The 71,537-nt window shown below is 45.2% G+C and overlaps 1 protein-coding gene and 3 long non-coding RNA genes across 5 annotated transcripts; 3 read left to right on the top strand and 1 right to left on the bottom strand.

Moving 5' to 3' along the window:
- Positions 1-6,681: 6,681 nt before the first annotated feature.
- Positions 6,682-9,197, bottom strand: LOC119363565. Its single transcript, XM_037628937.1, has 6 exons — positions 9,150-9,197; positions 8,504-8,563; positions 8,335-8,388; positions 8,067-8,158; positions 7,663-7,681; positions 6,682-7,434 (listed from the first exon to the last, which is right to left on the bottom strand). Exons 4-6 carry the CDS (start codon positions 8,148-8,150, stop codon positions 7,070-7,072), a joined length of 468 nt encoding a protein of 155 aa, XP_037484834.1. The 5' UTR covers positions 8,151-8,158; positions 8,335-8,388; positions 8,504-8,563; positions 9,150-9,197; the 3' UTR covers positions 6,682-7,069.
- Positions 9,198-10,834: 1,637 nt separating this feature from the next.
- LOC119363563 lies at positions 10,835-12,630 on the top strand. The gene is made up of 3 exons (XR_005174057.1): positions 10,835-11,210; positions 11,309-11,457; positions 12,548-12,630. It is a non-coding gene; the product is annotated as an uncharacterized LOC119363563 (long non-coding RNA).
- An 18,617-nt stretch (positions 12,631-31,247) lies between these two features.
- LOC119363562 lies at positions 31,248-36,376 on the top strand. The gene is made up of 5 exons (XR_005174056.1): positions 31,248-31,579; positions 32,509-32,620; positions 33,092-33,275; positions 34,077-35,605; positions 36,181-36,376. It is a non-coding gene; the product is annotated as an uncharacterized LOC119363562 (long non-coding RNA).
- Positions 36,377-36,437: 61 nt separating this feature from the next.
- On the top strand, positions 36,438-39,631 carry LOC119363564. 2 transcript variants are annotated; one of them, XR_005174058.1, is made up of 2 exons: positions 36,438-37,355; positions 37,788-39,631. It is a non-coding gene; the product is annotated as an uncharacterized LOC119363564 (long non-coding RNA). The 2 variants fall into 2 exon arrangements; XR_005174059.1 differs by having other exon boundaries at positions 37,521-39,631.
- Positions 39,632-71,537: the final 31,906 nt, after the last annotated feature.

The following is a 71,537-nucleotide window of genomic DNA, read 5'->3' as shown; positions in this document are numbered from 1 at the left end:
TTCTCTGCGATGAAGGATGGCGCTGCCTCTCTGGCAAATGGGATCGGAGGAAGGGGCTCTACGTCGTGAATGTCGGCGAGGCAGCGGCTGAAGGCGAGCCCGACGGTGAGCACGGGTGTTCGTCCCATGAAATAGGCGGCCACGGAGGGCGGATCTGAGGCCACCCCAATCGCCGGTGGCCCTTCCTCCCATCGCTCATCGCCTCCATTCTCTCTCTCCTCTAAATCTTTGTCGCCCCTGCCTGATTCTGGCCGACGCCATCCGGCTCTCGCATCGACCACCACCAGCACGGCTGCGGACGAGGCGCAACCGCAGACGCCGCCGCCGCCATCCTCATCCACCTCCTGCACCATCCTTCCCAGCCATCGTCGGGGGCACCCGCCATCTGCGCTCTAGCCCACCCGCTCCCTCCTATCCCCTCCCCCTGCCTGCCAGCCCCGTGATCCATCGCACAGATGGCAGGTACTACAGCGACCCCCTCTACTCCTAATGGACGAATTGGTTGAATAGTCCCCCCCCCACTTTCAACCGGTTTATTTTCAACCGGTTTATTTTCAACCGGTTTTTCTTCCTCCCACCTCCCACCAGCCCCTCCCACCGGTTTTTCTCTTTTCTCGTCTGACGGGCAATACCCAACGTATTTATGGTAATCAATCATAATTAATCCACGTATAGTAATAAATCAATCCAGGTATGGTAAGGTCATAACTCAGGAAATTTTGAATATGGTGATTATATGGTAATAAATTTAAATTACCCCAAAGGCTATCAATCCAGGTATGGTAAGGCCATAACTCGGGAAATATCAAATATGGTAATAAATTTAAATTACCACCAGGTATGGTAAGGCTATCCACGTATAGTAATAAATCATATAGTAATAAATCATAAATAATCCACGTATAGTAATAAATCAATCCAGGTATGGTAAGGTCATAACTCAGGAAATTTTGAATATGGTAATTATATGGTAATAAATTTAAATTACCCCAAAGGCTATCAATCCAGGTATGGTAAGGCCATAACTCGGGAAATATCGAATATGGTAATAAATTTAAATTACCACCAGGTATGGTAAGGCTATCCACGTATAGTAATAAATCATATAGTAATAAATCATAATTAATCCACGTATAGTAATAAATCAATCCAGGTATGGTAAGGTCATAACTCAGGATATTTTGAATATGGTAATTATATGGTAATAAATTTAAATTACCCCAAAGGCTATCAATCCAAGTATGGTAAGGCCATAACTCAGGAAATATCGAATATGGTAATAAATTTAAATTACCACCAGGTATGGTAAGGCTATCGATCCAGGTATGGCACGCCCTCACCTGATCACCTATCACAATCTCCAGCCCCACGCACGCACCAAAGAACCCACCCAGCACCAAATGCAGCTCCTCTCGATCCCCTCGAGTAAACGTCGCCGCCGTCGTGCGATCTTCCTAACACAGACGCCGTCGCCGCCTCCTTCCCACCTACGGTGTCCCACGTCCATGGTGACGGCGCTCGCGTCCTACACTGACCCTCCGCCTCATATAGGTTGGTCGTTGATGGAGTGGGATGTGCCGCTGCGGTTTGGGGAGGCGAATCACGATCTGGTTGGGATCTCAGTGTGGACTCGTTCTCTGCGATGAAGGATGGCGCTGCCTCTCTGGCAAATGGGATCGGAGGAAGGGGCTCTACGTCGTGAATGTCGGCGAGGCGGCGGCCGAAGGCGAGCCCGACGGTGAGCACGGGTGTTCGTCCCATGAAATAGGCGGCCACGGAGGGCGGATCTGAGGCCACCCCAATCGCCGGTGGCCCTTCCTCCCATCGCTCATCGCCTCCATTCTCTCTCTGCTCTAAATCTTTGTCGCCCCTGCCTGATTCTGGCCGACGCCACCCGGCTCTCGCATCGACCACCACCAGCACGGCTGTGGACGAGGCGCAACCGCAGACGCCGCCGCCGCCATCCTTATTCACCTCCTGCACCATCCTTCCCAGCCGTCGTCGGGGGCACCCGCCATCTGCGCTCTAGCCCACCCGCTCCCTCCTATCCCCTCCCCCTGCCTGCCAGCCCCGTGATCCATCGCACAGATGGCAGGTACTACAGCGACCTCCTCCCCAGCGGATCCGGCCTCCTCCGATGGAGATCCATCCTGGGCACCACCTTATTCTCATGCGTGCACGTCTATATCAATGTCTCATTCCACCTCACCTGAGCCTTTACCTTCCCACCTCTGCTTCAGATCCACATCACTTTGCAAGGTATGTGCTTGATTGTTCCGAACTGGATCGATGGATTATGCAAGGTACTTTGGGTGTTGTCATTGACGGCAATTGTCACGCCATGCTACCATCGGAGGGGTCCCTCATCGATGATTAGGGTCTTCCGAACTGCATGAGCTCCATTGAGAAGGATGTTTTTAATTCTGGTTTTGCCTACATGCTTTCTTTGCCTGTATCTACTTAGCTAATGTCTTCTTATAGATAGTAGCTGCTGAAGTGGTGATCAAAGTTGTTCACTATAAGGAAACAACCATGATAACAAAAGTGTATATTCCTTGACCTTTGACCTGAAGTACTTTTTCATTAGAAACTTGCAACAGCCAGGCATTGAAATTAGCAACAGCTTCGTACGTACTGAACTAATTTGCAGCAACACGTACTGAACTAAGTTAGGTTATGCTCATCGTTCCAACATGCTTAGTGATAACCACCTAGCAAGCTAATCAAACATGAAAAAATTGAAGTGCTACTGCTAATCGTACTATTCTGAATGTGAAAATCTATTTAATTGGCTCTTCTCTAATTGTACACTTGCATAAATCTCAGATCTTGCAAATTACAGTATAACCATAAAAGTCATACTTTGACTCCTATAGGGCCTTTTGCACTTTAATATGACTAATAATTTGCCTTAATATCACAGATTGGATTACTACCTTTCTAAGTGAATGACATTCAAGAAGGTCATTAAATAAAACCAAGAAATCCTTCTAGTATTGGAGTGTAGGAAAGTTGAGACTATAAAACCAAAAGGTTATATTTACGTTTATTAGAGATGGTTCTTTACTTTTTATAGGAAAATACAAAATGTTGTGATGTAGAGTCTAGGTGGTGGGCCTCCTTGATCCACTTGGTGGATGAGGGCGACTCCGGTCCTGGCACCCATAGTGCCAGTGATCCAAAAATCATAGGGCCTGGATATAGCTCTAGCAGACATATGCGGCTTGCGCATCGAGCTTGGTCGTCTCGAGCATGGAGATAGGCGAGTTGTAGACCAAGAGCTGGTACAGAGATAGGCGAGTTGTAGACAAGAGCTGGTGGGCAGCAAGAAACGCATGCACACCAAAGAACAAATCTGAGTCACATGCCTACTTCTATTGGTTTCTACAAAGAGCGGCTAGCTTAGATCTTAGACCAGTCGGTCACTGTCGAGGTCGCCAAGGTGATCTTACAGCACCGCCGTGGGGATTTCTCATGATTTTATGTAGGCAAGCCGCAAGCGGTGGTGGTGATTGGCTGGGTGGTGTCGCTGCCTTGGGAAGAGACGAAGTGATGGTAAAAGTAAGCAGGATCCGATGATTCTTCCGTGGGGATAGCCAAAGTCAAGATGTCGACTACACACTCGTCGCAGACTTGCAGTGAACCTGGATGCGGCGAGCCTGATTTGTGGATCGATGGCGGGTCTTGACTTTGTTAGGCTGGGATTGGATGGTTGCGGAGGGTGGTGTGCTTGGTTGGGTTCCCATGGAAGAATGTGGCCTCCTCGTGGATCTGGTCATGCCCATCCTAGAGAACATTGTGTCCCTAGCTCCCTCGAGGAGCAAGGACAGTGCAAGCGGCAGCAAGGGGTAGGGGTAGATGTGGGGAGGGATGTCGGCGGCTGCTCGAGGTCATCATGATGAAACCCTTGACGTCTCATCTTTATCAATGGAAGTGGAAGAGCACGAAGTCGAGATTGGATAGGAGTTTGAGTTCTTTTTGGCACCGATCGGTTCCCCACTTTAGAGATGTATTTTTTTTTTTTGCGTGCGAGCAAACAGTGGGTTGATTCTAAAAGGGATAGGCACTTTTCAACAGAAGTGCATGACGGACCAAAAATATGACCTCATTTTATTCGTTTGATAGATATCGTATTATTCGTTGTTGTTCGTTCGGTGAAATTTCCTAATATTTGATTGTTGTGTTTCTAATTAGAGCACCCCATAATCACCCAATATGAGGGGATGATAAATGAAAGATACTGATTATAAATTTTGAAGAGCCCGTGGCAACGCACGGGCGTTATACTAGTTCGGCCCCTTCGATGAAGGTAAAAGCCTACATCTAGTTGCGATGGAATTGATGTGGTCTCGATGGCTAGGGAGCAAACAAGCTTCGCCTAGACTCGAGTTGTCTCTCTCCCCCTGAACCGCCGCCGGGTCGTCCCCTTATATACACGGGTGACGCCCGTCGGTCCATAGAGTCCCAACCGGTCCATACTCGTATCCCGGTTGGTATCTCTCTGTTCCTAACTTACAATACAAGTTGCACATCAGGCCGGTTTACGGCTACAGGTTCTAAACCGGCTACAGGACTTGGGCCTTCATCTGTTCATACCACTAATGAAGTTATCCCGGCCCAAGCAGGCCGGTTCACGCCTAGTGGTAATATCCCCAACAGGAGGGATGCCTTTTCTCAATAGTGATTGAAACAGTCCCTGAAGTTAAAGGAAATTGCTCACCATACAATCGATAAGTAGGAAAAAAACATCGATCCTCCCATACTCCATTTGGCATGCCGCTGCCCGAGGTAGCTTACTGTTTTTATACTTACAAAAAGTTTTTCGAGTCATAAATAATTTTATATCTGTTGCAATGCACGGGCCCTTTTGCTAGTCTTTCCCTAATAATAAAGCACGTATTGACTCCGTGGGTTCACCGTCACAATACGCCTCCCTACCTCGACGACGTCCGATCCGGCACCGGCGAAGGGCCTGTGAGAGTTTGTGTCCCCAGATCGGTTGGTTCCCTTCAGATCTTGGCAGTTGGTGTGTCTTTCAAGGAGTACTTTTGGCTGTCGTTTGGTGTGGCGACCACGACATCTTCTTCTGTGTTGTTCTGTGGCTTATCCCGGTTTCTCCAACCCTCTGATCTGGTGGTGGTGGATTGCAAGCTTGTTCTGCTTGGGGTGATGCTCCAGCCGATGCTGCTTCAACGACTTTTAGATCTCGTCTCAAGGAGCGAGTGGCTATTGCGGTCTTCAAAGCCTTGTGTGGCGAGGGCATTTGCAGGTTTTGCTTTTCTTTGCTGTTGGTTCAGTGCAATTTTCAATCACCGGCGGGCAGCGTACAATCAGAGGAAGAAGAAGATTAGTATGCTTTTTATTGTAATTTTATTTTTTACTGGTCGTTCTACGTCCAGTTGTCTATCCTTTGTACCGGTATTTGTTTTCCTCGATGATAATCAGATTTAAGATGCCCTTTGGTGTCTTTATTAAAAAAAAAGGACACCACGTTGCTGATATTTTTTTACGTCCGCGTCACCAGTATATACACAGGACACCAGAAAAAACAACAACCCGTGTAATTAACCACGCTGTCCGTCCCTGACTTCCAATCTACAAATACCCGTCTAAACCGTCTAAACCTCCCCGGAAATCCAAAGTAAAGTCTCAGTACGACGCGATTATTTCCAATCTACAAATCCTCGCTTCTACCTGACCACGGTCTCAGCGTACGGGCTCGTGCGAGCTTCCATCGTTCGTCCAGATGGGCCGGCCGGCGAGGGGAATACGATCCGGTTAGCTTCAATTGGGACGGCAAAGCACGGGTGGCGGCGTCGCTGCTCTCCTGGATCCCAGTCCACATACACAGCCACCTCAGGATTCTTCGTCTCCGGCCACAAATTTCTTTCCGCCGGGATCTGCTCGTAAGAGTGGCCGTCGTCGAGACTGGACTTGAGGAATACAGAGAGCAGAGGGGATGAAGGTCGGCTGCAATGTCGAGCTCTAGATTGGCAATTATGGATAGATTAATTAGCAATTATGGATGTTAATCAGCTGGTGTTGATTCCTATCGTGGTTCCGGGATTCCTTCAGGATTTCCGTTTTGCAGACAAGGATGGCCATAGCGCTATACAGATGCGGGATCAAATTGTGTGTCCTGAATCCTGATGCACCTTACAGCACATGCGTTGCGGTGTTTGTATGTACTTTGCCCAGCGCCATGCATGCTTTAGGTGGTGGCGTGTGACGCGTGCATCGGCGTGCCGGCGCTCGGTGCCGACGGCAAGGATAGACGTGGCTGTTGGCGTGCGTCCAGGTGATGACTCCGTGATTAGTGCTACAACCCTAACGACTTGTGTATATTTGTGTGTGTGCACTGATTCTCTATATCTCAAGTTCACAACCCAGGCATGTAGCAGAGTATTTAAACGAACCTCCTGATGTATTCTCCAGACTATTGGATGAATGATCCCTAGCTTCTGAACAAGAAAAATTTAGTGCCCACCCTCTAATTTAGGCCTTCCATATCAAGCAGCTGTCCTTTCTATCACAGACACATTCTCTTTGACACCCTCTAATTTAGTATCCACCCCTTCTCTCAGGCGTATGGTGCTAGAGTTGCTTGCTTGCAATACACACAAAGCCACCACCATTCTCAGGCGTATGTACCCTGCATCTCCATCTCCATCTCCACTACTATTAAACAATCAAACAAAAATTTTCTTAAGTGCACCCCGCAATTAAACACACAACACCACACAGATCAATCAGCACCGGACGATTAGGCCCATATATCTCAATCTAACAGTCATCATTAATCTAATAGCCCAATGGTGTGGACCTAGCAATTTTCAATGGCTGACCATACTCCACCAACGAGGAATATTCCAACTACCAGTTTCGCATCCCCTAGGATTACGCAATTCTGATCGCTAATGAAGGAAACTCAGATTACGCAATTCTGATCGCTAATGAAGGAAACTCAACGAAATCGGCTCCCCTCGCCCTTAACCTCGAAGTTGTCTGCCTTGAGTCGCCACAGCGCTAGACGCCGCCCACCAACACCGTCTCCTGCCTGGCTTGTAGCTTATAACATAGCTCCGCCACTGCCTGCCTGCACGGCGACCTCGCGGCACTGCACCACTCTGTCGCCTCCGGCCTCCCTGCACGATCGCCATCGCCGATTGTTGCCGCTCGCAGCGTGGAATCCGTCAGCGACATAGCGGGCGTCCAGGAGCCTGCCCTTGCAGCGTGGCATCCGTCTGCGAGATCGCCAGTGCCCAGGAGCCTGCCCCGGCACCCGCGGGGCCGTGCCCGCGAGATCGCCAGTGCCCAGGAGCCTACCCCGGCACCCGTGCGGCCGCGCCCGCCCTGCACGTCCCCTGAACCAGCCGACCACACGTAGCTGAAATTCTTCCCTGCACTTCTTCAGGTTCGACTTCTTCCTTTGACCTGTTGCAGCATTACTCAGATTATAATTTTGAGAATAGAGTTCTAAAAAATAAAAGGTTCCACAGCATAATGCTATAAGCCGTTCGTTTTACATCTCTAATTAATGGTTTTCTATGTGGAAAATGGTTAGTGTTTTGGCTACTGCAATTTTGTAACTAACTGAATCATTCACCCTATCTCCTTGGCCTGGTGTCAACAAAGTTGGCTTTCAGAATTTAGAAAGGTTACCTGAGTGGTCGCAGAACACCTGAAATATTGGATTTAGCTTAGAGAATTTACAAAATTGCCAATGGTATTACTGTAAGCGCACATCACAGAACAGGCAAATTAATCATAATTAGTTTCAGCTCTGGCCTATGGCGAGTACACATGCACATACATAGACACTCATATGCATGCACCCTGTGAAGAGCCTATGGAAGCCATATGCCAAATTATAGAGTGCTGCTTTGAAACACCATGTAGCTATACAAGCACACACAAGGCTGTGGTGGTGCTTTCTATTAAATCACGTATGACCCACCAAACCATGTAATATGCTACTTGAGATGTCTAAAATTCTTTGATTTAGGGACATGCATGGAATGAACTACAAACTGCACTAATATACCAACAGATACATACATACATACCTGATGCGTGCTCAAGGACATACCAAGGCCCCAGGCAGATACATAAAATCTGAACATACATGAGGAGAAAGAAGAGAAGTTCATTTTCCCATCTGAAGATACATGAGTAAGAAGCAAGATAACGGTCGGTCATTACATATCCAGAATTAAATATTACTTTTATATTACCAGATCTATGAAATACCATAAGAACACTAAATCACAAAGTCCTATTGAGAAATTAATTCTCTAGCTACAAAGCAACAGTTCTATGAAATCAAAGCATTACCCTTGCCAAGATCATCATCAGCGCCACCATGGACGTCAACAGCAGGGCCAACAACTGAATGTGGTAAACAAATATGCCTATCACATCAAGGAAATGTTCCATAGACAACTTCATGAATTTCTTAGAACAATAAAAATACTGGGCAATGCAACTCAGAATCAAAACATACTCTTCGAGTCAGACTTTTTGCTCCCATCCCCTTTAGGCACCTCCTTATCCCTCTCGAAATCTGAACCATTAAGGATCTTATCATCAACACAACCACCAACTAAGCGGACGATTTCTCATATTAAATTCTTGAAAGCGGACACTCATTCATGGTAACCACCATGACGAGCTTAATAGTATTACAAAAAGAATTGCCAGTTTTTATATTCAAATGTCATATCTGAATGTAGTTTTTGCATATGCTACCTGATTAGTTTTTTCTTTATATTCAAATGTCATATCTGAATGTAGTATGCTTAAACATTTGCATATGCTACCTGATTAGTTAGTGTAGGAATGAGAGGCTTGCACTTGTTGTTCCATTTTATCTCTTGAGAACTACATGACACTGAATTTCTCTTCAATAGTAACTTCTCCAACTTCCTTTCTTTCATGTTAACTCTTGGATCCACTCACAACCAGAAGGTGCAGCAATCTAGAGCAGGATAATACTCAGTTAAATCAGCTTTTCTAACAAAACCCTATAACAGAACAAATTATACACAGTCTTGGGAACATTCATGGTGATTTCTCAAGAGGCGATGCACCTGGGGACGAACCGAATTGACGGGGTGGAGCCGGCGGCGGGGTTGGAGAGAGAGACTTACCTGGACCCAGACAACCGCGCGAGAGAGGGTGGAGAGGCTCATGGCGGCGACGGCGATGGCGACGGCATCAGGAGGAGCGAGAAGCCCGGCGTCGCACGCGAGCATGCCGAGCTCGAGCGGCTCCTCGAGCACTTCGGCAACCGGATTCGGAGAAGGAGCGGGGTAGAGAAGGCGCGTGCGAGTGCCACGCCTCCGCGTATGCCTCCGCTGGCGCCTAGCGCTGGCGCGAGCATGCCGAGCTCGAGGGCCTCCTCGGCCACTTCCGCGACCGATTCGACATGAAGGGGAGGAAGAGCAGCGGCTGGGAAGGGGAGCCTCGGCCTGACAGGGAGCACCCGCGGTGGTGACGGAGGGGAGCGGCGGCTGGACCAGGGAGCGCCGGCGTTCGTGACGAAGGGCGCCGGCTGTGGGGTGAGGGATTTGGCCACCATGGGAGAATGGGGAACGGGAAGAGATATGTGAGGGACCGAGGGGGCGGTGGGGAGGATAACTAACTTTTTTTAATAATCATTTAGTACTCCTACTAACTAACGTATTAGGCAGTGACCGGAGAGATATTGTGAGTTTATTTCAAAAAAAAAAGATTGTGAGTGACTGCGACTTTGTTTAAATCATTTTTTTTTATCTTCTAAAAAGATCCATTCTTTTTTATCCGATTTGCCTGCATGCGTGCGATATTGTTTTATCATCCGGCCTTGTTACAATAATTTTTATTTGATGATTTTAAAAGTTCATTATATGAATCTCTATAAAAATTTGTTTCTATTAAATAATCTATATAAAAGTTGATACAACAATTTGTTGAATATATTTAAGTTCCATAATCATAAAGGTCATCTTGTGGTCTATGGATGTTAAATTTTATGGAGCACTTCAGTGGAGATATTTTTTCTAACACTCCTGCATCCGTATATTTTTGTATCATTATACTTATTCTATGTTGTATCATTGTTTTGAAACTAACCATGGTTACTACTTTCTAGGTTCATATGATAGATTTTAGAACAAAACTAGCTGTCACTTTTGTGGACTCGGGATTGAGTGATGATAATAAGAAAATGAGATTTGGAAAATGATGGAAACAATACAAATCTCACGGATTGTATGTTACACGCACGATCACAACGCGCGATCATATCGTTGAGTATAAGACACATTTAAATACCTCGGTGAAAATAACTCGTTAAAAGAGAAATTACATTTAAAATAGATGTTTTCTATAAATTATGATACGTGCGTTGCACGTGCACACTTACTAGTTTTAGAAATAAAATCTTTCTTTTTTCTCCCACCAACTCAAAAGAGTACTTTATTTTCTTGATTTTATAGCACACTATGCTGCCGTTGACAAACAGATGAAAGAGGATGGCTTTACAGTATCTCATTACCCTGCAGGTGAAATATCGATGGTATCCCCTTGTTAGAGTCCGAAGCAAAATTGAGCTCTCCCGTGCGTTTGGATTCTGGACCGTCGGATAGAAATCTCCTCGCGACACAGGTCGTCGGATCTCGATCCAAATCGTTATGGGTCGTTGGATATTTACCCGATCTACCTCGGTCGTCGGATAAAATTCCAATTGCAACAGATTGTAATATCCATGCCCCCACCAGGGCATTTTTGTCATTTCACCACATAAGCATATAAAAGCAGCAGCTCCCGTGCTAGAACCCTAGCCGCCGCCTCCCTCCCGCACTCGCCCCTCCCCCGCGGCTAGCTCCTCCCGCCTCGCCTCTCTCTCTCCCTCCAAACCCTAGAACCTCATCTGCGCCTCCCAGCCCCGCCGCCGTCCAGGTCCAGCCCCATGCCGCCGTCGTCTTCTCGCCCAGCCGGCCGCCGCCGCACCGCACGATCGTGCGCAAGGGTGAGAAGGGAACTACTGCCCGCTCCTGGAGCACGAGGAGGACGCGGTGATGCGGCGCCCAGATCCACGGTGACATCGACGCGCCGTCATCGACCTGAGCCGCCACCGTCCTCGAGGTCGGCCATGGAGGGGGGTCCGACCCAGCTGCAGCCGTTGACGGAGACACCCCAAACCCTAGCACGGGGACCGAGCCGCCATGGTGAGGCACTGCACCAGATCCCTCTCCTCTTCCCCCTTCTTTCACGGGTTTCTCCTCTCTCTTTATGTCCCTCTCTCACCATGGTCTCGTCTCTGTAGGAAGGAGGCCAGCGGCGAGGACGACGCCATGGTCCCTGCTGTGCTCCCGGATCCGTCGCCCATCTGCCCCGACCTGGCCCTTCTCCTTCCCGCCGGCCAAGCGGAGCCGCTCGTGTCGCTGCTCTACCTGACGAGGGCATCGTGCTGAGGTGAGCCTCCTTCTGCTAGTGCCATAAGATACTGGAATGTTGGTATGCATGCTAACTTCTGTATGTTTTGTATCAGCCATGTTGCATTGTATCAGCTATGTAAACAATTCATGAGGAATGCCAATGGGGCTGTCATATGTATTTTATATTATTTTAATCTTCACCAATTTACTTCGTTAGTTGCAAAAGGTATCATGAGATTTAATTGATGATACTCATCATAAGACTAAAGAGTAGATGTGATACATAGTTGTAGTACATGTGTAGTCAGACTGCATATTTACACAAGTTTTTTCTCTATAAGCAATTTGTTTAATGTGGCCCTGTTTGGCAATTGTAGCATGTTATGTGTAGGCATATGGGTAATACTGATAATATTACATATAAACTCATTTACTATAAACTAACCATCAGGGGTGCTTTACATGTCACGACACATAGGCATCTTACAAGCATAATTTGTCCAAACAATTGTAGTAGCTCGGCATTCGGGTTTTGCACAGTAGCTTTGCAAGCATATTACTACTCACGAAAGAATCTACGGAAGCTGCTGAAGTACGTACGAGTAGATCGGTGCAACTTTGCCCGTATCCTTTTTTCTTGATAAGGCATGGTCGAGGTGGTGGTGAGATCTGGAGCTCCTGCCACGTGCTCGCTTGCTTCAGAATAATCCTGCCAGGGGCACCATTTTTCTTCCTCCCAAGAAACATATCTGATCCTGGAGAATTCTTCCAGAAGCAGCAATGTTCCACAGGGATATGATATCTCTGTCCACCACCTGTGCTCTGCAGCAGCAGCTGCTATGTTTATCCTCATTGTTTACTTCAAGTCTGCAATGCCTGTTGTTAACTCTTATAATTAGATTCATTTGCTGCTCTTGGAACGAAAGGAGAAGAGAAGGACAGCCTGAGATTCCAATCCGAATTAATTTGACTTTAGAACGAGAGTAAGCACTAGAGGATTGGAAATGGGTGATTGTTTATATGTGTTTGCTTTTTTGCTTTGAACTGTATGCCTGACGGCTTATTAGATTGGCTTATACTACATGTTTGACTCTCTACTTTGAACTGTACAACTGCTTGTTTATTAGCCCTGGAAAATGAATGGCTTCAATGGTGGGTGCATGTATGGTCAGGGGATTGTTTGGTCCATGCATGGAAGTGGACTGATTAGTTTAACTTTTTTTTACTTGGTTATGTTTGCTAATCTTGAGAATCTTCTCATAATCTTGAAAAGCCACTCTTGCTAATCTTGATTTCTTCCTTGTGTGCAGCCCCATTATGAGACGGCTGTGAGACTTTTCAATGATCCAGATGCTGCACATCCTGGGAGAATATTGATGGCTAGGGTTGATTGTGCATCAGAGGTATTGTACTTCTCATGAAGGGTCATAATCTTCATCAGTTTGTTGAAGCTAAACAACTAAGCACTTTAAAAGGAGATATTCTTGCAATTCTATTGCTTTATGGTGAGATAACCTAGAGAAGTATTGATGTGTATCTTCGGTTCATAGTTGTCCTATTTGTTACTTCATACCTGAAAGCTATAAATACAGGGGGTTTTTCTCACGTGAAAGATTAGTCTCTCTTTTGATTTATTTTAATTCCTGTTTCTGTCAGAAACCACAAAATATACTGAATTGTAGTATTGTACTGCTAATATGTTAGTTTATCAAGCAGTGGTGTTCATTGGCATGCAGTGATGTTTTGTTTCTTTTAAATGTTTGACACAGGTGAACATAAGTCCACTCCAGTTTTATGATGCCACAAATATTGTTTTTATTTTCCATAATTGCAACACTAGCTTTTCCAGGCATGAGTTTACATCTTGAATAATGTCTTTGCTTACTTGTGTCTTTCTATTGTTTTATGTTGGTCAAATACCAAGGATATGATTAGCCACATATGTCACTTTTTTTCTTAACCATGTATGAACGAAAAAAAACCTGTATGAACAAAACCAGTCAGTATTTTTAGCCGAACAGTATATAGCAAAACCTTTGTATGAATACATATGGATTATTCAAGCCGAGCGAGCCAATTGGATGGTACGGAAGTACTGCCTAACCTAAGATCCCGGCTGCGACAAATAAAAAGAACTTGAGATCCTGACTGCTGGAGAAATGACTTCTCCAGTTTTCCTCTTTTTAGTATATATAACGGATAAAGCACGAAAAATAATTAAAATGAATCATCCAGAATTGGATGTGTGTGTGGGGGAAAGCCTGAAAAAGAAGAACATTATTTTCAGGTTAACTATCTGATAGGAGTCTTGACTAAACTCTAGCGGCAATACCGATGGTAGTCAGTGTTATTCACTATGCATCATATATGAATCTAATTATAGCGATATACAGTATGCACATGAATTAACTGGATTCCTGAATCTAATATTTAATGGTGACTAAGCCTTTGAGTTTTTATTTCAACTGCTTATGCAGGACAGGTTGTGTGCTTAGGGAGGCGGCAAGGTTAGACACCATACTTTGGTCCTTATGTATACCTGTAATGCCTGAATCAATTTTCTGATTTAAGTTTTGCATTTTTAGGCCCAAGGAATCTTGCGCATAAAACAAGATAATGACCGAGAAGAGCATGTGAGGGACCAATAGGTGTTTATCCTGAGTGATTTCAGTGTTTGTCAAGTCTGATTAAGGTACTAAATTATTCTCTTGCACATAACTCCTAAGGCTGGTCATAGTGCGAGTAACATAGGTAGTAACATAGATGCCACATAAGCAAAAATATTGATGTGGCAAGTAGTTAATGAGGAGAGAGGCAAATAGAGTAACCTAATATGTTACCATCACATGGTGCTTTCCAATGCAAATGAGTCTACAAGACAATAAATGAACATGTTATGTTACTACACATATGACACTTCCCACTATAAGGATAGTAACATAGAGTAGTAACGTATGCATGTTACTACTCTAAGTTACTCCCCACTATGACCAGCCTAAGGCACATGAATCTGCCATTTATTCTTTCAATATTACACGATGACCGGGTTTATTGTTAACCTGAATGCTTTAATGAAGCTTGCCACCTTGCTTTTTCTCGAGCACATAGCAACTGAAGAAGAGATGAAGGCAACTGAACAACGTGCTCGCAAAGTGAAGGGTTCTTGCAAGAAGAAAGAATGTATGGTATCCTACATTCTTTGTATTCTACTGACTCATTTATAGCTTTCCTGTATTCTTACTGGTGTACTGTAACGCTTCAAGACCGGCGCTCCAGATGCCTTCCATGTTTTGCGTGACCGTCGTGTGTTTATTGATGTTGTTGTTGCATTTCATCCTGGCATCATGCGCTTTGCATCTGCTTTCTTTTCTTAAAACTTGCATCCGCTCGTAGTTGCCGCTTCTCGCTTCTCTCCGTTGCGTCCGTTGACCTTTCTTAAACCAACCATTCTTTTGTTGCCCGACCGTTTGACCCCTCTTTGCACAGTGCAGACCCCCTCTCGCGCGTCCGAAAACTACCCCGAACCCGACCTGCTCAGTCACCACCGTTGGATCCGGTTCATCCCCAAACGTCCCTAAAATATCTTTGTTTATTTGTTTGGACTCCCGAAGCATTTTATTCTCGACCGTCTGATTTTAATCGGATGTCCCAAAATTCCCCTCATTTCACTATATATAGTCCACCCCTAGTCCAACCCTAAAATCTAGCTCCCTTGTCCCATCACCCGCCGCCACCTTCCAAATCCCCCTTGGGATCCATCCCTCCCCAACCATCGCTCGCCACCTACAGCCTCTAGATCCCATCGCCCACCTTCTCCTCTCGATCCATGGTCGCCTCCTCCCTGCCTTCTTCGCCAGCCAGCAGGACCAGCCCCGTCGCCCGCTCCTCCCGTCTGCCCGAGCGACGTCGCCTCGTGACCCCGCATCCCTCGCTGCCGGCCTCTGCTTCCCCTGCATCCTCTGCTTTGATGCAGGAGGATGACGGCCTCGCTCATGCGCACCTTCAGCGCCAGTGGGCCGCGCCGATCCGCCGTCCCAAGGCCAAGCAGCCGGCTTGCCTTGCTCCTGCCTCCCCTAGATCAACGTTGCGCCGGCGCCCTTCGGTTCCCGCACCGCCGGCGAGCATCATCAGGCCCCAGGTCGCGTGGCCATCGCCCTCGCCTTCCCTCTTCTTTCTTATTTTCCGTTCTGCTCCATCCTCTCTGAAAAATCCCTCTCCCTCTCTTTCTTCAAGTGCACAGGAGGTGCTCCGCCCGTCGCTGCTGTTCGTAGGAGCACCGATGCCCCGGATCCGCCGTGGCGCTGCAGTCCTGCCACCTCCATCGCCCCGCCAAGTCCGCCGCCGTCGCCCAAGGCCCTCGGCTCCGCCGCCTCGCCAAGCCCGCGCCGCCATGCCCAACCTCGCCTCTGCTTCGTCCGGTTCGAGCGACCGCTGCCGCACCTTGCTTCGTCTGAAGCCGCTGCGCCAAGCCCCTGCCTGCTTCGCTCCGGTCTTCGAGCGCGTTGACCAGTCCTCGTGGCTCACAGATTACTACAACAACAGTTGCAGGTACAGGTTATGCGATGATCATGACGCGAGAGCGATGTTTGCTTGTTTTGGAGTTCTTATGCTCCTTCTTTGATCAGGGGATAGGTTCCAGGTCGGCAGCCTGGGCTAGCAGGGTGGATGTCGTTTGAGTTTCTGTTTGTGTTTCATCCGTAGTCGGATGATGCTCTTATGTATTGTGATGTTGTATTCGTGTGGCGTTATATGCCTTTTGTATGTATCCCTATCTATTATGTAATGTTGATGTAATGATATCCATCTTGCAAAAGCGTTTTAATATGCGGGTCTATCCTTGGTGGGACCTTTGAGTTCCTTTTGGATAGGGTCACATATTGGGCGTGACAAGTTGGTATCAGAGCCTCGACCGACAATAGTTGCCCCCTTGATTGTTGGCCGTTGTTGAGTCTAGAAGAAAACTATTTTTGAGTCTTAGGATTATATATATCGGTGAGTAGGATTCTTTTTACTCCTCAGTCCCTTCGTCGCTCTGGTGAGGTCTCCTGACGTAGATGTTTTGACTTTCCTCTCCTCAAATTTCACTAAAAAAAATTTAGGGATCACGCGGGTATCTTGGAATCGTTTTGATGGTTTTGTGACGAGAACATTGTTCTTGGTGCCTCCTGTCTTTTATGTGGCAGTGACCCGGGGAGTTGAGCTCCGAGGTGTTGTCGTCATAATTTTATCGTTGCAGTTCTGGAATACCTGAGTTTTGCCGACATCGAAAATCTCTTTTATGCAGTTGTTGGTGAGATAACCTCGACGCCACCTAGTACTGGGGCGGGAGTTCGGGAGTATTGCCATAGCTCGTATAAGGGATGCTTTTTGAAGGTTGAGGTACACGATTTCCGAAGGTTTATTGGTTATGTGTTGACGGATGGATACAACTTGGATGTAGGGATTGTTAGTTTTGGGTGAGATATATATTGCTTCCCCTGTATCCCCAACACCAGATTGCATAACCAGAAAGTTTCAGGAGTTTATAGGTGGGAATTCAAGTAGCCCCTAGAATATCTTTTCGATAGATGCATGATATGGGATTGGGTAAATCTCTATCATATGTATTTGTTCCGGCTTATTTCTGCAAGCCAATCCTTTATTTTGTTTTGAGTTGCGGTATTTGAGTTGCTTCAATGTCAAGTGTTGATTCCATACCTTTCAAGCGGTGTTCTCATATTTCTATGGGAGTGCTAATCCTTTTGATCATCGAGATTGTCATGTCAATTCTTTCCAACCGGTGTGCTTCTCTTCAAGTGGATCCGTTCATTTTCAACATCCGCAAGATCAATTCTAAGTTTTTTTTCAACGGTGTTTGTTCCATCTTCCCCAAGTTGCCTTTGTTTTCCCGCCCTCCCACCCTTTTTCTTCAAGGACTCAAATATTTTAATCAAGTATCCATCTTATGGATGGGAAGATTCTCCATTCTTTTCCCGTCAATGTTCTTATCCGGTGATTCTCAGGAAGATACTAACGGAGCTTCAAGTTTATTATTCTTCGTTCTCTTTTCTTCTCCGATGGATTAATTTCAAGCTTCGGTGTTGATCATATCTCTTCCTTTTGTTTCACATATCTTCCCATGTGAATTTCTTATCCAAGGCTCCCTTATTTATTCACCTCTCCCAGTTCATATCCGGAGTGTTGAAGATATCTCGGAAGACTTGTGTTTCCATTCTTAATCTGTTCAAGCTATTTGGAGATTGTTATCTCATTCAAGTTATTTAATTCAACCGGTGCAATCACCCGTGTCAATCAATCGTTCAATGGTGTATCTTTTGAGTGCGCCCTAACCCACAGGTCTTTTCCCAGGATCTTACCTGACTCTTCTAATTCTTCCGGAGTTATTCTTAAATTATTTTCAAGTGTGACGTAAGAATGAATTTCATCAGTCACATGCCTTCTCCAAGATCGCTTTCAAATCATTTCATTGTTGGCTCAACCTCTTTCCTTTCCATTCTACCGGAGTATCTCAGTAATTTTTGTGGTGTTTTCCTTCGTCATTTGAAGACCGAAGAAGAGTTTTTCCTCTAAATCTTGGTCCATTCTCTTGAATATTCGTAGTTCAAGCTTGATGCTATCCTCATAATTGTTTTGGTTGTGACAATTCTTTTCACCCATCCGAAGCATTACGTGAGTTCTTTCCATTTTATTCCTACGAAGGCCATCATGTCATAATTCTTCATTCTCAGCGTGTAGCTACCGTTCTCCAAATCTTACCAGTGAATCGTTCAAATATCCTCTAATCAGTTCATGTTCTCTTTGTTCCCATGTATCTAAATTCCTCAAGTATCTTAATTCGTTTTCCAATTCTTCCCGTTGAATTATGCCTTTGCTACTTTCATTTTTAATTCTTACGGTGGTTCGTTCGAGATTCCTCTTCCTTGCTATCAATTCATTCATTGTTTTCAAATCCCACCGGTGGTTCCACCAATACCTTCTCAAGTTTGCGCTATCTCTATCCTTAATCCCTCAAGAAGAATAAGTAGTATGACAAATCTGTTGCTTGTCATCAATTTAAATTGGTGAAGGATACGCATAACGTAATTCTTATTATTGTTTCATCCAAGTGATCTTGTTTCTTCTTTCCAGAGTTATTCATCATGTCACATTTCTCGGTTCGAGATGCTTCATCTTTTCTTTTCCGGAGTTCCAAATTTTCCGCATTATCGTCGCGAAGCTCCATCTAAATCATTGCAAGGCTTCACCTTGTGTTTTCAACTTCCCTTTCTTTCTATCATCCTTTTTATTACCGGAGTTCTTCATGGAGGCTCTACATGGTGGTTTGTCAAGGATTCTCTTCATTCTTCAATTGTTCTTCAAGATTTCTCTCGAAGTTATGACCCGCCAAGCTATACTCTAAAATAAACATGGTGTTCAACACATGTTTTGTTTTGAGGAGCTCAAGTATTCTTCTTCTTGCATTCCCAAGTGCAATTCTTTCTACCTTATCTCTTGAGATGGTGTTATGTCACTCTTGGCAATTTCTCCTCGTGTTTCATGATTCACAGGTTGTCCGGAATGAGATATTTAAATCCATCATTTTCTCTTTGTTCAAGAGATCTTTTTGACCAATCAACTTCTTCGTTGGAGTTATCTTGTGTCAGACTTCACCTAAAGCCTTTCCTTAAGGGTTGTTGCTATTTGTGGTGATTATGCATGACCCAAGCTTGCTCTTTATCCTCTTGGTGGAAGAAGTTTTCATCTCTTCGTTGATCTCAAAGCAAGCAATTGTTTTCGTTAGTGGCAGAATGTCACCTCATAGTCTTGAGATGTTTTTCATAAGCCCACTACAAGCCTATTCGTTTCGTTGTGGATTTTCCAACAACCCTGTTGTAACCTTCTTGGAAGGGTGTTTTCCAAGCTCATTTGTGGCAGAAGTTGGCATTTTCTTCTCCGTTCTTTTATCCCAATGATCTATCTTCTTTTCGTTCTTCCGGAGGCATGGTGACGTTGCTCCCTTCACTCATCATCTCGGATTGTGAGGATCGTGTTCTTTTATTGCTTATTCATTTAACCGGAGTGTTGTGTCTATCATTCCTCTTTTAACCGGAGTCTCATCCAAGTGCTTTCATTTTGCCAAGTTCATATTCTATTCCTTCCAATTTTAACTGGAGTGCTGTCCGAATTTGATATTTCTTGTTCCTTGTTTATCTCGTTTCAACCAGAGTGGTCTCAATTCTTTCTTGTCCATTGTACTCTTCATTCATAGCTTTGCAACCTCCAAGGTACACATGGTGTTCCTTGTTTCTATTTTCTACCGCAGTGCTATCGATTGTGTTCAACTCCGTTGTGTTCTTTCTCTCCACTTTTCAACCTCTCAAAGTTCTTTGGTTTCACTCATTTGTCGAAGAAGCAACATAGTTTACCTCTTCTCTTCCTCTTACGTTTCTCTCCGGTGCCATCCTAGATCTCGGGACGAGATCCTCTCGTAGTGGTGGAGTGTTGTAACGCCCCAAGGCCGGCGCTCCAGATGCCTTTCATGTTTTGCGTGACTGTCGTGTGTTTTATTGGTGTTGTTGTTGCATTTCATCTTGGCATCATGCGCTTTGCATCTGCTTTGTTTTCTTAAAACTTGCATCCGCTCGTAGTTGCCGCTTCTCGCTTCTCTCCGTTGCGTCCGTTGACCTTTCTTAGACCAACCATTCTTTTGTTGCCCGACCGTTTGACCCCTCTTTGCACAGTAAAGACCCCCTCTCGCGCGTCCGAAAACTACCCCGAACCCGACCTGCTCAGTCATCACCGTTGGATTCGGATCATCCCCAAACGTCCCTAAAATATCTTTGTTTATTTGTTTGGACTCCCGAAGCATTTTATTCTCGATCGTCCGATTTTAATCGGATGTCCCAAAATTCCCCTCATTTCACTATATATAGTCCACCCCTAGTCCAACCCTAAAATCTAGCTCCCTTGTCCCATCACCCGCCGCCACCTTCCAAATCCCCCTCGGGATCCATCCCTTCCCAACCATCGCTCGCCACCTACAGCCTTTAGATCCCATCGCCCACCTTCTCCTCTCGATCCATGGTCACCTCCTCCCTGCCTTCTTCGCCAGCCAGCAGGACCAACCCCGTCGCCCGCTCCTCCTGTCTGCCCGAGCGCCGCCGCCTTGTGACCCCGCATCCCTCGCTGCCGGCCTCTGCTTCCCCTGCATCCTCTGCTTCGATGCAGGAGGACGACGGCCTTGCTCATGCGCACCTTCAGCGCCAGTGGGCCGCGCCGATCCGCCGTCCCAAGGCCAAGCAGCCGGCTTGCCCTGCTCCTGCCTCCCCTAGATCAAGTTGCGCCGGCGCCCTTCGGTTCCCGCACCGCCGGCGAGCATCATCAGGCCCCAGGTCGCGTGGCCATCGCCCTCACCTTCCCTTTTCTTTCTTCTTTTCCGTTCTGCTCCATCCTCTCTGAAAAATCCCTCTCCCTCTCTTTCTTCAAGTGCACAGGAGGTGCTCTGCCCGTCGCTGCTGTTCGCAGGAGCACCGGTGCCCCGGATCCGCCGTGGCGCTGCAGTACTGCCAGCTCCATCGCCTCGCCTCTGCTTCATCCGGTTCGAGCGACCGCTGCCGCACCCTGCTTCGTCTGAAGCCGCTGCACCAAGCCCCTGCCTGCTTCGCTCCAGTCTTCGAGCGCGTTGACCTTCCTCTGCATCCCGCACCGCCGCTCCTGCTTCATTCCGGCGAGGCTCCACCCGGATCCGTTCCCCTCCTCCGTGCCCGTCATCGTCTAAAGCTGCCGCGCCGAGTCCCTGCGCCCCTGACCCTGTTTCTGCCTCGTCCTCGTCGAGCAGGGACGAGCGCACTCCGTGCGTTGACCCGCGCCTGGGCCACTCTTTACGCCAAGGCCCAGCCTGCCAGCGCCCTCTCCACAGTTCTGGGCTTGGCCCATGGTGAGAAACCCCCAAGCCCTTCCTGTGAACTGTTGGGCCAGCCTCTGTTTCGGCCCGTTCATATTTTTTTCCCTGCCTGCGAATTTAGTCATTATCCTGTGATTTACCTGTTTTGCAGAAAAACCCCTCCATGTTCATGCATTTAATAACTCAACAACCGTGCATCAGTTTAAAATGTTTTAAACATGTAAAATGCTTAGAATTTTGTGTAGATTAATATTTTGCCACTTTCATCCATGTTAAATATGTTTAACTTGCTATTTATTTAATTTTGCATAAATGCCATGCTAAAATGCTTTGTTTCATAACTAAATAACTGTAGCTCGGTTTTAAATAAACTTTATATGTAAATGGGGTGAAAAAATGCCTAGTTTCACATGGTGCACTTTATTTTGTTGTTTAACAACCTTAAAATATGGTTTAGGGCAGAACAGTACCAAATCCAAAATATGCACATGAGAATTTTCCGGAATTGTTGTTTGTTGTTCCGCCCTCATTTAAACTTGTCTAGATAGGTAGTTTTCATATGTTTCATCCCTTGCCATGTTTAATAACATTTAATATTGTTGGGTACATAAACAAGAGAGAACTAAATAATTGATGTGGTGTTTCGTCAATATGCAACTCGTTGCATATTGAGCTCCACTTAACTTGTAGTATTGTTTGTTGCACTTTGCCATGCCATGCCTCTTTAAACCGGACATGCATCATATTTGTTTGTGCATCATACCATGTTTATGCTTGTGCATTTACCATGTTGTTTGTTTCTTTCCGGTATTGATTCTTAGTTCCGGTAATGTTGCGATTGTGAGGATTCGTTCGACTACTCCCGTTCGTCTTCTTCATGGACTCGTTCTTCTTCCTAGCGGGATTTCAGGTAAGATGACCGCTACCCTGGATCTCACTACTATCATTGCTATGCTAGTTGCTTCGTTCTATCGCTATGTTGCGCTACCTATCACTTGCTCTTCAAGCCTCCCTATTTGCCATGTCAGCCTCTAACCTTTTTACCCTTCCTAGCAAACCGTTGCTTGGCTATGTTACCGCTTTACTCAGCCCCTCTTATAGCGTTGTTAGTTGCAGGTGAAGTTGAAGATTGCTCCATGGTGGACAGGATTATGTTGGGATATCACAATATTTCTTATATTATTAATGCATCTATATACTTGTTAAAGGGTGGAAGACTCGGCCTTATGCCTGGTATTTTGTTCCACCCTTGCCGCCCTAGTTTCCGTCATACCGGTGTTATGTTCCCGGATTTTGCGTTCCTTACGCGGTTGGGTGATTTATGGGACCCCCTTGACAGTTCGCTTTGAATAAAACTCCTCCAGCAAGGCTCAACCTTGGTTTTACCATTTGCCTCACCTAGCCCTTTTTCCCTTGGGTTTCCAGAGCCCGAGGGTCATCTTTATTTTACTCCACCGGGCCAGTGCTCCTCCGAGTGTTCGTCCAAATAGAGCATCATGCGGGACCATTCCTTGGCAACTTGGATTACGTTGGTACCTGTACGCTTAGCTTATCCGGTGTGCCCTGAGAACGAGATATGTGCAGCTCCTATCGGGATTTGTCGACACAGCGGGAGGTCTTGCTGGTCTTGTTTTACCATTGTCGAAATGTCTTGTAACCGAGATTCCGAGTCTATCGGGTCTTCCTGGGAGAAGGTATATCCTTCGTTGATCGCGAGAGCTTATCATGGGCTAAGTTGGGATACCCCCTGCAGGGTATAAACTTTCGAAAGCCGTGCCCATGGTTATGTGGCAGATGGGAATTTGTTAATGTCCGGTTGTAGATAGCTTGACACCAGATCTGAATTAAAACGCATCAATCGCGTGTGTAGCCGTGATGGTCTCTTCTCGGCGGAGTCCGGGAAGTGAACACGGTTTTTGGGTTATGTTTGACGTAAGTAGGTGTTCAGGATCACCTCTTGATCATTGCTAGTTTCACGACCATTCCGCTTGCTCTCTTCTCGCTCTTATTTGCGTATGTTAGCCACCATATATGCTTAGTCGCTGCTGCAACCTCACCACTTTACCCCTTCCTTTCCCATTAAGCTTTGCTAGTCTTGATACCCATGGTAATGGGATTGCTGAGTCCTCGTGGCTCACAGATTAGTACAACAACAGTTGCAGGTACAGGTTATGCGATGATCATGACGCGAGAGCGATGTTTGCTTGTTTTGGAGTTCTTCTGCTCCTTCTTTGATCAGGGGATAGGTTCCAGGTCGGCAGCCTGGGCTAGCAGGGTGGATGTCGTTTGAGTTTCTGTTTGTGTTTCATCCGTAGTCGGATGATGCTCTTATGTATTGTGATGTTGTATTCGTGTGGCGTTATATGCCTTTTGTATGTATCCCTATCTATTATGTAATGTTGATGTAATGATATCCACCTTGCAAAAGCGTTTTAATATGCGGGTCTATCCTTGGTGGGACCTTCGAGTTCCTTTTGGATAGAGTCACATATTGGGCGTGACAAGTTGGTATCAGAGCCTCGACCGACAATAGTTGCCCCCTTGATTGTTGGCCGTTGTTGAGTCTAGAAGAAAACTATTTTTGAGTCTTAGGATTATATATATCGGAGAGTAGGATTCTTTTTACTCCTCAGTCCCTTCGTCGCTCTGGTGAGGTCTCCTGACGTAGATGTTTTGACTTTCCTCTCCTCAAATTTCACTAAAAAAAATTTAGGGATCACGCGGGTATCTTGGAATCGTTCTGATGGTTTTGTGACGAGAACATTGTTCTTGGTGCCTCCTGTCTTTTATGTGGCAGTGACCCGGGGAGTTGAGCTCCGAGGTGTTGTCGTCATAATTTTATCGTTGCAGTTCTGGAATACCTGAGTTTTGCCGACATCGAAAATCTCTTTTATGCAGTTGTTGGTGAGATAACCTTGACGCCACCTAGTACTGGGGCGGGAGTTCGGGAGTATTGCCATAGCTCGTATAAGGGATGCTTTTCGAAGGTTGAGGTACACGATTTCCGAAGGTTTATTGGTTATGTGTTGACGGATGGATACAGCTTGGATGTAGGGATTGTTAGTTTTGGGTGAGATATATATTGCTTCCCCTATATCCCCAACACCAGATTGCATAACCAGAAAGTTTCAGGAGTTTATAGGTGGGAATTCAAGTAGCCCCTAGAATATCTTTTCGATAGATGCATGATATGGGATTGGGTAAATCTCTATCATATGTATTTGTTCCGGCTTATTTCTGCAAGCCAATCCTTTATTTTGTTTTGAGTTGCGGTATTTGAGTTGCTTCAATGTCAAGTGTTGATTCCATACCTTTCAAGCGGTGTTCTCATATTTCTATGGGAGTGCTAATCCTTTTGATCATCGAGATTGTCATGTCAATTCTTTCCAACCGGTGTGCTTCTCTTCAAGTGGATCCGTTCATTTTCAACATCCGCAAGATCAATTCTAAGTTTTTTTTCAACGGTGTTTGTTCCATCTTCCCCAAGTTGCCTTTGTTTTCCCGCCCTCCCACCCTTTTTCTTCAAGGACTCAAATATCTTAATCAAGTATCCATCTTATGGATGGGAAGATTCTCCATTCTTTTCCCGTCAATGTTCTTATCCGGTGATTCTCAGGAAGATACTAACGGAGCTTCAAGTTTATTATTCTTCGTTCTCTTTTCTTCTCCGATGGATTAATTTCAAGCTTCGGTGTTGATCATATCTCTTCCTTTTGTTTCACATATCTTCCCATGTGAATTTCTTATCCAAGGCTCCCTTATTTATTCACCTCTCCCAGTTCATATCCGGAGTGTTGAAGATATCTCGGAAGACTTGTGTTTCCATTCTTAATCTGTTCAAGCTATTTGGAGATTGTTATCTCATTCAAGTCATTTAATTCAACCGGTGCAATCACTCGTGTCAATCAGTCGTTCAATGGTGTATCTTTTGAGTGGGCCCTAACCCACAGGTCTTTTCCCAGGATCTTACCTGACTCTTCTAATTCTTCCGGAGTTATTCTTAAATTATTTTCAAGTGTGACGTAAGAATGAATTTCATCAGTCACATGCCTTCTCCAAGATCGCTTTCAAATCATTTCATTGTTGGCTCAACCTCTTTCCTTTCCATTCTACCGGAGTATCTCGGTAATTTTTGTGGTGTTTTCCTTCGTCCTTTGAAGACCGAAGAAGAGTTTTTCCTCTAAATCTTGGTCCATTCTCTTGAATATTCGTAGTTCAAGCTTGATGCTATCCTCATAATTGTTTTGGTTGTGACAATTCTTTTCACCCATCCAAAGCATTACGTGAGTTCTTTCCATTTTATTCCTACGAAGGCCATCATGTCATAATTCTTCATTCTCAGCGTGTAGCTACCGTTCTCCAAATCTTACCAGTGAATCGTTCAAATATCCTCTAATCAGTTCATGTTCTCTTTGTTCCCATGTATCTAAATCCCTCAAGTATCTTAATTCGTTTTCCAATTCTTCCCGTTGAATTATGCCTTTGCTACTTTCATTTTCAATTCTTACGGTGGTTCGTTCGAGATTCCTCTTCCTTGCTATCAATTCATTCATTGTTTTCAAATCCCACCGGTGGTTCCACCAATACCTTCTCAAGTTTGCGCTATCTCTATCCTTAATCCCTCAAGAAGAATAAGTAGTATGACAAATCTGTTGCTTGTCATCAATTTAAATTGGTGAAGGATACGCATAACGTAATTCTTATTATTGTTTCATCCAAGTGATCTTGTTTCTTCTTTCCAGAGTTATTCATCATGTCACATTTCTCGGTTCGAGATGCTTCATCTTTTCTTTTCCGGAGTTCCAAATTTTCCGCATTATCGTCGCGAAGCTCCATCTAAATCATTGCAAGGCTTCACCTTGTGTTTTCAACTTCCCTTTCTTTCTATCATCCTTTTTATTACCGGAGTTCTTCATGGAGGCTCTACATGGTGGTTTGTCAAGGATTCTCTTCATTCTTCAATTGTTCTTCAAGATTTCTCTCGAAGTTATGACCCGCCAAGCTATACTCTAAAATAAACATGGTGTTCAACACACGTTTTGTTTTGAGGAGCTCAAGTATTCTTCTTCTTGCATTCCCAAGTGCAATTCTTTCTACCTTATCTCTTGAGATGGTGTTATGTCACTCTTGGCAATTTCTCCTCATGTTTCATGATTCACAGGTTGTCCGGAATGAGATATTTAAATCCATCATTTTCTCTTTGTTCAAGAGATCTTTTTGACCAATCAACTTCTTCGTTGGAGTTATCTTGTGTCAGACTTCACCTAAAGCCTTTCCTTAAGGGTTGTTGCTATTTGTGGTGATTATGCATGACCCAAGCTTGCTCTTTATCCTCTTGGTGGAAGAAGTTTTCATCTCTTCGTTGATCTCAAAGCAAGCAATTGTTTTCGTTAGTGGCAGAATGTCACCTCATAGTCTTGAGATGTTTTTCATAAGCCCACTACAAGCCTATTCGTTTCGTTGTGGATTTTCCAACAACCCTGTTGTAACCTTCTTGGAAGGGTGTTTTCCAAGCTCATTTGTGGCAGAAGTTGGCATTTTCTTCTCCGTTCTTTTATCCCAATGATCTATCTTCTTTTCGTTCTTCCGGAGGCATGGTGACGTTGCTCCCTTCACTCATCATCTCGGATTGTGAGGATCGTGTTCTTTTATTGCTTATCCATTTAACCGGAGTGTTGTGTCTATCATTCCTCTTTTAACCGGAGTCTCATCCAAGTGCTTTCATTTTGCCAAGTTCATATTCTATTCCTTCCAATTTTAACTGGAGTGCTGTCCGAATTTGATATTTCTTGTTCCTTGTTTATCTCGTTTCAACCAGAGTGGTCTCAATTCTTTCTTGTCCATTGTACTCTTCATTCATAGCTTTGCAACCTCCAAGGTACACATGGTGTTCCTTGTTTCTATTTTCTACCGCAGTGCTATCGATTGTGTTCAACTCCGTTGTGTTCTTTCTCACCACTTTTCAACCTCTCAAAGTTCTTTGGTTTCACTCATTTGTCGAAGAAGCAACATAGTTTACCTCTTCTCTTCCTCTTCCGTTTCTCTCCGGTGCCATCCTAGATCTCGGGACGAGATCCTCTCGTAGTGGTGGAGTGTTGTAACGCCCCAAGACCGGCGCTCCAGATGCCTTCCATGTTTTGCGTGACTGTCGTGTGTTTTATTGGTGTTGTTGTTGCACTTCATCTTGGCATCATGCGCTTTGCATCTGCTTTGTTTTCTTAAAACTTGCATCCGCTCGTAGTTGCCGCTTCTCGCTTCTCTCCGTTGCGTCCGTTGACCTTTCTTAGACCAACCATTCTTTTGTTGCCCGACCGTTTGACCCCTCTTTGCACAGTAAAGACCCCCTCTCGCGCGTCCGAAAACTACCCCGAACCCGACCTGCTCAGTCATCACCGTTGGATTCGGATCATCCCCAAACGTCCCTAAAATATCTTTGTTTATTTGTTTGGACATCCGAAGCATTTTATTCTCGATCGTCCGATTTTAATCGGATGTCCAAAAATTCCCCTCATTTCACTATATATAGTCCACCCCTAGTCCAACCCTAAAATCTAGCTCCCTTGTCCCATCACCCGCCGCCACCTTCCAAATCCCCCTCGGGATCCATCCCTTCCCAACCATCGCTCGCCACCTACAGCCTTTAGATCCCATCGCCCACCTTCTCCTCTCGATCCATGGTCACCTCCTCCCTGCCTTCTTCGCCAGCCAGCAGGACCAACCCCGTCACCCGCTCCTCCCGTCTGCCCGAGCGCCGCCGCCTTGTGACCCCGCATCCCTCGCTGCCGGCCTCTGCTTCCCCTGCATCCTCTGCTTCGATGCAGGAGGACGACGGCCTTGCTCATGCGCACCTTCAGCGCCAGTGGGCCGCGCCGATCCGCCATCCCAAGGCCAAGCAGCCGGCTTGCCCTGCTCCTGCCTCCCCTAGATCAACGTTGCGCCGGCGCCCTTCGGTTCCCGCACCGCCGGCGAGCATCATCAGGCCCCAGGTCACGTGGCCATCGCCCTCACCTTCCCTCTTCTTTCTTCTTTTCCGTTCTGCTCCATCCTCTCTGAAAAATCCCTCTCCCTCTCTTTCTTCAAGTGCACAGGAGGTGCTCTGCCCGTCGCTGCTGTTCGCAGGAGCACCGGTGCCCCGGATCCGCCGTGGCGCTGCAGTACTGCCAGCTCCATCGCCCCGCCAAGTCCGCCGCCGTCGCCCAAGGCCCTCGGCTCCGCTGCCTCACCAAGCCCCGCGCCGCCATGCCCGGCCTCGCCTCTGCTTCATCCGGTTCGAGCGACCGCTGCCGCACCCTGCTTCGTCTGAAGCCGCTGCACCAAGCCCCTGCCTGCTTCGCTCCGGTCTTCGAGCGCGTTGACCTTCCTCTGCATCCCGCACCGCCGCTCCTGCTTCATTCCAGCGAGGCTCCACCCGGATCCGTTCCCCTCCTCCGTGCCCGTCATCGTCTAAAGCTCCCGCGCCGAGTCCCTGCGCCCCTGACCCTGTTTCTGCCTCGTCCTCGTCGAGCAGGGACGAGCGCACTCCGTGCGTTGACCCGCGCCTGGGCCACTCTTTGCGCCAAGGCCCAGCCTGCCAGCGCCCTCTCCACAGTTCTGGGCTTGGCCCATGGTGAGAAACCCCCAAGCCCTTCCTGTGAACTGTTGGGCCAGCCTCTGTTTCGGCCCGTTCATATTTTTTTCCCTGCCTGCGAATTTAGTCATTATCCCGTGATTTACCTGTTTTGCAGAAAAACCCCTCCATGTTCATGCATTTAATAACTCAACAACCGTGCATCGGTTTAAAATGTTTTAAACATGTAAAATGCTTAGAATTTTGTGTAGATTAATATTTTGCCACTTTCATCCATGTTAAATATGTTTAACTTGCTGTTTATTTAATTTTGCATAAATGCCATGCTAAAATGCTTTGTTTCATAACTAAATAACCGTAGCTCGGTTTTAAATAAACTTTATATGTAAATGGGGTGAAAAAATGCCTAGTTTCACATGGTGCACTTTATTTTGTTGTTTAACAACCTTAAAATATGGTTTAGGGCAGAACAGTACCAAATCCAAAATATGCACATGAGGATTTTCCGGAATTGTTGTTTGTTGTTCCGGCCTCATTTAAACTTGTCTAGATAGGTAGTTTTCATATGTTTCATCCCTTGCCATGTTTAATAACATTTAATATTGTTGGGTACATAAACAAGAGAGAACTAAATAATTGATGTGGTGTTTCGTCAATATTGTAGTATTGTTTGTTGCACATTGCCATGCCATGCCTCTTTAAACCGGACATGCATCATATTTGTTTGTGCATCATACCATGTTTATGCTTGTGCATTTACCATGTTGTTTGTTTCTTTCCGGTATTGATTCTTAGTTCCGGTAATGTTGCGATTGTGAGGATTCGTTCGACTACTCCCGTTCGTCTTCTTCATGGACTCGTTCTTCTTCCTAGCGGGATTTCAGGCAAGATGACCGCTACCCTGGATCTCACTACTATCATTGCTATGCTAGTTGCTTCGTTCTATCGCTATGTTGCGCTACCTATCACTTGCTCTTCAAGCCTCCCTATTTGCCATGTCAGCCTCTAACCTTTTTACCCTTCCTAGCAAACCGTTGCTTGGCTATGTTACCGCTTTACTCAGCCCCTCTTATAGCGTTGTTAGTTGCAGGTGAAGTTGAAGATTGCTCCATGGTGGACAGGATTATGTTGGGATATCACAATATTTCTTATATTATTAATGCATCTATATACTTGGTAAAGGGTGGAAGACTCGGCCTTATGCCTGGTGTTTTGTTCCACTCTTGCCGCCCTAGTTTCCGTCATACCGGTGTTATGTTCCCGGATTTTGCGTTCCTTACGCGGTTGGGTGATTTATGGGACCCCCTTGACAGTTCGCTTTGAATAAAACTCCTCCAGCAAGGCTCAACATTGGTTTTACCATTTGCCTCACCTAGCCCTTTTTCCCTTGGGTTTCCAGAGCCCGAGGGTCATCTTTATTTTACCCCTCCGGGCCAGTGCTCCTCCGAGTGTTGGTCCAAACTAGAGCATCGTGCGGGACCATTCCTTGGCAACTTGGATTACGTCGGTACCTGTACGCTTAGCTTATCCGGTGTGCCCTGAGAACGAGATATGTGCAGCTCCTATCGGGATTTGTCGGCATAGCGGGAGGTCTTGCTGGTCTTGTTTTACCATTGTCGAAATGTCTTGTAACCGAGATTCCGAGTCTGATCGGGTCTTCCTGGGAGAAGGTATATCCTTCGTTGATCGCGAGAGCTTATCATGGGCTAAGTTGGGATACCCCCTGCAGGGTATAAACTTTCGAAAGCCGTGCCCATGGTTATGTGGCAGATGGGAATTTGTTAATGTCCGGTTGTAGATAAATTGACACCAGATCCGAATTAAAACGCATCAACCGCGTGTGTAGCCGTGATGGTCTCTTCTCGGCGGAGTCCGGGAAGTGAACACGGTTTTTGGGTTATGTTTGACGTAAGTAGGTGTTCAGGATCACCTCTTGATCATTGCTAGTTTCACGAACGTTCCGCTTGCTCTCTTCTCGCTCTTATTTGCGTATGTTAGCCACCACATATGCTTAGTCGCTGCTGCAACCTCACCACTTTACCCCTTCCTTTCCCGTTAAGCTTTGCTAGTCTTGATATCCATGGTAATGGGATTGCTGAGTCCTCGTGGCTCACAGATTAGTACAACAACAGTTGCAGGTACAGGTTATGCGATGATCATGACGCGAGAGCGATGTTTGCTTGTTTTGGAGTTCTTCTTCTGCTCCTTCTTCGATCAGGGGATAGGTTCCAGGTCGGCAGCCTGGGCTAGCAGGGTGGATGTCGTTTGAGTTTCTGTTTGTGTTTCATCCGTAGTCGGATGATGCTCTTATGTATTGTGATGCTGTATTCGTGTGGCATTGTATGCCTTTTGTATGTATCCCTATCTATTATGTAATGTTGATGTAATGATATCCACCTTGCAAAAGCGTTTCAATATGCGGGTCTATCCTTGGTGGGACCTTCGAGTTCCTTTTGGATAGGGTCGCATATTGGGCGTGACATGTACTGTGTTGGTAGTTGGCTCCTTTCTTTTCTCTTCTTTCGCCATCGTACCCATCTTGCTGATCTGATGTGTATCTATCAATTTGATGCAACGTTGTCATCTTATTTTCATGACGGCATGGTCTCTCGACGTGTGATGGATTCACTCACACGGAGGAAGCTTTTCTCCGCTACTCCGGCGACAAGCGCACAAGCTTTTGGGTCCATGGCGCCACCGGTAAACAAGGTATGTCCTGTTCCGTTGATTGATCAGTTCATCTTGCTTTTATAATTCTTACACTATGATTTGCTCAAATTCTATCAAGACAACGGTGGAAATTGAATTTATTTATTTGAAATGCATGCCATTTCCCCCTGATCATTAGTTCATGTAACTTGATGATGTAAACCTGGTGTCGTTTAATCTTTTTCCATAAACCAGTTATTTGGGAGTTTATTGCAAGCTATACCATCTTGATGCGTAACTACAGATTGTGTTCTTGCTATAATTTGTTACGACTTATATGTTTTATAATATTCCATGTAAATCAGAATATCCTTGATGTGCATTCCTTGATTTTTTAATGTTAGGGGCCAAAATATATGTCCTTAATTAGTTCTTCCTCTGTACAGTGTAGGTGATAGTAACCCTTTTATGAAAATATATTCATTTTAGTCCCTAGCTCAGGTCTGCGCATTATATAATGAGTTAAATTTGCCGGTTTAAAATATTTGTGCTATCAATCCTTTCTGTCCTAGACAAAACTTATTAGTTTTAATTTTTTTGCTAATTTTAAATATTTCTGCTATCATCAGTGTAGATGGGAAGGGATAGGAGCTCAACATGAAATGGACTATATTGTGAAGGCCTTTAACTAATAAGTACAGATTGTTTTTTTATAGAAACACACAAGTAAAGATTATGTGAGGTGATTTATTCATTTTAAGAGTTCCCTCATTAGTGTATCCCTCACTGTTAATTGCTATGAATTTTTAGCCATTTTTATAGAAAACACAAGTAAAGATTATGTTTGGTTTCCCATATTATTCTTTACCTGCTTAATTTCTATGAATTTTTTCAGTGTCAGATTACTATCCACATTTGTATGCTTTTCGTCGAAGTACTGGGTCAAGGGGATACCTGTATCACTATGTCATTTATTTCCTTTGATGCAGAACAACTCTGGGTGCTTGGTTCTGTCTCTGGATAAGTGAAAATAGATGGCAGCGAAGTTGAACTGGTTTTGCAAACACTAGCAAGTATTTCTTCATCGCTTCCATCGTGCAAGTAATGCTTTTACATTCCCTCAATATGATATATTCCTCTGCTTCCTAATCCAGTCGAAACATAATTTGAACTATATGATTCTTTCTGTTCATATTATCAAATAGTGAGCTTCGGTAGTGGCTTCAGCAAACAAATTTAGTGTGTACATCACTTGACCAAACATTAAGGCAGCGGCCCATATGTAGGTGCTGTCTCAAACAAAGAAAGAGAAAAGATAGTCTTGGTGTTAGTTACCTACATACTCAGATTCCTACATGAGCTCGACAGAAAATTGAATATGTAGGTGCAGTCTCACACCAAGAAAGAGAAAAGATAACTTGGTGTCAACTACTCATGAATGGAAATAAAAACACTAGCTGGAATGATTTACTATTTTTGCTAGCTTGACAAAACATACATTATTTCATTCTTAGCTTACTAAAACTTGGGTGTGCTGTATCTTGCTCATACATTTCAGTTGATTCTGCGCAGGTTGCGCTAGCATTGCGGGCATTTTTCTTCATATTTGGGAAGAGGGGATGAGGTTGAAAAATGAAGCTGGTGATGAAAAGAATGGAGGGCACCCGCAAAGTGATGACGAGGAAGGAGCCCTGCAGGAGACAGCTTTCAGAGCTTGAAGAAGATGGTCTCACATCCACGTTGATCTATGAAAATAGTAAGTATAAATCAAATTTGATATATGTCTCCCAGGTGATTTAAAAAAAATACCAAGGATATGATTAGCCACATATGTCACTTTCTTTCTTAACCATTTATGAACGAAAAACAAAACCTGTATGAACACCACCGATCGATATTTTAGTCGAGCAGTATATAGCAAAACCTTTAAACAAATATTGATTATTCAAGCTGAGCGAGCCAATTGGATGGTACACAAGTACTACTACCTAACTTAGGATCCCGACAGCAACAAAAAGAACTTGAGATCCTGACTGATGGAGCAGGGACTTCTCCAGTTCTCATCTTTTTAGTATATTTAAGGGATAAAGCATGAAAAATAATTAAATTGAATCTTCCAGAATTGGATGTGGGTGTTGTGTTTGCTGTGGGGACTAGGGAAATAGTGTCAGTTCCTCAATTGGATAGTAGTAGGATCAGACATGCCTTTACATTTTTTTAGTTAATTAAATATGTTCAGTTCAAGCAGTTTTGGCTTACTGTGATGTTAGAGTTCTCTCTCAGTACCTTCACTTTGGTTTTTCAAGAAATTTATTGCTCAGTAATACTGCTCCACTTTGTTCATAAATTCATTGTTCATTGTTGTTTATTAAATTATCCATGTCCATCTGTTATTCCTAGGATTTCCTTGGATAACTATACTAATAGATAGAACATGAGAACATGTCCATCTCGGAGAGAATTAATATTGCTTTGCTTGCTGCCCCTGAATTTGAAAACAAAACAGTGATGTTGATTGTGGCTTAATTCATGTATCCTATCTCATGAGTCATACCAGGCAAGCGGCGGCGGCGACGGACTGGTCACCCCGCAACACCATTCTTCCTTCACGGTAACTAGCTACGACAAGTGCTTCCGTCATTTCTTTCGTGTTGAGAAGGCAGAGTCAAGGGCGCGAACATGAGGTATTCTGTGACTTTCTTCGGAGAGGCACTAAAGCGCAAAGGTCGTGACGTGTAACGATTTAATCAAGGAGACAACCCGGTCGAGCTATCAAGTATTAGGCTATAATAACCTAACTAAGAAGTTTTATTATCTCGCATTGCATCTTGCTTGATCAACACATGCCATGACCTGGTTATTGTATTTGTTATATTACAATGGATAGTCTTGGCTTGCTTTTGGACTAAAGCCTTTTGGTCTATGTATAGCTTGATTTTGGACTGAAGCCTTTTGTTGTTTCGTGAACCAATTCCTATGTCCTGAATGTGTATGTATCGATGCAATGATTCTGATATAAAATTAATATACTCCCTCCGTTTCTTTTTAGTCTGCATATAAGGTTTGGTCAAAGTCAAGCTTTGTAAGGTTTGACTAACTTTATACCAAAAAATATAAACATTGACAATATGAAATCAATATTATCAGATGCATCATAAAATGTGTTTTCATAGTATATAGTTTAATATTGTAGATGTTCATATTTTTTTATATAAATTTGGTCAAACTTTATGTAGTTTGACTTTGACCAAATCTTATATGCGGGGTAAAAAGAAACGGAGGGAGTATTAGATTGATAAACACACCTATATTATGCTATTTTTTATTTTTGTAATGCTTCAATGACTGTATTATCGGGTTGGATATGACTATACCTGACAGCAGTGCTGTCGGGTGCGGTAAGCCGCACTTCCTACCTAGTATTAGATGTTGAGGCATGGGAATGCTCAAGCTGAAGCTACTTGATAGGGTTGTACTCCATAGTAGGCAGGTTTGCATTTTTTTACCACGTAAACTGGCTACTGTTTGTTCATACGATTTTAATGAAAAATCCACGTCGGCACTTGCTTCTACTGGCTCAGCCAGCGCAAGGGCCGCATCGTCCACTACGACGCCGCTCGTGGCGGGCGCTGCTACGCGAGCCGCCGGAGGCGGAGCAGTCCAAGTGCCGGGTGGGGCGGGCGCTGGGCAAGGTGGGCGCGGCGCTCCGGCTATGCGTGTTCGACATCCGTGACGAGAAGGGCGACTCGATGCTCCCGCATGACGGCCTGGAGGGCGTGCACGGCGTGTGGCTGATGGAGGGCGTGTCGGCGGCCTCGCGCCCGTCGTGGTAGCGCATGCACGAGGAGTTGGTGGAGGACATCTTGGTGTGGTACTTCCTGACCGGCGTCGAACGTGCAATTCTTCAGGAGTGCGAGACATCCCATGCTCACGTATACCTATTTTTATCTTTATCTTTTCTTTACCTACTAATCTTTACCTCGTGTGGAGAGGAGGTAGGTCGTCCCTCCTTGCGGACGCACGAACGAGGGTCTCATGCTGCCGCCGTGCATCAGGTGTTCCTGTTGTGCCCCCCTTGCTGCGTAGGTGAGGCCTATTTTCTGTGTCCCCTCAACCTAGATTACAACATTGCATGATATGTGGTTTTTCTTGTGGTTCATATGGATCAGACAAGAGCTTTCCTTTTCTGTTGAAATTTGTAGCTCATTTGGACTCACGATTGTAAATCACGGTGGTTGATTTGTGCATGAAATGCTTTGTGAATCTGAGCGGTTTGGCTTTTTATCAAGGAATCTCGTGCAATCTTTGTTTTCGACAACAATTGGTGCATGTACAGAACAGGGAGCATTTCTCCCTTTGGACATTTGTATGACGTTGTATAGCAATTAACATGTTTGGATCTGTAGTTTCCCCCAAAATGCAGTGTTTACTTTCCATTTGGAGCATAGGGTACATCTTTTATCAATTGATGACTGAAAACCCACTTCCCTGGTAAAAACACTATCCACCTTCAAATATACTCCCTCCGTAAAGAAATATAAGGTTTTCCGAGGGAGTATACAAGTTCTCTGATAAGGTAGTCGTGGGAAGAATATTTTTGGTTTACATTGTAAATGATTTGAGTGACCACAAATGTGATTTTCTTTTTTGTTTCTTTTCAGTTTTCAGCTCATAGATTAGAAGGCAAGGATGTACTTGAGCGGTATGAGAAGACCCAATTCCGTTATCTCATAAGTCAGAAGTTTCCCATTTACTGACTTTGGTACTACTTTTAAAATGAACAGTCAATCTACTATCAACACCATGAGTATGTGTCAATTGTAGATTCTTAATTGCTTAGAATTATTTTATTTGTTTGATTCCTTCATTTGATATTTATTCAACAACAAAATATTTTCAAGATTGACCCGTGTGAGGATTGAACATGTGAATAGATGTGGCATCAATCTAAGTCAGTTGACACCTTGCTCACCTTTTTTGCTTGGAGTCTGCCTCTTGCTCCATAGTGAAGCATGGGCACAAATATACAACTAAACCGACAGGATGATTTCATCGGTGGAAGCAGTGCGTTCACAAATTATATGATCGTGTGCGTGGATCATTTTGCAACGCACGGGCATTTTTCCTAGTAATAATAAAGAACGGATTGAGTCTCTCGGGTTCATCGTCGCGGCAGTTTTGCTAAACCCCCCTATAATTTTAGGTAATTAACCCGCAGCACAATTTAAAGTTTATGAACAGAGATACCGTTTCGTTCCAGCTTGGGCCTTTTCTAATGGGTCTTCAGAAAAATAATACGTATAGGACACAGGAGCACGGGCTCCTCAATGCGTACGGGGGATTGGATGATTTGCCCCATTTTACAAGGGTTGGATGATTTGCCCTTTGATTGTCTCAATGACAGTGGCCCCGGACCCCACCTGGTAGCCTCTCGGGGGTAAATGATCCAATGGAGAAGTAAAGTGGGGCAAAAGATGCCGCCGCCGCCGTGCACCCGTTACTCTCTGGCGCCGCCGCCGCCCTGCTCTCGTTCCACTCCCTACCCGTCTCCATCTTCTCCGGCGCCACCACGATCGTCAACGTCCTGCCGCTGTATGTCTCCGATTTGGATCGGAGTCCGTGTTCCCCCAGGATAAGTGCTGCAACACGAATCCATGGCGTGCCCGACCCAAATTTCAGAGAGACTTGTCTGCCATTAGAAGGAGCCCTCGACCGGAATCTCCATTAAATCGCATCATATCGCAACTTTTGAAGAGTCGTCCAGGATCGTCTCAGCCGAGTTCGCCGGAACACCTGAGCCGGAAGAACATACCCTGCCGAACATGCTACCCCAGAGGTATGTACTAGCTTTTGCCAAATTATTCTGTAAAATTTTCATCTACAATCACAAAAAGTAATGTTCTTCTTGGTCTGGTCAGAAAGTACTGCACCTTTTTTCTGCAATCTTTGTATTTGTTCTGCTTGAAAAAAATCTAGGACTGATCTGTCTGCCATTGTTCAGATCACATCTTCCTTTGCTAGAACACGTGAGCTGATTCCAACTTTGGCCTCAAGTTGCTCCCGTCAATGACAAGTGTAGTTTTATGGGGTTCACAATTGACTTTTTCAACTATAATACAATAGTCAGTGCATGAGACAAATAACTCATGTTGGATCGACACCTCCATATCAGATAGCTATATTCAGCGCAAGTTATTGATGTATTTCTTCAACTACCTCTCATTTACTGCATGTTGATTTTCTCATGAACTGCTTGCTGCAAATATAGGGAGGAGTGGGAGTGCGTTGTTCATGAAATTGAGTATCTCAGAAGAATTTGGTTTGACACTTATTTTCCTCAACCTGTTATTCTTCAAATGTGCTTCCCATGGATTTGATAAACTTGGTGAGTTAATGTTATGTGTCAGGTATGGCCATAAGATACTCATGAAACTTATTTTATTTTGCCTCACACAAGATGTATGTTGTTTAGACTCATGTACTGTCAGTACTGGTGGATCGATGATCTAAGGATCATATGAATGATTAATGGAGGATAATTCATATTCAGTTCTCCTCTCAAATTTTGTGGTGCCAAGCTTGATCTTTATCCATCTAACTGACTGAAAGTGCCTTCTAATCACTATTGAAAGCATATGTTAGTTAGTTTGACTGTATATACCACACAAAAAGTAAAAAGTGAATTCTAGAAAAAATTAGACACAGATACTACAGAACCAGTGGACCCTCAAGAAACAAAAGGCACACCTATTGATCTTCCAAGTTAAAAATCTGAAAATAACTTTCATTTAGTGATGGATATATAGTCAAGAAAGGATGCCTTTCCCTAAAGATACAAAACAAAATCGTGTTCGTGTATGTCCAGCTGACAGATGAATCGATCTCCTTTCAAGTATCAACCCAGCAACCTTCGTGTATGTACATGTGTGCATCAAGGATGCACGGGTCCATTGGCCTGCATACCACACATCCCTTCACTAATTCCATCAGTATCATTCTTAACAAGGTAAGTATGATTCCCTAATCCCTGATTTTATTAATTGATCTTTGATCCTTCATCCCTAATGTCGTTATACCTTATTGATTCTATAAAAGATCTCAAACAAGAACATACCATTTTTTAGGCTACAATTCCTATAGCTTGCCTTGTCAATTTGATAAAATTACATGTGTGATGGAGGTTGTAACTTATTACGGTTTACATTGTCAGAATGATATCTGTGTCGTCTCTAAACATATGTATATATTTTGTGTGCCGGATTTTCTGATGTAGATGCTATATAAGAGGAAGCTATTCGACAATTCTGCTCAAGTTGGTACGGATCAGATCAATTTTATTCAGTAAATATTTATGCTTGATAGATACAAGCCTCCCTCTTCTGCCCTTCTTTTCTCCTTCCTCTACAGGTCGCCAGCACATGTGAATCGTCCGTCAAGAGCATGCTTGTGACATCATTACATGTGATGCAGGGCAAAAGGATGTTGTCAGAATGTAAAAACACATTTAACCATTTTCCGGGTTTTTTCCTCGCCCGTTTTCGCCGTCATATACACTGCATCTCCCACTGTAACGGACAGCCAAATTTGTATTCTTGAAAGTTTTAATCATTTCTATTGCAGCTAAGTGTTCAAGTGCAATCTCTAGCCAAGTTCTCTTTGTTGTTGTGTTGAATTTTGAGGAAAGGCGGCCAAGCAGCTCGTGGCATCTGTGTCACGCCTGCTCTGCCGCTGCCTTGACCCGCCGACAACGTCGCCGGTTGAGCCGCAAGGGTGCAAGATCATCGTGGGGCCCATTGCATGGGCTCCGAGTATGCTTGATTGCCATGTCGGAGGCGAAGGTGCTAGAGCTTGGTGGCGTGTTTGCATTTGTGGATGCATGAATAATTGTCAAGGAGGCCGAAGCCAGTGCTATTACAGTTGGACTGAAGGAATTGTATAACGTATTCTTTTTTTTTTTGAGGCAATTGTATAACGTATTCTGAGGCTCCTTGGTGGCGGAGATCGACTACGCAGTGGGGAAATGAACTAGGGGTTGATTCTGTAAGCAGATCATTGTCCTACCCAATTATTGTTGATATTAAATCTGCGCTGAGTAATTTTTAGGCATTATCACATCAGAACTGTCAAGAGGGACAAACAATGGGCTGGCTCATGAACTAGCCAATGATGCTAAAGCTCATGGAGACCTTGTGGTTGCGTATGGTGTCCCGGACCAACTCCATGATCAGCTCTGGAAGGAAAACAATGCAGCCTTGACGTCGGCCTAAGTTGTAATCCTCAAAAATGATATTGCTTGCAGATAGGTTATACATAAACATGCATGATGTAGGTATCTTAATTTTAATTTTGAATACTGAGATCTATTCAGATGCTTTCCTTACTCTTATGGCTAAAAAAATCCAGCAGACAGTGACTAAAATTTGTTAGTTTTACTCAACTTGCTACTGCTTGATCAGTACTCAATCAGGCTGGGGATGACCATGATAGCTGGTGTTGAGTAGGTATATGCATTGAATTTTCCGTTGTGCCAAAACTAACACATTAGAATCTTCCAATTTGGTGCTACCATATTTTAAAGTAAGAACACTATGATGCAAAGGAATCTTATTATGTAGCCATATGTAATCTCAGTTTGTTGCTATGTATATAAACTATGACAGGAGTAGGCCCATATAGATGTGTATCCATTTTTGCCTTCTACTGATCTATGACAATGGGGATGTGCTGGACTAAGTGGCCGTTGCTATTGAAGCAAAGGAGTGGAACTCGCAATTTTTCAATCAGTGGAGGTTATCTTTCATATGGATTTTATTATTAGATACTTGCAGATGTGTGTCACTTCCTTGGATCATGTTTGATTTTTAAAATTTTAGATGTTCATGTAACCATCAATTATGGTACTGGCAGTCCTTGTACATTATTTTTTATCTGCTCTAAAAAATTATCTCGGTTTATAAGCATCATATGTTTTAATGTATAAGTAAGATTATGAGTTGATCCAGTGCCGAAAACAATTCAGTTGAACATGTTTGTTCTAGCAGTTTTAGGCAACAATTCATCTGGTTGGATGGTTAGAGGAACTGTGGTATCTATTTCAGGATTTCCAGCGATGCACTTTCAGTGGGAGGAGACGTTCCTGTCGACGACGAGGCGTCTATTGTGACTTAGTAAATTTCAAGATGACATGCCGGCTCAGTCTCTTGAAGGTGCTCATAGGGGTAGGGTGTGCGTGTGTGCGTTCATAGGGGTGAGTGTATGTGCGTATGTGTGAGCGCTTGTGTCTGTACTGATGTTAAAAAAATGTATTTGCACCAGTACAATACCTATGCCACTAGCTTGATTCTCGCACCTTGCACCTTGCATTCTTCCGTTGCAACGCACGAACATTTTTTGCTAGTTTATATTAATTCCAAAGTTTAAAACAATTTTCTAAAATTCCTAGATTATTATTAATTTGAAAAATCAATGACTAAAAGGCTAGATACACCTAGAAGTGTACCCAGCTAGTGGCTGTGTGAGGCCGACAGGTGGGGTCATTGACTGAGTTGACCAAGTCAACATGTGACTGGTCAAAGTGTGAATAGTGTAGGTGGATCCCATGTGTCATTGACTAGAGCTAGATTATAGGTTTATTTAGCTTTTGGGTCCCACTGTCATTAGGCCATTATGCTAATTAGTAGACTGCCCGTGCGTTGCCACGGGCCAAAAATTAAATTTATAAACGATGCTCATATTTCTCTCCCCGAATGAAAACATTGCATGCAATGTTCAACCACAACACAAACACAAGTATCTTCTCTCTATTCCAACAAACGCAATGCACCCCTCTAGCCTCTCGTTTCTGTTGAAGTTGTTCTCCCTAGCCCTCTTTGTCCATACATCAACCATCCTCTCAATCTATTGCCCCTTGACACTGCATGTGGCTTCTATGTCTACTACGTATATCATGCAACATGGAACATGATAAAAAAGGATGAGATACAAGGCACCTCACCTTAGTACAAATCACAAGAAAATGTGGCATATGAACATGAGAACATTATTCCACCACATGTTCATTCACAAACTAATAATGCTCTGTTTAACTGGGCTCTGCTTTCATCTCCACCTAAGATGCATCTCCGTCACTTTATCTCACTAATACTTATTTTCCTATGGACCTCAAATATACATACAAGAATCACATGACAAGGTTGCATCATTGTCATTCCATCTATTCCTTCACTTCAGCTCTTTTGGTCATTGCAACACCAGTCTACTCCATCGTCACCCTACTCCAAATCCGCCCATGTTTCCATCCGGCTCCAAATACGGCCATTTTTTCTCCATGTCTTTCATGTTGTATCAAGTTTGTACTTTCAACCTCAGAATTTTCATTGTTCGGAATGAGGAGGGTTTCGAGAGTTCACTTCTTTGAGAGAGAACACAACACATATTGATACAGATTAGTGATGAACAAAAATTTCTTTGTGTTATTTATAACGATGAATACCAACACATGGTATGTTATTCAATGGAGTAGCAAAGTTGTCGTGTTTGGAAAAATAAGTCTAATGTGCGTATATTGAAGTGAATCCCTGAATTAACAAATGCAAGAGGAAAAGACGACTACTCCCTCTAGACGGGTGCATGGGGCATCCACGGGTTCCTAGATCATCAAGTTGACCAACGCATTATACAACAAAAAACTATATGTTTAGGAATTTTATCCGAATACGAATTCAGTGTCTATTGCCCACACCCTTAGTCATTCCAATCATTGCCCCCCTTGCATCATATCACTGTCACCTTTTTCTCTCTCCCCCACCTCTCTCTCTCTCTCCTATTGCATCTCATCGTAATGTTGTTCCCTACAACCATCGATCCACTAACATCGTCTCCAGCAATGGGCGAGGGCTATGGTGCCTCTACTTGCACGAGGAAAACCTTTAGTGGGCACGAAAATGAATCCAACACACCTATGTTGCACCTCCCATTTTGGCGCCGTCTCCTGGTCCCTCTCCTACTTTGGGGAGTTCGGAGACAAGCCAGTTGCAATGCGAGCGATGTGCCATGCCTGGACCCCATGCATTGCAACGAGGGCATATATATTCTATTGGTTCAATATCAATCTTGTCCCATATATACCTTACATCCACCATATTCTAGATTCTGATAACATTTAATTTGATTATATCATGGTAAGAGAAGGTAAGAAAAGTTTTGATTCAGTTAAAATTCTGGTAAGATTGATTTGATATGATTGAGTTAATGCAAGACACGGTTATGGAAAAGTATCGATTTCGTGTAGATTATTCCAATTTACTATATTTATGTTGGTTTTTATTTTGTGCCACGTCGGTTGGGGATACCAAAAACCAACAGGAAACCAAAAAGGGGACGGGAACGTGAGGTGGAAAAAACCGAGAATGAGGGGAGGCGATGGAACAAAGTCCCATTTAAAAGTAGAGATATCATACATTTTCACTTCCATAGGTGTAAATTACTCTCTATGAAACTATATTTTGTTTCAAATCTTGATAATCCTTCATATGGTTTTTCACTTCCTTTTTTATGGTAAATAATTTATTTCCGGTCAAATTACTTCTATCGCATTATTTCATTATCTCAACGCATTTTATGACTTCGAGGATATAAGAATAATCTAACATGTAAAATAATTCTTTCTTAGGTTTCAAATAAGTCACCAGTAGGTCAAAAAAATAGGTGAAATCTTGCCAGGCAGGCAGACACACAACAACAGCCGATGAGTGCCGCTTAAGGTCCAATGAAAATAACATAAGTAGTGGAAAACAGAATTGTCAACTCTCTATGCTAGTTTTGCGACACTGTACATTAAATTTAGATACATTTTACCTATCTTCTGTTATATGTCATCGTTCGGGCAGATGCCGTGCTCCGGCAGCGTAATCATCCAGGTGGATGCCATCAGGTGCGCCACCACCCGGAAAGAACGTCGTGGACCAGCAGGAGGCCACCCTACATGAGCACGTACATCATCCTCGGTGTGTCCACCGCCGAGTTGTCGTTGTGGTCGAGTGCGTGGACCACGCCGTCACGAGAAAGCTGATGTCAACACAGATGGATCTCAACCATGGCAGCAAGCACATCAAACAAACACACATTAGCAAGAAAGCACACATACCTTCATCTTGGGATCCGGCCGTCTAACGTTGACTTGCCTGTCGGAACAATCTAGCCGTTGCCATGCTCACCGTAGCCGAATCCACTATCCCCGGCCAGGCAACCATAACCTCACCCATGACCATGTACCTCACAGGCACAAAACGTCACCCATACCATGCCCACGGGCCCGAAATCCCATCCATACCCAAACCCACCAGGTACCCATAGGGCAACTCGACAATATGCGATATTATACCCTCAATAATGGCAAATAAACATAAAACAATGATTTTAATTCACAGTTGACAAGCTCACAATCACAACCACATATAAATAGCATGACTATGTTTGCAAAAATGGTAGCCTGACCATAGTAAATAACACGTTTACATGTGTAACCAAGGGGCAAATAGCAACTGAAAATTATTTAAAATAAAGTACAGCTCCAAGTCTTCGAACATGATTTTAGTAAATAAAAAGTGCACTGTCCACACAACCGCCAACCAGTAGCTCCAGGTCTTCATTCTCGAGTGATGACTGAAGTAGGTTCGTCCTACACGCGTTATAGACCAAAAGAACATGATTTAATTAATTACACAGAGAATCTTACAATTTAAGTGAAAAATATCTGAAGTGCAAACAACAAGGTTGTAATTTTTTTTACCATTTGTTCTTCATCATCCTCTAGAACACTCTGAAATTCTGCAAAGCGAGTGGAATTCCAATCACCTAATGTCTAACCAACAATTATTATATAAATAACAAGGTATTTGCACAATAAAAATAAGAGGCAAGTGCAAATATTGAATACCTAATAGATCCGCATGAGACTAATCTTGCGTACACTTGAGAGCTTCTGAAATATTAGGAGTAAGACTTGAGATTCAGACGCTGGAGTGACTTGAGATTCAGACGCTCCATCTTGAGAAGCCAGTGAACCTTTCCATATCACAGATGAGCCTTGCGCTTCATCTTGAGAAGCCAGTGAGTTGTACATAATACACAACAGATAAGTTTAAGAATTGTACAGAAAATAGTATTCAATTTTAGTAAAAGTTAACCAAATAAGTAGAATGTAAAACTCGAATTATGGTGATCCCACAATAGTCTTCACAATCATAGGTACCAAACCAATCACTAATTAATTTTCTTTCGAGCAAACATGCAACACCTGAATCTTCATTGAAGATGATAGTAATCGATTAATTAACCAAACATGCACACATGGATAGATCCACGTACTTGCATACAGTAGTATAGGAATACGAATCTGTACTACTACGTATTGATATTACAGGAATATAAGCAAGAATCATGCCTTGAATGAAGCCTGGTCCTTGAAGCGGCCATGCTCTCCGCCATGGTACATGCTCCCAGCCTGCCTTGCTGGTGTGGCCTGCCTTGTCGTTGCTGAACCCTTGTACCTCGATCGCTTGCCGTCGCAGCCGTTAATTACTTCGTGATCGTGAATGGTGATCTATGGGGGGTATATATCTATAGATGGCTGGCAATCAGAGGAGACGAGAAGATACGATGGACTGATGGAATAATTTACGATGCGGTAATTTACTTTCCACCTTTTAACAAAAAACATATGGTGGGATAAGGAAAGTTAAGATTTTTGCCATAACTTTTTTGTGATTTTGGGAAGCGTGGCCCACAACCACGCTTGATTGTTAGAAAATCTGTAAGACGGAGATCTTCATTCCAAGAAGGAAAGAATAATTTGTAATGAGGAAATACAATTGCCAAGATGGAAAAACAAAAGGAAGGGTTATGGAAATTGATTTGGTTTTTAATGCGAAGGGTGCTGGGATGTGGGACGAAGAAAAACCGGTTGAAAATAAACCGGTTAAAAATAAACCGGTTGAAAGTGGGGGGACTATTCAACCAATTCGTCCATTAGAAATAGAGATTAGCATTAAACTAATCCCGATCCTAATCTAAACATGTCGGCCAGAGGCACAACGGTGCCCATGGCTGGGCACGCACATGCATGCGCGCATGGCAGCCATGGCCAGGAGAGCTCACACGGGTGGAGGTCAGGAGCAACATCAGCTTAGGAGCAGCAGCGGCAGAAGTAGCGCAGCAACGGCGACAGTAGCGGCGGCTAAGGAACATCAGCAAACCACTAGGAGCAGCAGCAGTCGTAAGTAGCACGGGCAGGAGCAGCAAGCAGTAGTAGGTGGCAGCATAGAGAAGTAGCAGTAGCGAGCAACAAGAGAAGCATCGGAGCAGCGATTAGCAGGTAGAGAGCAGCGTGACATGAGCAGCAGAAGTAGTGAGCAACAACAGTAGCGACAGGACCGTTGGCGGCTGCGGGGAAGTGCCTGGGCGCGGCGCTCGCGGCCAGGCCGCGACCATAGGCAAGGCAGGGCACGCGGGACGCGGACGCGGCCAGGCGGAGCTGCAGCCATGGCAACCACAGACAAGTACGAGAGCAACGGTAAACGACACAGATCAAAAGGGGAAAGCAAGGGAATCGGTAGAGGGGCTCACTATGGTCCAGATGAGCAAGGCCAGTGAGGTTGGGCGTGGAGAGGAGCAGCTGAATCCCCGGGGGGGGGGGGTGTTGAGGCGGCTCCCCAGCTTCGATCCAGGGGCGATGAAGACGAAGACGCCCACGCTAGAGCTGTTGGACACCCTGGCGGGGCGCGGGGATGACGGTGGCCGCATGATCGAGCGGCGCACGACGGCAGCGGTGTCGGGCGGGATACAGAGGGAAAGAACGAGTGAGGGAGAGGGAGTGAGTGGGTGCTAGGGTTTCGCAGAGGGGCACGGGGAAGGCCTTGTAGGTGTCGAGGAGGGTTGGATGGCTGATGCGTGGACATCAGCGGCGTCGACGCACGCGCTCTGTTCACGACGTCTATATGAACAGAAAAAAGAAGAAGAGTGCTAAGTGGCCTGGGTCGTGCTGCTGTAGCCATTGGGCTAGAGTGAACAGTGAGGTTTTCGCCTTTTCTCTTTCTCCTTTTCTGATTTATTTAATCTTTTCTGATTTACAAAAATGTTAGGCCACAAAAAACTTTCATAAAATATGAAATTGTACTACATAATTACTTTGCAATATTTGGCACTGTCATAAAAAGGTTTTGCGGCAAGATAATTTCATTTAAATTTTATATAAATGAAAATAGATTAATGGGGCTGTTTTGGGCACTATTTTAAATTCTAAGGGCATTTTGGGAATATACATGATGTTGTTTCCCTCAACATAATCACTTAGGAATTATTTGCAAAATTATGAACTATTTTGTTTGCATTTTTGAAGATGTAAATTTTGACTTAAAATTTAACTTGAATTTGAGTTTGGTTTGAAACAAAGTGAGGATTAGACTCTTAATTGTGATGACATGGCATCATTAGGCATGAGCATACTGTAGCATGATTCTCAGGGTGTTACACATCCTATGGAGGAATGACGCAACAAAGTGCACATATCTATACTACTATATAGTGTAGCGGTGTTTGATTGCACCTAGAGCATCGATCCTAGCCACTGCTTTCCTAAATCTAACGGCTGAGATTAGCGGGATTCACTGTGAACAGTAGCCCGCAGCTGAAACTACTAGGTTCTGGAACCATCGCACTGGACCTCCTAGAAAAGAATACCTATGCCTCCTCTGCCATGTTGCCATTGTCAGGTTGTGACAAATAAAAGAAAGTGTAGGCTATGAGCCAATGCGAGAGATGTTCCGCGAGGATAACTAAAGTTGAAGTAAACTATTTATGGGTTCCATCACATATTTTTCTTTTTGAAAATTTCTGGGTGACTCTGGGCAGTGGTTGTATTGTATCAATTAGTAAATTTGTAAACTTCATTTCACACACATCAACAATATAAATGTTGCTCAAAATTCATTTTCCAAAGCAACGTATGATTTTTTTTCCCTTTTGTCGGAAACACACCATACTATTAAAATGTGCATTGCACGTGCATTCACACTAGTAAATTCTAGTATCAGACTAAAGTTCCTACTCTTATCATGCACCAATATACCAAGTGAGCCTTTGGGATTTTTTTCTAGAAATTACAATTGAAGTTTGATGGGTCAAGTTCTTATAATTCCAACATATCATCCCGCCTAGGCAAAAAGGTGACCTGCTAGTTGTTTATAGGCCTCGAGGCAAAATTGACGAAATATCAAATTTCCACTCATTTTTCATCAACTTTCAAGGCGGTAGCACATCTTCCTTTATGCATTACGTTCCATCTTTCATCCATCCCCTCCTTCCCCATAGGTCCTCTTACATTTTCAATTTTGCCAAATTTTCTTATTGTTTTTCCTTACAAACTAAGTCAATTGCCCCATGCATTATTGTCTTACCGTATAAATTCTTGTTTTCTTTGTTAACCAATAAACACTAATTTAATTGACATCCAAAGTCCATTTTGCCATGTAATCGCATTAACAAATAAAATGGCTAGTAAATGATGGTGATTGTGTACACGATATTTATGCACACAGACAATTGCATAGTACTGTAGTATATATTAATAAAAAATGACAATTTAGGTCGTGTTCAGATCTCCACCTGCTTCTCAAAAATCCACAACTCCAGCTTCTCATCGTAGCTTCTAACTCAAAGCAGTGATGGAAATTCTGTTCTGTTCCATTTGCAGCTTCTCCCAGCGCTGCAGCCCAGCTGGGAGGGCTATGGCCCGTTCGGGGTAGTTGGGCCGGCTGGAGGCAGCCCAAATCGGGCCATGGTTTCTTGTATTTGCGTTGGTAATTTTCCGAAGAGGAGAGGATGATGCAACACAACAACGATAAGTATTTCCCTCAGTTATGAAACCAAGGTTATCAATCCAGTAGGAGAACCAAGAAACACTATGTAAGCAGCACCTGCACACAAACCACAAAAACTTGCGACCCAATGCGTAAGAGGGGTGGTCAATACCTCCTCGGTATTGAGATAGATTAAATTGTATGCTATTGGATAAATAAATCTAGCAAAAACACAAAAAATAAATAAATAAAGAAAAAATGCAGCAAGGTAGTTTTGGATTTTTAGAATAATAGATCTGAAAATGATATGATAGGAAATAGACCGGGGGCCGTAGATTTCACTAGAGGCTTCTCTCAAGAAAATAGCATATGATGGGTAAACAAATTACTGTTGGGAAATTGATAGAAGAGCAAATAATTACGATGATATCCAAAACAATGATCATGTATATAGGTATCACATCCAAGATTAGTAGACCGACTCCTGCCTGCATCTACTACTATTACTCCACACATCGGGCGCTATCCAGCATGCATCTAGTGTATTAAGTTTATGGAAAAATGGAGCAATGCAATAAGAACGATGACATGATGTAGACAAGATCTATTCATGTAGGAATAGACCCCATCTTTTTATTGTTAATGGCAATGATACATGCATGTCATGTCTCCTTCTGTCACTGAGATTGAGCACCGCAAGATCGAACCCATCACAAAGCACCTCTTCCCATGGCAAGAAAAACAATCTAGTAGGCCAAACCAAACCAAAGTTTCGGAGAAGAAAATACGAGGCTATAATAATCATGCATAAGAGAGTTCAACAAAGACCCAAATAATATTCATAGATAGATCTGATTATAAACTCGTAATTCATCGGGTCCCAACAAACACACCACAAAAAGCCATTACATCAAATAGATCTCCAAGAACATCGAGGAGAACATTGTATTGAAGATCAAAAAGAGAGAACAAGCCATCTAGCTACTACCTACGGAGTTGTAGGTCTGTGGTAAACTACTCACGCATCATCGGAGGGGCAAGGGTGATGATGAAGAACCCCTCTGTGATTATTGACCCCTCCGGCAGAGTGCCGGAGAAGGCCTCTAGATTGGATCTCGTGGTTCCAGAACTTGTGGCGGCTAGAATTGTGTTTTGTCGACCCCCCCTAGGTTTTTTGGAATTTTAGAGTATTTATAGAGCCAGAGGTCAGTGGAGGGGGTGTCTGTGGCCCCACTACCCACCAGGGCACGCTTGGGGGCCCTGGTGCGCCCTAGTGCCTAGTGGGCCCCATAGGCCACCTCTGGTGCACTTCTTGGGCCTTCTTGGTGTCTTCTGGGTTTTTGGCTTTTTATTTGAATTTAGGAAAAATTGCACGTTTTTCAAAAGTGCATTTTAGGGCCAAGAAAATGTTTATCTCGTTCTAAATATTTTATTTAGACTGTGAAAATTTGTTTTGGCATTTTTAGATTTTTATTTATTTTTCTAGGATTTTTCTTAGTTTCGGTGGAATTGTTTAAAAAAAACTCGCGTGCGCCCGACTGGGCCGAAACCCAGCCGAGCTAGGCCGACCCCCCTCCCCGCTGCTGTCTCCTGCGCGGAAACCGCGCCGCCGCCGCCGCCGACCCAGACAGAGTCCGAGCCGGACTCCTGCCCGCCGCCTTGCCCCCCCCCCTCTTTATATACCGCCCGCCGCCGCCCCTCCCCACCTCGCCACCCGTCCCGCCCCGCCGCCGACAGCAGCAACAGCAGCCGCCGCCGCCGCCGCCGTGGTCCGTTTTTTTAAAACCTAATCCGTTTTTTTAGAAACCCTAGTTTTCGTTTTTTTAGATTAGATCGGTTTATTTATTTAGCGAGCATTCGCCCATTCGTTCGTTTTAACGGACGAGTTCACCGTTTAGTTTCAGTTAACGAACGTCCATTCGTTAAGATGTTCGTCACATTTTCTTTTTCTCGGATTTTCCGCGATTATTTCTGATCGTGATTTCTGATCCGATTTTCGTTCTAGTATAACTTTTCGCTCGTTTATTGGAATCAGGCGATTCAAGCGCCTAGAGTTTCGTCTCAAAACCCTCTTTCCGTTTAACCAACTCAAACAAGTTTTTGCTTTTGTAAAATTTGACTTAGATCCAGGTTAGTAAACGAAGCTTGTTTCTTTCACCGTTTGTGTTTCGTTGCTTCGTTCGATTTGATTCTTTTTGCATACCGAAGTTCTTAAGTTGAACTTTCTGGTTAGATCTTTTATTTGAGTTTTACCTGTGCATTAGATGAGTGCTTATTGTATGCTTGTTTTTTTGCGATAGAGTACCCGGAGTGTGTCGCTTGCTACTTCGAATCTCTAGGTTTCACGGATCATCAGCAAGGCAAGTAACACTTTGATCATACCCCTTTACTACCCAGTTTTATTGCATTCGATCAATCCTCAAACAATTGCATGATTAGGATCTGATTAATATGTGGGTTTTGGGAAGTAGATGAGGTAGTACATATTACCTGTTTTATTATCAAACCCTTGGGAGTTACTTCTACATTTGCTTATTATGCCATGCTATGCTAGTAGACGTGGATTGGGTGAGTGTATCCATGACAGATGTGATATTATTAATTAATGGTTTATTTAAGGTGGCAACTTAAACACACATCTGGGTGGATTGAGGCACCTGGGTATTCCAGCGATTGCTTGTTTTTCTTTATGGACCGCCACCCAGGCTCAAAGGGATCATGAGATTTTTCACGCTAGAAACTTCCGTGTGCAGCCACAAGCTACTATGGGCTCTAGCATAGTTGATTAAGTCGTGTGAACTCTTACAGTGGTAGACTAGCAGATGTAGGGGATGTAGGTTGGTATTATCACTACAAAAAAAACATTCGTGACATTTTGGGCCGAAAGAAAAAAAATTGTCATACATATGACACTTCTATGACGATAATTGTGACAAAACTCGGTATCATCATAGATGTGGTGGGCTCCTACTTCCGTGATAGAGCACTCCCTCCGTTCTAGATACATATTTTAGTTCTAGATATGTCCCTTTTTATCCATTTTGATGACAAGCACTCCCTCCGTTTCACAATACATGCCTTCCATTTGTCAAAATATAGATGTATCTAGACATGTTTTAGTATATAGATACATCCATGATAGAGCCAATCGGATGGTTGAGAACACTACAATTTGTAGCTACAGATGCGTGTGTGACTCCCAGATGCAGAGGCCGGGGGTCATCATCCTCCTTTTCAAGAAAAAATAGACGCGTGTGTGAGAGGACGAGTGCGTGCGTGCACCTCTTCTCTTCATGTATAACATACTACTCCCTCCTTAGAGTACAAGTTTTTGTGGGTGGCACGATGGTGCGTGCGAGAAGTCCCGAGAGATAGGTTTAATGCTTCTGAAAAAAGGACTAGCCTAGAGCTCGCCACGCGGCTATTCCTGTCGAACGCCCCATTAACCGTAAGATATGTATACGACGGTGCGAGTTATTGCACGTAGACAGCAATACTCCCTCCTTTCCGGTTTATAGGGCTTAATTCAAAAATCTCACCAACTAAGATGGTGAGTGGTGGAATATTTTTTGTAGTTTGCAAAAGCACATAATTAATGCTCTTGTTTTTCTCAAAAAATTATGTTTATCAATGCATTAATTGCAATGCATGCATGCATAAAGTACATGCATTGGTCAATTTTCTCTTAATACTTGCATGCAATGATTTAATGCACCTTGGAATCTGAACATGTGTTGGGGAACAACCAAATTGAGCCTTATAAAATGGACAAACTAAAATTTTGAGATAAGCCCTATAAAACCGGAAAGGAGGGAGTAGAAAAAGAAGTACTCCATCCGGGAATAGTGCCACACCTCAAAACTAGAACCGTCAATAAATTTTGAGCTTGCGTCTCGTCACATTCCAAATTACTCCACGCTATATTGAATAGCAAACCTGTTCACACCGATCACAACCTAAACGGTTTCCCACTTAGGAGCGTATTAGTACTCGGTTATAAATACTAGTATGCCAAGATGACTGCACATTCCTCCTCAACTCCTCATCCACAAAAACAAACAAGTCATTCAACATCCTTCCCTTGCGTCTGCAATGGCCAGCGTGAGTTCTGGGTCGAGAGATTGCCACCAGGGAGAGGCGAGCATGGAAGCGGAAGCACGAGAGATGTCCCGCCTCGCTGCGAGAGCAGCCGACATGTCCTGCCGCGCGGAAGTAGCAGCACAGAGGTCCCGCCGCGCCGCTGAAGTAGCACGGAGGTCCCGCCGAGCCATCGATGCAGCAGACTAGTCCGGCCGCGCCGCGGAAGCAGCAGAGATGTCCCGACGCGCCACGAATGCAGCAGAGATGTCCCGCCGTGCTGCGGCGGCCTGGGAAAATTTCTCACGGGCAGGCGATGACTGTTACAGGCGCATGCATGCGATCGTCCATAGCCAGATGGATCAGATCTCCGGCTAGGAGAGGTTGCAGGACGACGTGAAAGGCTCGTTTGAACAGGCTACCGGCGTCATCCGGCAACTAAGGGAGGGAAATGAGAGGCTCCGGGCCGAGCGCGACCTGCTGAGGGAGAAGATCGTCCGAAGTGCAGACCAGCAGGAGGAGACCAGTGCCTTGTTGAAGAGGACCGGTGTCATCGTCAAGAAACTTATGGACGAGAATGACATGCTCCGCAACAAGTGCCAAAGGCTGGTGGAGGAATCCGTGGATGTTCTCAAGCAGCGTCTTGAGGACATGAAAGATCTCATCGGCGCTCGCCGCGGAGTCTAGTTCCCGCAGCCTGCAGCAACGCATCAAGAAAGTAGAGATCAGCGAGCCAGATCCTTGTCTTCCTTCTTCTTTTGCCCTTGTGTATTTCAGGCGTAGCCGCATGTGGCTTTTTTAATTATCTTTCTAATTATGTAAGACAATTAATCGTCCTTATCTTTCAGTGGAAGATCAATGTTGCAAGGCTGGAATGAAGAAAACTCTTGCTGTGGCGACCCTGGCGTTGTTGTTCTTCTAGTTGCTGCTGGGCTTCCTTCAGTTTCCTGGTTTCTTTTGATGTAATAATCGGTTTAGGATGTGGATTGTGTCATCGGTTGTGAAATGTTGGGTTCTAGCGTGGATATTTGGCCTTTGTTGGCCTCTTGGGATGTTGCAATTTCAATCTGGTAGCTTTTAGCCCTTCGTGTTAGGCTAGAGTTGTGCTGAACTTCTTGTGAATTGTGGTGGTTTTCAGTAATGAAAATCAAAAGGGGCAAGCCCTTCTTTGATCAAAAAAATTTTTAATCGTCCTTATATATTCACCAGTCTTGCTATAAGTCGCAGTAGATGCTATATAGGTCCGTCGGATCTTACATCAAGATCCGTGCTTTCAGATTTTCTTTTTTCTCTCTTAAATCTCAGTCGAGTGAGACATAGCCACACCATTAAATAGAGGCTCGGGCGCCATTAATGGAGACCTTGGGAGAGAGGTGGATGGCAGATGGAGGTCAAAGGGCTCTCCTCCCGATAAGCACACGCAGGGGTCTGATCACACGCCTCTCGTACTCAAATAGCTACCCTGCATGGTGCCTCCTAGCTAATAAAAAATGGGGACGCGTGGCAGCACGTAAATGGTACTAGTAAGTAGAACGCCCACGGTTTCAATAATACTTGTGTTTCCGATTGTAACGTGACATCACTTGTTCCAAAATGACTTTGTTGATTGTTAATGTGTGCGCCTTCACCATTCCTAAATATTTGTCTTTTTAGAGATTTCAACAAGTGACTACATACGGAACAAAATGAGTGAATCTACACTCTAAAATATGTCTATATACATCCGTATGTGGTAGTCCATTTGAAATCTCTAAAAAGACAAATATTTAGGAACGGAGGGAGTATATGGGAATTATGCAATGCCATTTCTTTAGCCAGGCATCATATACGTGAATCATGCAATGCCATCCTGTTTAGCTAGCCATCGTATATGTGAATTGTATTGTGCCATGTTTTTTCCATAATGTATTCCATTTGTCAAGAATGTTTATACATTCATCTACTCTTCCTGTGCATCAGCCATTTGAGTCGGTCATGGGAAAATCTGGAGTGAAAACAAGGTCTTCTGAGCAGTCAGTGCTACCTGTCGATGCAGATTTCTTGCTGGTTATAGATAGCTCCTCAGAGGAGGATTCAGAGAGAGATGACCAGTCGTATTCCCCCCCCCCCCGAGGTGCATGCTCTAACTTGGTTGGGTTATATTGCTCATATCATGCATATGGTGTCTTGCATTCCCATGCCATCTGCTTAGATTAGACATGCTTTGTGTGAATGCCTCATGTTTGCTTTCTATATCAGATATGTGAATTATGCAATGCCATGTTTTTCAGCCAGTTATCATATATGTGATTATGCACCGCCATGGAGCCAGGCATCATATATGTGAATTATCTCATGCCATCTTTTTTTCATTACGTATTCCATTTGTCGACAATCTGTGTATATTGAACTACTCTTCATGTGTATCAGCCATTTGAGCCGGTTATGGAAAAATCTGGACTGAAAACAAGGTCTTCAGAGCAGGCAATGGTACCTGTTGAAGCATATATCTCTATGGTTACAGGGAGCTCCTCAGAGGAGGATTCAGAGACAGATGAGCAGTCCTATATCCCACCTGAGGTGTATGCTCTAAGTTGCAATGTTTATATTTCTCATATGATGCATATGGTGTCTTGCATTGCTTAGTTTAGACATCATATGCACAATATTGAATTCTATCTGCTTAGTTTAGAGATCATACATGCGAGTGCCAGTTGCTTAGTATATGAATCAATTATGTCAAGTATATCATGCCATCCTGTATACTTAGACAACATGTATGTGAATTATTTCATCCCAACCTATTTTAGAAAGACATCATATAGTTTTGTCATGTCATCATGTTTAGGTACTCATCATATGCTGAATTATGCCATTATATCCTGTTAAGTTATCCATCATATATCTGAAACTGTGTCATGCTATCCTGTTTAGTTAGGCATCATATATGTGAAATTGTGTCATGCTGTCCTGTTTTGTTAGACAACATATATGTGAATTACCACATCTGTCTATCATACAATGTCTGCACGTTCAATTTCTTTTCTTGTTTATCAGCCATTTGAATTGGAGGGGGTGATGGCAGTATCTAAGGGAGCAAAAACCCGTTCTTCACAAAAGACAGTGCTACCCGTCAATGCAGATAGAACCATGGTTGTACTGGCCCACAAACTAGCCCCACCACACATAATCGAGACTCTTCCAGATTACACACTTACACCGTTGGGCAGAGAACCAGCTACAACCCATCTAACCGCAACCCCAGCGGATAGTAACCCACTTATAGTTGACAAAGCATCATGTCCACCACAGAGTACCCCCACACGAGCAGTTTGTAAAGCTACTGCAGTGCCCAAAGCACGAAGACCACCACAGCTAACCCAAACTCCATGTTTAAAGTAGAAGAGCAACTGTTCTCAGGTCAGATTCCGTAGCTATGGTCCATACTCCTTTGTTGTTGCATCACTGTATTTACTCATACCAACTACTTTCGAATTTGAAGGATCCAATTGAAACTCCAATGGCGCAACAGGTATGTTTTAAACCTATTTCTTTAACTGGATTGTTGTTCTAACTTCTTGCTCTATGTTGATTTCAGTTTAAGTTGTATAAACAGTTATGTTCTCATGTGATGCACATTACAAGTGTTGCCAATGTTGTGTAGTTTCTCACACTTATATTCTGTCTATGCTGCTGTGTCTTAAAAATATATGAGTTGAACTGTGTCTCTATCTTGATTAGGGAACACAAACTAGAATGATATGGACAATATAGTGACCATGGTACATAGATATATGTTTGTTTCATGTTGTTATCCTGTCCACCTTACTACTGAACCGGTTTACCAAAATGAGTTTCGTATACTACAAGCTAAACCTGTGATGTGTCTGCTTGTTTCTCTTGTAGTATGCAAACAGAATATTGGAGAAGGGCACCCCACTATGCAATGGTAGAGAAAGTAATACAAATAAGGTTCAAGATAGTGAGAAAACCCTGTTGGTCTCCAAGAAAGGTGATAAAAATGATCTTGTAGACAGTGAGAAAACCCCATAGTCCTGCGTTGATGTAGTGTTCGAGTTACTGGCCAGTACCACTGGCACAAGCTCTTTGAACTCGTTGCCTGAATCACTTCGGCTTCATCAGTCTCAACTACAAGCTGAAAGGCATCAGTCAGCTGTGCTGCGGCAAGAAGCCGAAGGACTGAGGAAGTCCCTGCAGAATTCAGATGCGTACTTTCTTGTGCAACAACAAGCGCTGGAGGATTTAAGCGCCAAACAAGAGAAAGTTAATAAGCTTGCTAAGCATCTTGCCAGCATTATGGGTACCCAGGATATTGTTTCTTGAACTCTTCTGAAGTGGTTTCCGTTCTGGACTTGTTTTGCTGCGACGTTTATATACTGCTTTGTTCCCTATAGTTGCACTGGTGGCGAACTTTGATGCCCAGTGGATGTAATATGTGTAATAGCCGTGATAGCCTAGCATAAGTTGCTTGCTTATTTATTTCCTTATTGTCTTGTTTATTTGTTTGCTTGTAATCAGTGCAATTCATTTTCCGTGGTTTGCTAGTGGCTGCAATAACCTATTTTTTAAAACTAGGCCACAATAACCATGGGCTAATATTTATTGTAGTGACACTAGGCCTCCTACGGGCCGTAGAAACAGTGGGCCTTCTACGGGCCGTAGAAATAGTAGGCCTTCTACGGGCCGTAGAAACAATGGGCCTTATATGGGCCGTAGAAACAATGGGCCTTCTATGGGCCGTATCGTCAATGGGCCTTATACGGGCCGTATGATCGATTGACCAAACATGGGCCAATAACAGGCCGCATTATGACCGTAAACGGGCTAGAGTTGGAATCGTCCATTCATGGGCCGACCATAACGGGCCATCATTAATAGCCGCATTTGATGACGCTATGAAAATGGCCCAATGTATTAACAGACCACAAACGGGCCGACTATAACCACAGGCTGAATTTGGCCCACAAGCAGAAAATGACAATAACGGGCCGTAAGTAAACCAATGCTGGAAATGAGCCCAAGAATAAATGGGCTCTGAGAAGGCTGAAAGATAACATGGGCTGGAAATGGCCCAACTGAATAACAGGCCCTTAATGGGTATAAAGTGATACACTGTTCATTACGGGCCAGTTTCGCCACGGGCCGTTAGTGGGTGTAAAGTGATACACTGTTCATTGCGGGCCAGTTTCACCATGAGCTGTTAATAGGCCAAGAGTTACATAGGGCCTCATATGGGCCAAAAGACGTCATGGGCCATACATGGGCCAGAAGTGAAAACGGGCTGGAATCATATTGGATGGCCCAGATGATGCTACTGGGCCTAATTCGGATAGGGCGTAACGGGCCTTGGGTTAGCGGGCTGTAAATGGGCTATATGCGAACAGGCCATTAACAGGCTTTCCATGGGCCAGCTCGCCACCTTTTGACCAAGTCAAACGGGCCAGCCTTTTCACAGGAATGGGCCTTTGTTGGGCCGTGCCACGTGTCGACGTATCATAGGCGCCTTCTGTCCAATGAGCGGATGACATCTATCCCAACGATGAGCCGACACGTGTTTCCTCCAGCCAATGATGATTTTACACGTGGAAAATCCCCATTGGTCGGGGCTGTTAACGGGTGATCGGATCCAAAACCCGACCCGATAGCTTAACGGCGTTCCATTATGGTGGATGCCACGTGTCGGTCACCCTTGACGAAAGCACTTCTGTGACGCGCGATTTATCATCATGGAAGTGGACACTTCCGTGATGATAATTTTGATAATGTCATGGAACACTTCTACGACAGCGCAGGTATGACTATCTTGATTCTGTCATAAATTTGTCATGGATGTACATGCATGACAAAAAACGCGACCTACTATGACAAACACGTATCATCACGGAAGTGTATTCTTTTTGTAGTGTGTCTACCCGATCGTAAGGTGCAAACGCTTTTGAAAGACTATGTCTCGGTCATCCGTTTCTCAAACACCATGTAGTGCGAGAAATCCAATGGAGGAGATCGAGTCTTGTGGGGAAAAGTGTGCAAACCTCTACAGAGTGTATAAACTAATCATGGTTAGCCGTGTCCCCGGTTATGGACGTTTTGAGTATCTAGTACTTGGATTATCATGTGAATCTCATCATGTTACTTTAATTAATATTGTTGGGTTTAATGATGATGCTTAATTGGGATTGAGAGGATGTCTATCTTCTCAATGTTTAACAACCACCAGGGTAATATAATAGCATGGAACAATAAAAAATTATAGATATGTTGGAGACGTATCAACTGTCCAGAAATTCGGTATCATTTCCAATCAACAATATGTCGTCTACATATAATATCAGAAATGCTACACAACTCCCACTCACTTTCTTGTAAATACGGGCTTCTCCAAAAGTCTGTATAAAAAACCATATGCTTTGATCACACTATCAAAACGTTTATTCCAACTCCGAGAGGCTTGCACCAGTCCATAAATACATCGTTGGAGCTTGCACACTTTGTTAGCACCTTTCGGATCGACAAAACCTTCTGGTTGCATCATATACAACTCTTCTTCCAGAAATCCATTCAGGAATGCAGATTTTACATCCATTTGCCAAATTTCATAATCATAAAATGCGGCAATTGCTAACATGATTCGGACAGACTTAAGCATCGCTACGGGTGAGAACGTCTCATCGTAGTCAACCCCTTGAACTTGTCGAAAACCTTTCACAACAAGTCGAGCTTTGTAGACAGTAACATTACCATCAGCGTCAGTCTTCTTCTTGAAGATCCATTTATTTTCAATGGCTTGCTGATCATCGGGCAATTCAACCAAAGTCCACACTTTGTTCTCATACATGGATTCCATCTCAGATTTCATGGCCTCAAGCCATTTTGCGGAATCTGGGCTCATCATGGCTTCCTCATAGTTCGTAGGTTCGCCATGGTCAAGTAACATGACCTCCAGAATAGGATTATCGTACCACTCTGGTGCGGATCTTACTCTGGTTGACCTACGAGGTTTGGTAGTAACTTGATCTGAAGTTTCATGATCAATATCATTAAGTTCCTCACTAATTGGTGTATACATCACAGGAACCGGTTTCTGTGATGAACTACTTTCCAATAAGGGAGCAGGAATAGTTACCTCATCGAGTTCTACTTTCCTCCCACTCACTTCTTTCAAGAGAAACTCCTTCTCTAGAAAGGATCCAAATTTAGCAACAAAAGTCTTGCCTTCAGATCTGTGATAGAAGGTGTACCCAATATTCTCCTTTGGGTATCCTATGAAGACACATTTCTCCGATTTGGGTTCGAGCTTATCAGGTTGAAGTTTTTTCACATAAGTATCGCAGCCACAAACTTTAAGAAACGACAACTTTGGTTTCTTGCCAAACCACAGTTCATAAGGCGTCATCTCAGCGGATTTTGATGGTGCCCTATTTAACGTGAATGTGGTCGTCTCTAAAGCATAACTCCAAAACGATAGCGGTAAATCAGTAAGAGACACCATAGATCGCACCATATCTAGTAAAGTACGATTACGACATTTGGACACACCATTACGTTGTGGTGTTCCGAGTGGCGTGAGTTGTGAAACTATTCCGCATTGTTTCAAATGTAGACCAAACTCGTAACTCAAATATTCTCCTCCACGATCAGATCGCAGAAACTTTATTTTCTTGTTACGATGATTTTCAACTTCAATCTGAAATTCTTTGAACTTTTCAAATGTTTCAGACTTATGTTTCATTAAGTAGATATACCCATATTTGCTCAAATCATCAGTGAAGGTGAGAAAATAACGATACCCGCCATGAGCCTCAATATTCATTGGACCACATACATTAGTGTGTATGATTTCCAATAAATCTGTTGCTCGCTCCATAGTTCCGGAGAATGGCGTTTTAGTCATCTTGCCCATGAGGCATGGTTCGCAAGTACCAAGTGATTCGTAATCAAGTGATTCCAAAAGTCCATCAGTATGGAGTTTCTTCATGCGCTTTACACCAATATGACCTAAACGGCAGTGCCACAAATAAGTTGCACTATCATTACCAACTCTGCATCTTTTGGCTTCAACATTATGAATATGTGTATCACTACTATCGAGATTCAACAAAAATAGACCACTCTTCAAGGGTGCATGACCATAAAATATATTACTCATATAAATAGAACAACCATTATTCTCTGATTTAAATGAATAACCGTCTCGTATCAAACAAGATCCAGATATAATGTTAATGCTTAACGCTGGCACCAAATAACAATTATTCAGGTCTAAAACTAATCACGAAGGTAGATGTAGAGGTAGCGTGCCGACCGCGATCACATCGACTTTGGAACCATTTCCCATGCGCATCGTCACCTCGTCCTTAGCCAATCTTCGCTTAATCCGTAGTCCCTGTTTTGAGTTGCAAATATTAGCAATAGAACCAGTATCAAATACCCAGGTGCTACTGCAAGCATTAGTAAGGTACACATCAATAACATGTATATCACATATACCTTTGTTCACCTTGCCATCCTTCTTATCCGCCAAAGACTTAGTGAGGGAGTCCTGGATTAGGGGGTGTCCGGATGACCGAACTATCACCTTTGGCCGGACTCCTGGACTATGAAGATACAAGATTGAAGACTTCGTCCCGTGTCTGGATGGGACTTTCCTTGGCGTGGAAGGCAAGCTTGGCGATACAGATATGTAGATCTCCTACCATTGTAACCGACTCTGTGTAACCCTAACCTTCTTCGGTGCCTATATAAACCAGAGGGTTTTAGTCCGTAGGACGAACAACAATCATACCATAGGCTAGCTTCTAGGGTTTAGCCTCTCTGATCTCGTGGTAGATCTACTCTTGTACTACCCATATCATCAATATTAATCAAGCAGGAGTAGGGTTTTACCTCCATCGAAAGGGCCCGAACCTAGGTAAAAACATCGTGTCCCTTGTCTCCTGTTACCATCCGCCTAGACGCACAGTTCGGGACCCCTTACCCGAGATCTGCCGGTTTTGATACCGACATTGGTGCTTTCATTGAGAGTTCTTCTGTGTCGTCATCTTTAGGCCCGATGGCTCCTCCGAGCATCAACAACGATGCGGTCCAGGGTGAGACTTTTCTCGCCGGACAGATCTTCGTATTCGGCGGCTTTGCACTGCGGGCCAATTCACTTGGCCATCTGGAGTAGATTGAAAGCTACGCCCCCGGCCATTAGGTCAGATTTGGAAGTTTGAACTATACGGATGACGTTCGCGGAGACTTGATCTTCGACGGGTTCGAGCCACAGCCAAGCACGCCGCACTATCATGATAGGCATGATCTAGCTCTGCTGCCGGACAATGCCCTGGAGGCCACACAAGTGTCTGCTCCGACCCTTAGCTCGGAGCCGACTGCGCCGATCGAGGACGGGTGGCTGGACACCGCCTCGGGGGCTGCTATCTCTACGGCGATCAAGCCGAACACCAACCCTGTCCTTTGCGAAGCTCATGACTGCAAGGTGCCGGACTCCTCTCCGGACTCCGAACCTTCCGCGCCCTTGCCAATCAAATCCGATTGGGCGCCGATCATGAAGTTCACTGCCGCGGACATCTTTCAGCACTCGCCCTTTGGCGACATCCTGAATTCGCTAAAGTCTCTCTCCTTATCAGGAGAGCCCTGGCCGGATTATGGTTAGGAAGGTTGGGATGCAGACAACGAAGAAATTCAAAGCCCACCCACCACCCACTTCGTAGCCACTGTCGATGATTTAACCGACATGCTCGACTTCGACTCCGAAGACATCGACGGTATGGACGACGATGCAGGAGACGACCAAGAACCATCGCCTACATGGCACTAGAGGGCCACCTCATCATACGACATATACATGGTGGACATCCCAAAAGATGGGAATGGCGAGGGAACAACGGAGGATGACCCCTCCAAGAAACAGCCGAAGCGCCGGCGTCAGCGGCGCCGCTCTAAATCTCGCCATAGCAAAAACGGTGATTCCGGCACGGGAGACAATAACACCCCGGAAAGTGCCGAAGACAACCCCCTCCAGCAGGATTCAACGCAGGAGGATGGAGAAGCCAGCCCTCATGAGAGAGCGGCAGACAGAGAGGTAGAGGACGATAATTACATGCCTCCCTCTGAAGACAAGGCAAGCCTCGACGACGACGAATTTGTCGTGCCTGAGGATCCCGTCGAACAGGAGCGTTTCAAATGCAAGCTTATGGCCACGGCAAGCAGCCTCAAGAAAAAGCAGCAACAGCTTAGAGCTGGCCAAGACTTGCCAGCTGACAGATGGACTGAAGTCCTTGCGGCCGAAGAGTATGACCTCGAACGCCCCTCCAAGAGCTACCCAAAACGTAGGCTGCTACCCCGATTAGAGGAGGAAGCACCCAAACCTACATCACCAGCGCATGATGCGGCCGACCGGCCACCTCGTGGCCGCGACAGAGAGGCCTCTCGGCCCCCCACTCAAGCCGCACCCCGACGTCACTCAAAAAGTACCAAGGCACGGGGAAATGCGCCAGACCTACAAGATATATTGGAGGACAAGGCAAGGCAAACAATATCGATCTACGGATCGCGTGGGCGCCTCACTACACGTGACGATAACCGTCATGCTGGATACAACAAATCCGGTCGAGCTGAACACAGCAAACAAAGCTCATTTGAGCTACGTCGTGATATACCCCAGTACAGGGGCGCCACACACCCACTATGCTTCACAGATGAAGTAATGGATCATCAAATCCCCGAGGATTTCAAACCCATAAACATCGAATCATACGATGGCACAACAGATCCTGCGGTATGGATCGAGGACTACCTCCTTCATATCCACATGGCCCGCGGTGATGATCTACACGCCATCAAATACCTCCCACTCAAGCTTAAAGGACCAGCTCGGCATTGGCTTAACAGCTTGCCAGTGGAGTCAATTGGTTGTTGGGAAGACCTGGAAGCCGCATTCCTCGACAACTTTCAGGGCACCTATGTGCGACCACCAGACGCCGATGACCTAAGCCACATAATTCAGCAGCCAGAGGAATCGGCCAAACAATTCTGGACACGGTTCCTAACCAAGAAAAATCAAATCGTCGACTGTCCGGATGCAGAGGCCCTTGCAGCCTTCAAACATAACATCCGTGACGAGTGGCTTGCCCGGCACCTAGGACAGAAAAAGCCGAAATCCATGGCAGCCCTCACAACACTCATGACCCGCTTTTGCACGGGAGAGGACAGCTGGCTAGCTCATAGTAACAACATGACCAAGAGGCCTGGTAATTCGGATACCAAGGACAGCAACGGCAGGTCGCGTCGCAACAAGCACAAGCGCCACATTAATGGTGATAATGCTGAGGATACGGCAGTCAATGCCGGATTCAGAGGCTCTAAACCCGGTCAGCAGAAAAAGCCATACAAAAGAAATACTCCGGGCTCGTCCAATTTGGACCGAATACTCGATCGCTCGTGCCAGATACACGACACCCCTGAAAAACCAGCCAACCACACCAATAGGGATTGTTGGGTGTTCAAGCAAGCAGGCAAGTTAAATGCCGAAAACAATGACAAGGGGCTGCATAGCGATGACGAGGAGGAGCCCCGGCCGCCGAATAATAGAGGACAGAAGGGCTTCCCCCTACAAGTGCAGATGGTGAACATGATATACGCAACCCACATACCAAAAGGGAGCGGAAGTGTGCACTAAGGGACGTGTATGCGATGGAGCTAGTCTCCCCAAAGTTCAATCCGTGGTCCTCCTACCCGATCACTTTTGATCGAAGGGACCACCCCACTAGCATCCGCCATGGCGGATTCGCCGCATTGGTTCTAGACCCAATCGTTGAAGGATTTCACCTTACTAGAGTCCTGATGGACGGCGGCAACAGCCTGAACCTGCTTTATCAGGATACAGTGCGCAAAATGGGCATAGACCCCCCAAGGATTAAACCCACAAAGACGACCTTTAAAGGCGTCATACCAGGTGTAGAGGCCAACTGTACAGGCTCAGTTACACTTGAAGTGGTTTCCGGATCCCCGGATACCTTCTGAAGCGAGGAGTTAATCTTCGACATAGTCCCGTTCCGCAGCGGCTATCACGCACTGCTCGGACGAACCGCATTTGCAAAGTTCAATGCGGTGCCGCACTACGCATACCTCAAGCTCAAGATGCCAGGCCCTCGAGGAGTCATTACGGTCAACGGAAACACCGAACGCTCTCTCCGAACGAAGAAGCATACGGCGGCCCTCGCGGCGGAAGTACAAAGCAGCCTCTCAAGGCAATCCTCGAGTCCGGCTATTAAACGTCCGGACACCGTCAAGCGCGCCCGGAGTAACCTACAACAAGACCGCCTGGCACGTCCCGAGCACGTGTAGCAATGTGGCCCCAACCCTAGCCCTCGCGAAATTGCAAAACCAGTACTACACGTACATAATTATGCTTTGTAAATACCATGGGCATAGGGGGAGGGGCACGACCACGGCAGGCCCAGAATGCGGCTCAACCGCACCAGGGGCTGCCGATTGTGTCATTCTTTTTTTCTCTTACTTTCAGGACTCCTTTCTCAAGAAGCCCTGTCCGGCAGTAGAATTGTCGAACACACGATGCAACAGCCAGGGAAGCAGAAAGCTACGTCGAGTGTCCAGGTGGTCTCTATAACGAGCAGTATACTTGTTTCACATATCATCCCGCAGCTCGCCCCTGGAGGGGGACATGTCAAATAGTCCCGTCCATTGCTTATCGCACTATTTGTATCGTTCTGCTTTTACCGCAGTCTTTTTAAACAATACATAGCTTCTGCCTATTGTTGCATTCCTTTTTTTTATCTATATATGTTCACTTATGACATGTTGCACCCGTACACTTTGGTACGGCCAAACACACCAGGGGCTTAAGTACCCCAAAATATGGTGTGATAAGTCTGAATACTTTCACAAGTTCGGCACCCCGAACTTATAGCATTATATGCACCGGCTCCGAATCATGTCTTGGGTCAATAGTTGGGTTTGCCCGGCTCTCATGTTTTGGTACCTTACGTTCCGTTATATCGGCTAAGGTAGCGCTGGGAGAACCACTGCGATTGTGCCCCGGTTGAGCTGGGTTAAGCACCTCAGTGGAGAAAGTTAAACCTGGCCGTCATGATAGGGCGAGAGCCGGTCGCTGTTCGAGAGGTTTTCGAGTCCCTAAAGACTTATGGCGCTTAGAGCGAGGAGTCGGCTTTGTCCGGCCCAGGCGTGGATAGCGCCCCGAACTCGGTCTTCCGAATACCAGGGGCTTCGCCGAAATTTAAAATTATAGAATTCTATGGCTAAGTGAGAGTGTTCAAGCATTATAGTCTGGTTGCCTCGTTCATTGCATTGAGCGCCTCCCTCGAAGGACCCAAGAATGGTAAAAAGAGCGCTCAAGTTTATCCCGAACACCCCAGCACTCGTGGCATGGGGGCAGAAGCCGACGACTCGCCATCTCTCAGGTTTAATAAACGGCCGCATAGAAGGTAATATTTTAAATTCACAAGCGTTGCTTAGCGCATATGAACAAGTTTTCAGCATACATGATAACAAATGCGAGTTTACTCAAAAATTACATCTTTGGAGCATTCACCCGCTATAAGGCGGGCACCCTTCAGGACGCCCTCATAATACATCTCGGGCTTGCGATACTCCTTGTCCGGCGGTGGTCTGTCCGTCACAAGCTTCTCAGCGTCCATCTTGCCCCAGTGCACTTTAGCACGGGCAAGGGCCCTACGGGCACCTTCGATGCATACGGAGCGCTTGATGACTTCAATCCATGGACAGGCGTCCACCAGCCGCCTCACCAGCCCGAAGTAGCTCCCAGGCATGGCTTCCTTAGGCCACAGCCGAACTATGAGGCCCTTCATGGCCTGTTCGGCCACCTTATGGAGCTCGACCAGCTGCTTCAGCTGGTCGCTCAAGGGCACCGGGTGACCGCCTCAGCATACTGAGACCAGAACACCTTCTCCATCGAACTCCCCTCCTCGGCTCGGTAGAATGCGGCAGCATCGGACACACTGCGGGGCAGATCTGTGAATGCTCCTGGAGAGCTGCGGATTCGGGTAAGTAACAAGTAATTCACTTTCACGTGCTTGCTTTGCATAAAGAATGCCTTACCCGCCGCTATCTTTTTCATTGCCTCAATTTCCTGGAGGGCTTTTTGGGCTTCGGCCTTAGCGGCTTTGGCGCTCTCAAGGACCGAGGCGAGCTCGGACTCTCGAGTCTTTGAGTCACGCTCCAAACTCTCGTGTTTTTCCACGAGAGCCTGGAGCTCTTGCCGCACCTCCGCCACCCGCGCCTCCTCTCTCGCTCGGTGCGCTCCGCGGCCGCATTGCTTTCGGCCTTGGACACCGCTTCCTTCAGGGTCGCCACCTTGTTCGTGGCCCCTGCAATACTGACATTATTCCTGTCATTTTTTGCAACCACATCTTTTATATACTTCCATAAGGTATTACTTACCTTCCTTGTCCTTGAGCTGCTTTTTGGCAAGGCCGAGCTCGTTCTCGGACTGCTTGAGGCTCTGCTTCAATGCATTGACCTCCGCATTCAGTGCGGCAGAAGTCAGCAGCACAGCCTGCATTCCCCATATTGACATACTTATGTTAGACTCTTGCGTACATCTTTTTAGATCCTCAGTTCGGCTTTTCTTTCTGAACACCAAACTGAGCATCAGGGGCTACTGTCTATGCGTTAATATTTTTACATATCTTAAATACATACCTCAAAGCCTGTTAGAAGGCCGACACAGGCTTCAGTCAGCCCGCTCTTGGTGGACTGAACTTTCTGGATCACCACACTCATAACAGTGCGGTGCTCCTCGTCGATGGAGGCGCCGTTAAGCGCCTCCAGCAAATTATCCGGTGCCTCCGGTTGGACGGAGGTCACCGGTGTCGCAGTCTCGCCCTTCTTACGAAGGGGCCGCCTGCCGGACTCCAGAACCACTGAAGGTTCCGGTGCGGAGTCCGGCCCAGGGCCGGACTTAGAGCCCTTTGGGGTTTTATCCCCCTTGCGCCTGGAGTCCGGGAGGTTGCCTTGCGGCGCCTCCTGGACCACCTCCTCCTGGTTGTGCCCCTTTTGGGACCCCACCTTGGCGTCATCCGCAGCGCGAGGAGAGGAGGCATCCGGAAGCGAGGTGCTATTCACGTCCGACGAATCCAGGGAGCCGCTCGTCGAAGCGTCGAGCCCGTCCTTGGGCGGGCTGCAGGTTTATATTCGGCGTTAGGAGATTCTGTGCGACAAATGAAACGCCATGAGTTATTCCGGTATCCGGACACTTACGATTTCGCTAGGGGCTTAGCCCTCGATTGCCACTCCTCCTCAGCGTCCTCGGCGTTGGTGGAGTAGTCCGGAGGGAGGTCCTTCCCTTCTTGGACCATCCGGCCTCCCCAGTTGGGGCGACCTTCCTTTTCTTCTCTCCCCCCGCTGGGGGAGAGGCCTCTTTTTCCTCCTCATCGTCTTCGTGGGAGGAGTCCGCCTCGGAGTCATTGAACGATGAGTCCAACAACACCTGGCGCCGGGAACTCCTTCGAGTTCCCGTGGCCTTCTTCTTGGCCTTCTTCTCCGGCACCATGTGAGGTGCCGGAACTAGCAGCCCCGTCAATCGGGTGTCCGCTGGGTCTTCTGGCAAGGGAGCCAGACAGTCAATCTGCCCGGACGTCTTCTGCCAGTCCTGTCAAAGGCAAGGGAGTTTAGATCCCGCATAGAGTCAAACTGTGGAAAACAAGAGTCCCGTAAAGGGTAAAGTAGCTTACCTCGCTGGCTTGACACTGTGATCTGAATCCGCGATCTTCGGTAGCGGATGCGGGAGCCTCGGCGCCCTTGAACAGCACCTTCCAGGCATCTTCGTACGTAGTGTTGAAGAGCGTGCTCAAGGTTTGGTGCTGTGTTGGATCAAACTCCCACAAGCTGAAGGCCCGTTGTTGGCACGGGAGGATCCGGCGGATGAGCATGACCTGGACTACGTTGACAAGCTTGAGCTTCTTGTTCACCAGGGTTTGGATGCAGGTTTGAAGTCCGGTCAGCTCTTCCGAATTACCCCACGTCAAGCCCGTCTCTTTCCAGGAGGTGAGCCATGTAGGGAAGCCGGATCGGAATTCGGGGGCCGCTGCCCATTTAGGGTCGCGTGGCTCGGTGATGTAGAACCACCCCGATTGCCACCCCTTTATGGTCTCCACGAAGGAGCCCTCGAGCCATAGGATGTTGGCCATCTTGCCCACCATGGCACCTCCGCACTCCGCTTGGCGGCCGCCCACTACCTTCGGCTTGACATTGAAGGTCTTCAGCCATAAGCCGAAGTGGGAATGGATGCGGAGGAAGGCCTCGCACACGACAATAAACGCCGAGATGTTGAGGATGAAGTTCGCGGCCAGATCGTGGAAATCCAGGCCATAGTAGAACATGAGCCCCCGGACAAATGGTGGAGTGGGAAGCTCAGTCCGCGGAGGAAATGGGGGAGGAACACCACCCTCTCATGGGGCCTAGGGGTGGGGACGAGCTGCCCCTCGTCTGGAAGCCGGTGCGCAATGTCGTTGTGCAAGTATCCGGCTTTCCTCAACTTTTTGATGTGCCCCTCCGTGACGGAGGAGGCCATACACTTGCCTCCCGCTCCGGACATGGCTGGAGAAGGTTGAGGTGGGATGTGCGGACTTGGGTGCTGGAGCTCGAGTGCGCGGAAATGGATAAGCAAAGGAGGAAGAAGGCGTAGGTAAAAAGGTGGATCCTTATCCCCTTATATGGGCGGACGAAGCTATGCGTCCCCATCAGCCTGGTAAAACTCGCTTATCTCCCAAGTGCCGTAATCAATGGCGCGGTTGGGTTACCCACGCCCGTATTGATGAGAATCCCGGAATAAGGGGACACGATCTCTGCTTTGACAAGACGTGCCAAGGAAACCGCCTCGCTAAACGCGTTGAGGTGGGATAGTAAATCGATTCGAATAAAGGCTTGGCCGTGGTGTGATGTCACTCCACGGAATACGTCAGCAGATTGAATTTGTGTAAATATTATTCTCTCTACGGTGGCATGTGGAACTTATTTTGCAGAGCCGGACACTATCCTTGTGTTCAAAATCTTCTATGAAGGATTTGGAGGAGGAACCCGCCTTGCAATGCCGAAGACAATATGCGCACCGGACTCGTCGTCATTGAAGCCTGGTTTAGGGGCTACTGAGGGAGTCCTGGATTAGGGGGTGTCCGGATGGCCGAAGTATCACCTTTGGCCGGACTCCTGGACTATGAAGATACAAGATTGAAGACTTCGTTCCGTGTCCGGATGGGACTTTCCTTGGCGTGGAAGGCAAGCTTGGCGATACGGATATGTAGATCTCCTACCATTGTAACCGACTCTATGTAACCTAACCCTCTTTGGTGCCTATATAAACCGGAGGGTTTTAGTCCGTAGGACGAACAACAATCATACCATAGGCTAGCTTCTAGGGTTTAGCCTCTCTGATCTCGTGGTAGATCTACTCTTGTACTACCCATATCATCAATATTAATCAAGCAGGAGTAGGGTTTTACCTCCATCGAGAGGGCCCGAACCTGGGTAAAAACATCGTGTCCCTTGTCTCCTGTTACCATCCGCCTAGATGCACAGTTCGGGACCCCCTACCCGAGATCCGCAGGTTTTGACACCGACACTTAGGGTAGTTCCGCTTCCAGTGACCAGTCCCTTTGCAGTAGAAGCACTCAGTCTCAGGCTTAGGTCCAGACTTAGGTTTCTTCTCTTGAGAAGCAACTTGCTTGCCATTCTTCTTGAAGTTCCCCTTCTTCTTCCCTTTACCCTTTTTCTTGAAACTGGTGGTCTTGTTGACCATCAACACTTGATGCTCCTTTTTGATTTCTACCTTCGCAACTTTTATCATTGCTAAGAGCTCGGGAATTGTTTTGTTCATCCCTTGCATATTATAGTTCATCACGAAACTCTTGTAGCTTGGTGGCAGTGATTGAAGAATTATGTCAATGACACTATCATCAGGAAGATTAACTCCCAGTTGAATCAAGTGATTATTATACCCAAACATTTTGAGTATATGTTCACTGACAGAACTATTCTCCTCCATCTTGCAGCTATAGAACTTATTGGAGACTTCATATCTCTCAATCCGGGCATTTGCTTGAAATATTAACTTCAACTCCTGGAACATCTCATATGCTCCATGATGTTCAAAACGTCGTTGAAGCCCCGGTTCTAAGCCGTAAAGCATGGCACACTGTGTATCGAGTAGTCATCAGCTTTGCTCTGCCAGACATTCTTAACATCGTTAGTTGCATCTGCAGCAGGCCTGGCACCTAGCAGTGCTTCCAGGATATAATTCTTCTGTGCAACAATGAGGATAATCCTCAAGTTACGGACCCAGTCCGTGTAATTGCTACCATCATCTTTCAACTTAGCTTTCTCAAGGAACGCATTAAAATTCAAACAGAACAACAACACGGGCCATCTATCTACAACAAACATAGACTAGCAAAAATACTATCAGGTACTAAGTTCGTGATAAATTTAATTTCAATTAATCATATTACTTAAGAACTCCCACTTAGATAGACATCCCTCTAATCATCTAAGTGATCACGTGATCCAAATCAACTAAACCACGTCCGATCATCACGTGAGATGGTGTAGTTTTCAATGGTGAACATCACTATGTTGATCATATCTACTATATGATTCACGCTCAACCTTTCGATCTCAGTGTTCCGAGGCCATATCTGTATATGCTAGGCTCGTCAAGTTTAACCTGGGTATTCTGCATGTGTAAAAACTGTCTTACACCCGTTGTATTTGAACGCAGAGCTTATCACACCCGATCATCACGTGGTGTCTCAGCACAAAGAACTTTCGCAACGGTGCATACTCAGGGAGAACACTTAATTATACCTTGAAATTTAGTGAGAGGTCATCTTATAATGCTACCGTCAATCAAGCAAAATAAGATGCATAAAGGATAAACATCACATGCAATCAATATAAGTGATATGATATGGCCATCATCATCTTGTGCTTGTGATCTCCATCTCCGAAGCACCGTCATGACCACCACTGTCACCAGTGCGACACATTGATCTTCATCGTAGCATCGTTGTCGTATTGCCAACTATTGCTTC

This window comes from Triticum dicoccoides, chromosome 2B, assembly GCF_002162155.2.
Source record: "Triticum dicoccoides isolate Atlit2015 ecotype Zavitan chromosome 2B, WEW_v2.0, whole genome shotgun sequence".
NCBI classification, from domain to species: domain Eukaryota; kingdom Viridiplantae; phylum Streptophyta; class Magnoliopsida; order Poales; family Poaceae; genus Triticum; species Triticum dicoccoides.
Note: the sequence above shows the minus strand (reverse complement) of the source record. Positions and strands in the feature narration are given on the sequence as shown.

Bases quoted from the DNA above. Each gene is read 5' to 3' on its own strand.
- LOC119363565 (XM_037628937.1), bottom strand. From the start codon at position 8,150: ATGAACTTCTCTTCTTTCTCCTCATGTATGTTCAGATTTTATGTATCT.